This window comes from Lactuca virosa, chromosome 8 (genome assembly GCF_052849685.1).
Source record: "Lactuca virosa cultivar CGN04683 chromosome 8, Lactuca_virosa_CGN04683_v6, whole genome shotgun sequence".
NCBI lineage: Eukaryota > Viridiplantae > Streptophyta > Magnoliopsida > Asterales > Asteraceae > Lactuca > Lactuca virosa.
In genome coordinates this window covers 63524559-63596647 of record NC_136433.1, presented here as the reverse complement: position 1 = coordinate 63596647, position 72089 = coordinate 63524559, and the positions used below count along the sequence as shown (strand labels likewise).

The 72089-nt window shown below is 35.5% G+C and overlaps 1 protein-coding gene across 1 annotated transcript; it reads right to left on the bottom strand.

Moving 5' to 3' along the window:
* Nucleotides 1–57990: 57990 nt before the first annotated feature.
* Nucleotides 57991–60442, bottom strand: LOC145134533 (transcription factor HHO3-like). Its single transcript, XM_079069369.1, has 5 exons — nt 59913–60442; nt 59313–59608; nt 58912–59209; nt 58726–58802; nt 57991–58649 (listed from the first exon to the last, which is right to left on the bottom strand). The coding sequence occupies exons 1-5, from the start codon at nt 60055–60057 to the stop codon at nt 58329–58331; spliced, it is 1137 nt and encodes a 378-aa protein (XP_078925495.1). The 5' UTR covers nt 60058–60442; the 3' UTR covers nt 57991–58328.
* Between the last annotated feature and the right edge of the window lie 11647 nt (nt 60443–72089).

The window sequence follows — 72089 nt, the reverse complement described above, 5'->3', positions numbered from 1 at the left end:
ATTACAACTTACCAATTTCAAATGTACAAGAGTAGAAAACATTTTACTCTACATTTGGTGATATGTCACTCAATATACAACAATTCATGATTCCTCTTCTTAGCCAAATAAATGCACTAAGGTGTCCTTAGAGGATCAAATTGTGATATGGTTTTCATAATCATTAAGATGATCATAAAACATGATACTCAAGTACTCTCCCATCTTTTCAGATTGGAGAAACTTTTATCTTTCTGCCTAATTTGATTCTTCTTATTCGTCCTGCTGTACATTGAAACTGTTTCAATGATTCAGAATTATACTTAAACTTGTAAGCATAACCATATTTAGTAAACTTTAGTAAATCATGACGAATAGTCTTATTGTTCTTTGTGGTGGACCTGACCAGCACACAACCAAGTGTACCCGATCCCCTAGTCCTTCACTTGACTCATATATACATGTGAACAAGGAATTAGTCTTAATTTCCCAAAGATGAAGGTTCTCGTTCATCATACAATACAAGTTGCATGATTCCAAGTTTCTATCCAACTGAAACTTGGGTGAAGAGAATCTTTCCTTATTTGGTAAATTTAGACACTACCACAAACGAAAGAATCAAATCCATATTGCTAAAATAGAAACATACAAAAATCAATTTTCACAAATGCCATTGTAAGGAAATATAAATAAGATAAAAAGTCAAAATTTTATTTATTTATAAAAGGTGCGGAAAAACTTTTCCTTACAATGCAATTACAAATGAAAACTTTGTTATTACAAATTTCTAAGCAATCTATCATAACTTCTTAAGCAGCAACTCAAAAATCCGATCATCGAACCATGCGATCGAAATCCATCTCTTCACGATCAGATTCAACTCACTCTTCTTTTAAGCTTCCTTTCTTTTCTTTGACCCTACAAAACATAAAAAATGCGACCCTATCACACCATGTAGTAAGAGTCTCCAAATAGGAACTTAATATAGTTAGATAGTGGACTTACCTGAAGCAGAGTCAAACTTTTTGACCTTACCATTCTTATGATCCTTCAGGTAGATACGGCAGCTTCGCAATCAATGTCCCTTCTCTTGGCAATAGAAACAAATGGACTCTTTGGGAATGGTACACGAGTCAATCTCAGACTTAGCCTTTCCCTTTCTCTCGGAAACATAAATCTTTTCTGGACTTCCAAAGTTTCCATTGTCAATGTCCATGGAAGTTTGGGAAGCAGATCTTCCAATCAAATTTGCATTACCAGTGCGCCAAATCATTGCTGATTCAGCAACAATTAACAAATATGTAAGATCGATAAGGGACATGTCGCGGTCTGTCATATAGTAGTCTCTAACAAACTGACTATACGACTCAGGAAGTGACTGAAGAACCAAGTCAACAACCAACTTCCTCGACACAACGACTCCTAACATTCCCAGCCTGTCAATGTGTGACTTCATCTCCAAGACATGTGCACACACAGACCTTCCATCTTGGTGTTTGCTAGCCAATTGGGCTTGAGTGACCTTGAACTTTTCAAGTGTTAGAATATGTGGGCCAGGGAGAATTATTGGAGGAGGTGGAGGAAGTGAAGTATGATATTGTGGAATATCATCTTCATGTGGAAAGCTTTTTTCCAAAAGATTCGGGAAGACCATAGTTGTCTGACGTAGACATCTATAAGGGGAGAAATTCAATTTAGTTGATTTAAGTCCTTAATATAACACCCAAAATGAAATATTAAGGCTAGGACCCAACACAATATTTTACAATTGCGAAGAGGGATACCGTAATCCAATTGTAAAATATTTGAAGGTAGGTAAATGACGATTTACCAATTTCCACCATAAAAAACGAAATAAATTATTAAGTTTTAATTGGTTTGAAATTCCTCGATCTTTGAGATTCATTGAACTTTTCAAATGCATGTTTAAATCTCGATTGTGCCCTTCAAGTTTGTGATTGGGATGCCGAGGATCTCAAACAAGGTGTGAATAACCATGCAAATTAGCTTGGTACACCCAATGTTACAAATCACCTAATTAATGTGCCGGTTAACCACACATGCTCCATTGATCTATGATTAACATCAAACTACCCTTTGTCACGCACTGTTAGTCCCAGATTAGTGTGCCGGTTAACCACACACGCTCCACTAACGACTTAACAGGGTGTAAAGTGCAATTTCATGGATTAGCACCATTTTCACATTTTCCTAAAGTAACTAAGATTGAGAATTTAATAAAAGTTTAGTTACTTTATATTTATCATTATACTTTTAATGAGGGAGAATTAATTTCCTATCCTATCCGTTCGGCTAACGACCCTCCACCAGTCAAGGAAGCGGTGGGTGAGAGTGGACACCCATTAAACTGCCATTTTTTAGGCAGTAACCTTATACCCCCTTATAGACCGGCTTCGTGAATGAGGCCTACTAACGGTAAGACTGACTTGTCTTATACATATATATAAGTATTGACTTTTAATATTATAAAATATAAGGGTTGAATTTTAAACTTTTAAAATTCTAAGGTTTGGAATTTAAATGTTTCAAAAGTAAGACTTTACAAATTCCAAAACTTGAGGGCATGTTTTGAAACTTGTCAAAACTCTTCATATCCATAACTTATGATTTTAATGTGTGTTTTATGAAAAGACTCTTGATAATCCATAATTTGAGGACAAGTTATGGAGTTCATTAAAAACATTTACGAAAAGACTTTTCATGTTCGATAACTTGATGACAAGTTATGGAACTCATTAAAGAATATTTAGATCAATTATAATAAGGAAAAATTATCATATAATATTCTATTGATCTAATCTAACTCATATAGCAAGGCAATTCATATCAAATAATACAAATAATTAACCTATTATCTTAATATTTGACAATTGTCCTTTCATTTTCATAACATATGAGTTTAATGCCATTTTAATGTATGAGACTTTTCATTTTCCATAACTTGAGGACAAGTTATGGAGGTTATTAAAATTCATTTAGATTAGTTTTCTAACAGCTAAAATTATCACATAATTCATGATCTAACTAAACTCATAAACAAGTTAATTTCAAGTCAACAATTTACAAGCAATTTTGTTTATCATTAAAATAAAAATTATTTTAAAATTTTGACAATTATCTTGTAGTTAGATGAGTACAAGCACTACCATATCATAAAAAACATTTCCAATGATCCAAAACAGTTTGTGGTAGTGTTCTCAATCCAAACCAGGCCAAGAAACTCAAAATTCTGCAAACAGAGCCTTCAACTCGTCGAGTGTATGAACTGGACTCGGCAAGTTGCTCTGTTACTGAGTGGACTCGTCGAGTCTATTCATGGAATCAGCGAGTTCACGAGTCAGAGGCTAAAATTTTGATTTTTTTCAGCTTTGAAAAACTAGTAAGCATCAAATATAATAGAAAACAATCCTAGGCTCTGATACCACTGTTGGGTTTTGAGCACTATAACACTCCTATGGTGTACATGCAACCCTAAATGCTTTGATCTATGTTTTCTCTAATTGTACATGCATATTTTCAATTTCCCAAAGCATTGTCCTAACTAGCATACAAATTGTCAACTGAACAATACAACTAGTTAGATGACTTACCTTTTAGAAGGACTTGTAGTTCTTGACCTTTGAAAGCTTGAGCACCTCAAGTGTGATGCCTCTAATGGTTCACAAATACCATATGCAAGAGGAGGCTTAAGAGAATAAGTTACTTATCTCAAAAAGATGGTGTAACCGATTTTGGCTCATGAGGGTTGTATTTATAGTGTGGAAAGTGCTAGGGTTACACTTTGTAAACCCTAAAGCTCCATGACTTTCCACATTCTTATGTTGCATGGGTTTAACTTCCATGGACTATCCATGGAATAACTTATTGGTTTAGCCCATAATCATGGATCATTGGTCCACACTACAAGAATCATTGATTTACATAATCAATCCCCATATATTTAATTAGTCTCTTTTGACCATAAAATTAATTCCAAATTAATTCTTGATCAATACTAATTAAATAATATGATTACATATATTAATATATTATATTTGTAATATATTAATAAATCATAAATAACCTTATTCTCAAAAGTCCATCCTATCAAATTGCACTGGTGAAGGCAACCCAAAAGTGTCATGCTACAATGGGGTCAAGTACTTCCCAGTTATAGTTATCAGCTTAGACACTAAATCCAACAATAACAATACAACATATAAGCATTACGAACAATATAAATAAGAAGATAAGGAGAAGATACATACTAGTGACCACATCGGGTGCTGCATGAGCCTCCTTGACTGTCAGCTGAAATGCCCTGTTCTGAACAACGGGCCCATCCGCCTTGCCCTGGTGACCATCTGTAATCCTTAAAGTCGCTGGAGCAGGTTATGCTACTTGTCCTCCTGATGCTAAAATCGGACAGTTGCCTTCTTGTGGCCCTTCTGATTGCAATGGAAGCAAATGAGATCAGATCCCTAGGTGGTAATCGTAGCAGTACAATCCCTGCCAAAGTGCCCCGACTTGCCGCACTTATAGCAACCCGAACCACCTACCCTGCAGGCTCCATCATGAGTCTTGCTACACTTGCCACAACGACCCCGACCCTACTGGCCCCTCGATCTAGAATCAAATCCCTTGGGTTTCTTCGCCGAAACCCCAGTCCTCTGCCCCTGCTCAGCCTTCCTCTTACCTAGGTGCTCGAAATCAATCTTCCACTCTCGGGCCCTAGCTATCACGTCATCCAATGTAGGGCAGGCGGAAAAACTAACAAACTCTCGAATATCTGATCTCAACATATCATGGTACTGAGTCTTCCACATTTCCTCATCTGTGGCATACCGGGGTACGAATAAATCTCTCTCCCAGAACCTGACGCTGATCTTCGCCACAGTCTCATTCGTCTGTCATATGTCCTGAAACTCCCTAGCTAACCGTTGCACCTCGACAGCCGGTGCAAACTCTGCTCGGAACTGGGTCACAAAATTTTGCCAAGTCATGGATTCAATGCTGGGGCTCTTAAAGTATAATTGACCTTTTCCCACCAATATCCGACTCGTTCCTTCAGACATCCTGCATCGAACCTCACCTTCGACCCCTTGGGGCAGAAGCTCGTCATCTGGGCACACTCAATGTCTACTATCTAACTCCTGGTGACAATGGGGTCCTCCAACCCGAAGAAATATGGTACCCCAAATCCCCTGAAATCCTTGAAGGAGAGAATGCGGGCCCTAGACTGGCTAGTGTCTAGATCGGCCGTGGAAATCCGAAGGCGATCCTCGATTATCTCAATAATACCCTCCTTGATCGTCCCAAACATCACCGTGGTCGCATCAAGGAACTTGCGTAAACCCTCATCAATTGGTTCAGTGCCCGTGCCTGAACCAGATCCAGATCCTGAACCTCCTGGTCCATTGTGTGTCATCACCATACTGAAACATAACCACATAAACAATTAGTAAACACACACGAACTTTCACACTCTCGAGCTTCCTAGGTTCATCGTGGTCTTCCTGGTCTCGTGTATAAATCTTGTGCTTCCAGTAGTACGGGCCCAATACTACCTTCCACACCTATTTATACCTTCCTCAAGGACTACCCTGAGTTCTCAAGTCACTCCTCCCCATCTAATACTCTTCTCATACTATAAGGCTTCCTACGCACCAATACATATCCCAGGGACTTCCTAGGGTTCCCTTCCTCATCACTCTATGCTATCAGCTGCAGAAGGAACACCCACTAATACCATCTAACTACCACATGAATATGATTACATACTATCTGTACTAGATAATTCTTCGAATGAAAGGTCCCACACTACAACAGTTGGACTCAAACAAGAGCTGCACAATAGAGTTAAACATATCCTTCTAGAATTATCCAATCACAACAATACGTAACCCAACACATTCATCCAATAGTTAGTTGGTACTAATAAAATTTCCTAAAGCACAAAGCATGCAACATTCGAGCATCAAGCAATTCAAGTAAGAACATAACCTATACAAGCTATCCTATCAAATAATTATTTTGATACTAGCATGCGAATCTATAAGCTCATACAGTAGGCACATAAAGGCATCTCTCCTAGCATTCTATCATGGAATACTGAGCAAATCATTAACCCCTAATCTAGCATGCAGTTCTCATATCATAGTGTAAAGCATATAACATGTATGGGTATTCTAGGAAGACTTACTTGAACTCGGCTGATTGCACGCATCACACCCCTTTTCTTTTATAAAATTTCCTTAGTTAAAAATGTTTATTTTTCTGAAAAATCTACCAAATCCTCGATTTGAGTTCAGGTACACCCGAGAGTATGCCCGAATCCCTCAACCCAAGGCTCTGATACCAAATTGTAACACCCCAAAAATTCAGATAAATTTTTTATTTTTAAATTCATTCTGATCATACGATAATCATATCAAAACAGTCGAGGGTATATTGTAATAAAATAATATCAGAGTACAAAATCCCAAAATCACGTGATGCGGAAAAACATAGTTGGATGCAGTGCGATCAGGCCGGGCCCTACCCTTTTGAGCTGGAAGTACCTGAAACATAAACTAAAAATCGTAAGCACAAAGCTTAGCGAGTTCCATAAAAATATCCCATTACATACATACATATCAGTCAAACATATCTGGGTATTTTCCAACCTTTCAGGCCTCTTTCAAGCGGTACTAGGTATATTTCAACCCCTTCGGTCTCTTTCAACCGGTACTGAGTATATTTCAACCCCTTCGGTCTCTTTCAACCGGTATCGGGTCTATTTCACCCTACCACTACCATATATAATCATAACAAAAGAGTCACAGAGACATCAAACGAATACAGGCATTACAAGCAACTATCACGAAGACAATCCTCATACTACAAACATAATATAGTGGGCCGGAATTGGTGCCTTCGGCCCAAAGATATAGTGAAGGAAACTCACCTCAGACTGAAGGTATCAAATCACACTCGAGCCGTTGACTCGCAAAATCCTCTCACTCTAAATCAGAAGTAAAATAAACCCTAATTAGAAATTAGGTCAATAACCCACCACAAGGGTCCAAACTCTAAACTCTAGCTTTAAGGGAAAAGTTACTTAATTATTGTCTTATTGGGCCTAACCCACCAAGGCCCACATACAATTAGACCCAAGGCCCAAAAGATATGCCAAGTCAAAAATGGGTCCAAGTCTAAAAGCCTATCACAGAAAAAATCACGACCCAACAAGGGCCCAAAGTCCTTAAATCCCAAAACGGCCCGAAATAAAGCCCAAGCTCCCCCTATGGTGAGTATGCTCAGCGTACTTCCAGTATGCCCAACGTACTCACGACCTTCGCACCCATGAGACTTCATGAATGTACGCGCAGTGTACAACTAGGTACGCCCGACCTACACTGTAGCTGGCCAAAGTCTATCTTCAAGGTCTTAATCAGTTAAGATCTAAATTTTATATCTAAGCTTATTAGAGTGCCATATGCCAGAAAGTTGCAAACTTTATGCTTTTGCATGTCTTAAATGAGTCAAATCTTGAACTAACTTCATGAACCTAGCTTCAACCCTTTTATGGTTGAAAGTAATCCATCAAGACTCCATTTTTATGCTCAAGGGACATCGGAGACACTAGATGATGTGACATGGTTCCCGGACGGTAGTGTCGTACGCTTGTGATGACTCCGATGAACATGTAGGTCACAATGAGAAAGGATCGTCAACCGTTCTCCGGGAGGAGGCTCCCGGGTCCGATGGTCAAGTCAGTAGATAGACTTGGGATTGTATTGTGTGTGAACTGGGAGAAGATGACTTACTATCCAAGGCACCTAGGTGGCCTGTTATACTGAGTCCTTCTGCTAGTCCGTACTGGACAAGGGCGTTAGACCCTATAGGATCGGGGACGCTGATTGAAAGATTGTGCTCCTTAATCTATCAGAGCCAACAATTGGTTCAGGCGGTAATGCTCTGAGAATCTGTCTTGTCGCCCGAGGCCGTTACATTTGTCCCAGAGTGGAAGGCGCCCTTGGCGGGGCAGAGCCTTCTCCGCAAGCACCCTGCTTATAGGGGCGTTGACGGATGCTAGGTTCCGTCGGGCTTAGTTCGCTTGGCGCGGCATGCTTTGGGTACATTAAAACCTTGTTCGTAATATATAATTATCTTTTCGGTACGAATCACGCAACTTACCCTACATATCGTCTGAAGGTTTATTAGTGGTGACACTTAGATTTCACTGTTTGATCATATTTATCTCATCAGTTTATTTAATGACTAAGCGTCCGTGTCAGCAATAAACTAGTAAAATGTGTGTTATCGAGAGACTTATTCATAAATTAGGGTAAAACTGAGACTTTATGGAGATTTCCCAAGCTCTTTTAATGACTAAGCATCCATGTCAACAATGAAAACGGTAAAATGTGTGTTAACAGGAAAAAATGTCAAATCTTTATTTTTACCGGTAATTTATATTTTTTCGTAACAATTTTTAGTTTAAGACTTATTCGTAAATTAAGATAAAATAATTTGACTTTAATAGATATTTTATTTCGCACTAATTTCACCCCTTTTTGGAATACATTTGTCCTTTACAGTGTGATCTTAGGTCTCAAAGGAGTTATCTTCTTCCGAAGGCTGAATAAACTCCACCGAACATGATCACATTGGTGTATGTTGCAATGGTAATAGGTGTAACACTTGTAACATAGTAAATGCATGTTAAATATTGACTAGATTAACTACGAGACCCGTGTACTACACATGTTGATTAAAACAAAAAGTTATACATGAAAGTCTAAACATTAGATATATTTAAAATAAAAATTCAAATTAAAGATGACCCTAATGATAAATAAGTAAGTACTTCAATTAAATAATAAAAGAAAATTAAGTAATAAGAGAAGATTGTTATCATATAACATACAATTATAGGTAGATAATATACTCGTATAATTCAATAACGTCTACTCACGATTTGCTTCTAAATAAACTAAATATTGTTTACGATTTAGTACTACAATTTAACATTGTAATGTTTATTTAGAAATTGCTCATCAATTGATTTTTCTTTTTAATGTTGATCATGATGGTTAATTGATATATAACTATTGTTTGTAAGTTAATGCAATGTAATTTGTTTATATTAATTCAGTAAAAACCACTTCTTTGCAAAGAAATAAAACTATAATAAAAATAGTTTTTTTGATAATTATTATTTAATTTGAATTGTTGTTCTACGTTTACAACATTTAAACCTTTTTACTATTTTGAAAAACAATATATATATATATATATATATATATATATATATATATATATATATATATAATATGTTAATTTAATAATATAATTTATGTTTTGGATTTAACATAATATCTAAAATAAAAAGAAATTTATTGTAATAATTATTTTGAAAATCTACCAATAATAAAATAATATATTATTTTTAATAATATATTTAAACTAATAAATTATTATATTAAATTGAAAATTAAATATGAAAAATTTGAATTTTAAGTGAATTGAGTCAATTGTTTGGTTTTTAAAATTGAAAGTCATTTATTACATCAAGAAAGAAAAGTTTATTTGGCTTATAAATACTATTGTAATTAATTAAATGGAAAGAAAACATAAAATATAATGTAAAAAAAATTAATTGAAAAAAATCACATAATAACATGTGGCGAAATCAATAGCAAAAAAAATAACATTTATTATAGTAGATATATGATTGTTCTATGTTTTGTTTATTTGGAAGACTTTTATATTTATTCTTACCCATTAAAATTATGGCATGTATCACTATTCCATATTTACTTAACAATCTCATTAAAAGTATATATTACAAATATATCAAATAAAATTAAATTGAATGGTAGAATAATGACACGTGTCATAGTGTTAGTGAGTAAGAATATTTGTAAGCATAAAAGTTTGAAGGTAATTTAATTTCTCTATTCATTGTTATTAAATGAATATCTAATTTTGTATTTTATAGATTTTAATTACTTAAATGTTTTGTAATCTATGTGAAAATCCGTTTATTGTAATGGATTTGTGTAATTATATCCCCTTTTAGATAAATAATTGATGATCCTTTCCAAAATAATTTCACTATCTATAATCGTTTATTTATACTTTATTATGTTATAAATACCATCTGATTGATTAAATTTTACATATATGTGTCACCTAAATGTGTCTTTAGAAAACTAGGGGCAAGGATGATAGCTTGACTTTGAAGGCTTTGTACGAAAAGTAAAAACTGTTTAAAATTTCGGATAAAAACGATTTAGTGACGCACAACAACATATTCGACGGATTACCAACAGACAGCAAGAATTAGCAATGACCAACAAATTAAAATTTATGCCACTTTCACAACACGAGCCTTGTCCGATTACACATATGATACCACATGATCATCCGATTACATTTAACATAAATAAATTATTATCAGTGTCTAGTTTAAGAAATATAAATTAATTTATATTGATAAATTTAATATTTTAAAATTGTCATTTTGGTCCAAATTAATTTTTTGATAACCTTTCTTAATTCAACTCTTCCAAATTTTGGATTGATTCGTACAAAAAGCTTTGTATCTTATACCTTTTAAAATTCAAGATATGATTAATATACTTTATAATATATATATATATATATATATATATATATATATATATATATATATATATATATATATATATATATATATATATATATATATAGGGTGAGGTTCAATAGAGAACCATAATTAACCAAGTAACCAAGGAACCAATCTTTTTTTTTTTCAACTTTTAGAACTTATTTTTTATTAAAAAAAAAACTAAAAATACAGAAATTCATAACTTTTTATTCTTTTTCCAATGATATCAAATTTGAAATTTTTTTTTCGTCAAATTCACAATGTGAATCTAAATTCACACGGTGAATCCGAAAAATATATTTAACATTCACAATGTTATGTTATGAATTTAGATATTTTTAGTTTTTTTTCGATAAAGAATAAGCTCTAAAACTTGAAAAAAAAAATTTGGTTCTTTGGAGAACCAATAATTATGGTTCTCTATTTAACTTTTCTATATATATATATATATATATATATATATATATATATATATATATATATATATATATATATATATATATATATATAATCACTTGAAATACTTTACTAGAATGCATATTATTTGCGTATCATTTATAGGTGTTATATAGCAAAACCTAATCACCAATCATACATTTTCACAAAATGTGGTGGATTTTGACTAATATCGTAAACATAAAATCCATCACTTGATATCTTCCACTTACATGTATTAACCAAATCATCGCCACATTGTTTCTTTAGGCTATCATCATAGACGTGGATATTCCTATCATTTTTACTCCAATAGAAATCACAAGGAACAAATGTAGCATCACCATCGTTGGCATGAAACTCAAAAAGAGATTCATCTCCAGGATTGATTAACCGAGATACTCTTTCGCCACCTTCTATCTCACATTCAAATCCAAGAGCCCAAAGTCCAACGTCATTGATCGAAATGTTATACTGCTTAAGAGTATTAGTTTGAAAATTAGTGTCTAGACGAATACCCCACACAGATCGGGCGATGATAACTATAACAAAGAGAAATGCGAAGAAAACTTTCATAGTGGTTCAATGTATATGGAACTATGTAGTCTCCTCTTTGATGAATGCTCTCTAATTTTCTTTAGGATTCTTATATAGAAGTTGGTACAATTAATGTCATTTTAAATGTCAAATATTTCTTTAGAATATATCAATATAGCACAAATATTTCATCCATATTCATAAAGAAATTAATTGCTTATGCACGTAATTGTCAAATTTATGATTGAAAAGTAGTTAATTGCTATATATATATATATATATATATATATATATATATATATATATATATATATATATATATATATATATAGAGAGAGAGAGAGAGAGAGAGAGAGAGAGAGAGAGAGAGAGAGAGAGAGAGAGAGAGAGAGAGAGAGATAGGTTCAAATGTTTCTAGCAACAATTGCTTTCCTAAATGCACCAATGAAAATTCAAGAAATAATAAATAATTAAATAAATCATTTAAGTGTATTTTGGACCTTTTGTACTTTTAATTAAGGGATCATTTAATTGAAATCTTGCAATTATGGAAATAAAATAAATATATTTGACCCAGTCTCTCTCTTATATCATGTCTTATATCAACGAGGCTTATTCTTTTTCATAGATCGACAGAAGGTCTAATGTTCCTAGTTTTTCTCAGAAACCAAGTAATCTTCGAGTCTTCACTTTCCCCGAACTCAAATCGGCCACTAATGGCTTCAGCCGATCAGCAAAGATCGGCGAAGGTGGTTGCGGGTGTGTCTACATCGGCGTCATTAAATCCGATCAAGACCCGACTAAAAAGCTTCGTGTCGCCGTGAAAGAATCGTACACTAAGGGTGATCCAGAATCTGTCTACTCCACTCTCAAATGGATATCAGTCATTGACCTGTAAGTACCAATTGTTTTACAGTATCAATTCGCTATTATATTCACTCGTCTATATGCATTCTTGTGGAAGTAACAATGATTGCTTCTTTCTATGTTAGTTTATACTCAATTTTACTATGAATTTTCGATCTTTTACTTGTTTCTTGATCATTGATGAATGTTTTAATGAAATCTTGAGCCTTTACTCTGAAAGGTCAACTATTAGTAGCGCCAACAGTTCAATTTTGAGTATTATTAATTTTTTCTGTACATTTACCAGACTTGCAATTCCATTCCGTAGAAAACATGTTTTTTTCTTCGTTCTTCCAACTAGCCAATTTCTACAATTTCAACTTTTAGTTTTAGATTTTTATAACGGTGTTGAAATATCTTGTTGTTCATATGAATTTGATGTTGATGGTTCTGAATTGGAATTTTTTTTTCATTCATGATTCATAGAAAATGTGGTGATTTAGGGAGCGCCCTTAAAGTGTTTGATGAAATGCCAAAGAGAAATATGGCAGTCTCAGATTGTATTCATGGTTAGTGATGGAATGTTTATTTCTGTGCATCTCATCTCCAAAGGTAAACAACATCAAAATAGAGAATTATGTTATTCTATCATACTTTAAATTTAGAATTCCTCTCATTTTCTTTCAATATTGAAAGAGAGGAAATTATTTTTCAATTATGAAATATATCAGGTGTTGGTTGGACGATTAGAGCTGGGGTTTGCATTATTGAAGGTATAGTTTCTAGAGAACATTTTGGCCCTGCTCTAGCCTTTTCTTTCCTTATTGCTAGTATTAATTTGTATTTTAAAATGGGCTTATTTTTGTGAAATTTGAATGCATTTTATAGTGTATTACCTTTAAGCTAATTAAGCTAATTTTGTGAGAATGACTTTCTTTCCTCATCATTGGGTGTTTATTCTTATCTCCAATTGTTTCGTTCTTTAAGAATAATTATTTCATTCTTCAAGAATATTCTGTATCTAATGTATTCTTCTATTTGAATAATGTGTAGAGAGTATTATAATCTTGGAGAATCACATAAGAATGATTCTGCCAGAATTGTATTTCCGGTATAATCACATAAGAATGATTAATGTATAATCACATAAGAATGATTTTGCAAGGGTTGTATTGCAATTGGCTGATGTTTTAACATGATTTTTGTTTCTTATGTTTTTCAGATGTTTCAAGTTTTACCTGGAGATCACTTACCATCCTCGAGTTTATCTCCTTTTGCAGCTCCTTGTATAAAATCATTCGCATACAATACAATTCTGACAAAATATCAATATCACAAAATGTCAATCTCATAGAATGCTAGCATATTTTGAAGTGGCTTAGAGGTCAAACATACACAAGACATCTAGGAATGAAACAAGAAAATGAACGAGGATTCTTTCAAGAATGCAGATATTTTTTTTGCAAGAGATTTCAAGAATGAATATAATTTATGTTCATAGTTGTATTCTTTAAGAATGAATGTAATTACTTATTCTAAACTATTAAACTTCGTCTTATATAAAATTTGTATTCGTTGAAAATTATTGGTCTTGATAATATGTGTTTATAATATTATGTTCATAGTTGTATACCATTCTGACAGAATTACAGAATATCATTATAACAAAATAACATTCTGATAGAATAAAATTGGTTTATGCTTACAAATTACGTTTGAAATTGAATTAATTTGAAAAAAAAATCAGATTTTTTAAATCAAAATCATTAATTATCCCATAAATCTCGATTTTTGTTTTTTTAAATTTGTCTCAATTGACTAAAATGCCCTTATGTTGAAATTCGTGATTATATTGTACATGTTACCCCATTGTAATATCATAGAACCTCAGATCATGACCTTTGATTCTATTCCATCCGGTGGTCAAGATCTGTGCATTCTGGCATACAATAGTTAGTAAAAACAAAACAACCTAAGCATATATATATATATATATATATATATATATATATATATATATATATATATATATATAGGCTTAGGTTATTTTGTTTTTACTAACTATTGTGTGCCAGAATGCACAGATAAGACTAAATCCAAGTGACCAGGTGACCATGTGCTACCCCGTACAAATGACGAGCGATCGTTCTTCAAAAGAGACGGCAATGACTCGTATTTTCATGAAAAAAAATTTATATATTTTTTACAAATATAAGTATAAAAACATGGTTTCATGAATATTAAATGCATCCAATAATTCATGTACCTTTTGTAAAAATCATATCTCTTATACAAGGTTCTTTAGATTCCAAAAAAATCATTTTATTAACTGTTAGCCGCGATCGGTTCTAAGCAAATATCTTATATTTAAGGATTAGTCGTAGAGCGTTTGAAGAACCGATTATAGTCTTTTAATAAAAATCCATTATATAGTTAAGACTCAGAGTTTTGGATTTGTTTTAAAATCACAATTTAAAATCTTTATTTAATAATCAAAATCTTACGACCTTATGAATTTGTAGAGTAAGTCTCATTTTGTACATCTTATTTAAAAAAAAATCATATTTTGATAAACCAAAACCATGTGATGATAACTATGTTTTAAATCTCATTTAGCATGCATAAAACATAATATAAAATGTTGCGTTAAATTTTAAAAATTAATGTCATATATAATGTTTTGACGTAAAAATAATACCTAGTATTATAGTTTGATGTTATGGCGCTATAAACCGGTTTTTAATTCTTTTAATAAAACTCTTATTTATTATAAAAGACATGGAGTTTCAGTTTAGACATAGTTTAAATAAAATTTCAAATCATTTTAAATATTTTAAAGTTTGGCTATTAAAAGTTTTAAAATAAAATTTATTTTTAATAAAATATTAATTTTAAACATTTTAAAACGCTATAATAAAAACTTATTTATAAACATTTTATGTTAATTTTTAAATATTTATTTCACAAACTTTAAGTGATGTTATTTTATAAAAAATATTATTTAACATGTAAAAACCATTTCATATATAAAACATAACATATAACAACATAAAAATAAACATTACAAGCATTCATTAAAAGCGTACAAACCAAACCATTATTTAGTAATAATTTTTGTGAGCCAAGATACGAATTATTAAGTCACTCCTAAAGACTTAAATGACACTTTAAAAGGTCTTCAAGCTCCCATTTGCCAAGACAACTATTGCTTGAAAAAGAACTTAAAGGCACCATGTGTTGTAGAGATCATGACACTAAAATCATTAAGATTACAATTAAGCCCAAAACCAAGAGTAGAAGTTCAAGGTTGAGATTATAGTCTCATGTCGTTAAGTTATCTTCAAGGTAGTCATTTCTTCAACTTGTTACATTTGGTAAAAAAAATACAACATGTAACTAATTTATTACATACAAAATAAACAAATGAGAAAAAAAATACTTATTTATCTATTACATCTTCAGAATAAATAGATATCAACCAAACACAACATAATGATCATAATGGCTTGTTTACATGCAACAAAATCAAATGAAATATACAAACAAACACTTTGTTGTTCTAAGACAACTTTATACAACCAAATGCATGAAAAAATTGGTTGCATAAAAATAACAATTATAAAAACAACAAGTTTCCATAGAAAATATATTTGGTGATTGCTTTGCCAAATGAAATACCAAACATATTTTTGCAAAACCAAAGGTTACAATACACTTAAATAAATATTGCTAACTTGTAAAAGAAGCTCTGATACCATTGATGGGTTTTGAGAAGCTAAAAACGATCTTTTTAGTAAAATAATTTATAAATGGCAAACGCAAGACTTTATACTCCTAAGATTATGTCCGACTATGGAATTCTAAGTACCGTAATACTCAGAAGTGGATTCTGAACATGCAAACTGAAACACGATAATAAAAAATTGAAGATGGTAGTTCACTAACTCCTAAACAAGTCTCTATTATTTAGTCACCAAGATAAACTACAATTTATTGTTGTCACATTGTTTCAAAATAGCAACTAACTACTAAAACTAATATCATCTCTCATGCATATGCTTTTCGCATGCTCGCAGTTCTTGATTTTACTCAACGCCTTTATGAAAGGATCAATTGAATTATCTTTTGATGATACCCTATTCACTACAATGTCTCTTCCGTCCACGCTATATCTGACACAATAGTATTTCCCGAGTCTGTGAGTTGACCTCCCACGATCCTTAGGTTTTTTAGTTAATACGACTGCACCTTCGTTATCGCAAAAGATTTCTATGGGTTCTTGGATTGATGGAACAACTCCATGATCACCAATGAAATTCTTTAAGCATGTTGCTTCTTTTTACTCTTTACTAACTGAAATATACTCAGACTTACATGTAGAGTCTACCACTGTCTTCTACTTGGAACTTTTCTAGGTCATTGCACCACCATTCAACAAGAATAATCAACCGGATTATGAAAAACTCTCTTCTCTATCTATTTGGAACTGGCATCACTATACCTACTTACTCTAAGTTCATCTTCGCCACCTAAACCAAGAACATGACTTTTATATTTCTCATATACATAAGAATATTCTTTACTGCTATCCAATAACTTTCGCTGGGACTGTCTTGATATCTACTCACCATGGTCAAAGCATATGAGACATCAGGAAGAGTACACGTCATAATAGCCGAAGAGTATGGGACTCGAATCATTCTCTCTATTTCATCATTACTATTAGGACATTGAGTGTTACTCAACTTTACAGTATGATGCACGAGCATTTCCCTTTTCTTGAAGTTTTCCATATAACATCTTCATTATTTTATCGAAGTAAGTACTCTGGCTAAGTATTGTTAGACGTTTTGATATATATATATATATATATATATATATATATATATATATATATATATATATATATATATATGTATCCTTATTCCAAGTATATATATTTCCTCTCCTATATTCTTCATAGAAAAACATTTCCCAAGCTAAGATTTCACTTCTTGCAAAGTTCGGATATCGTTTCCTGTAGGTAGTATGTCATCCACATACAACACTAGAAAGGTTACGACACTCCCAATAGCTTTGAAATACACGTAAGGCTCATCTCCACTTCTAGAAAATCCAAACCCTTTCACATTTTTCATTTAAACAAAGATTTCGACTATGAGACGGTTGTTTAAGTCCATAGATTGAATTTTCAAGCTTGTACACCTTATTAGGATACTTGGCATGTTCAAAGCCATCTGGTTGAGTCTTATACACTTTCTCAGTAAGTTTTTGGTTAAGGAAACTAGTTTTAACATCTATTTGTCATACCTCATAATCATAAAAGGCAGCTATGGAAAGCATTATACTAACAAACTTGATGTTAGATAATGGTGATATGGTTTAATCATAATCAATCCCTTAGGTTTGATTATATTGCTTCGCCACCAGCCTAGCTTTAAACATGGTTATATTCCCATCCATATCGATCTTCTTCTTGAAGATCCATTTACAACCCACGGTATTCAGCATGGGTGTATGATCAACCAAATTCCAAACTTGGTTATAGTATATAGACTAAATCTTGATATTCATTGCCTCTTTCCATTGGGCAACCTTAGGGTCTGCCACCTCCTCTTTGTAGTTAGCTAGTTCATCCAAATTTACAAGTGTTTTATCAATAATAAATGTGTACCCATATGAAGTAATAAGAAAACCATAGAACTCAGGAGGCATGCTAAATCTACTAGATATGCGAAGAGGAAATGAATTTTTAACTGGAACAACAGGTGTTTCAACCTCAAGTGGAGTGCTAGTGTCAAGTAAAATTTCCTCATTGGTTTACTCTTGAATTTTTTCAAGATCAATTTCACTCCCACTGTCCTCTTTGGAAATTAGTTCTCTTTCTCGAAAGATTCCACTTTGAGCTACAAAGACGACATTCTTATTGGGTCTGTAGAACAAGCAACCAAATGACTTTTGTGGATAACCAATCATTATACACTTTTGGCTTTGGATTCCAGTTTAACTTGGTTCTCAGGTCTAACGAGAACCTCACAACCCTAGACCTTGTGTAACATCCCTATTTTCAACATAAATTTTTCATATTTGTTTATTCAATATATCAGAGTATAATTACATTATGCGGAAACATGTTACGAATGCACATGTATACAGTCGAACCTTGCCCTTCTCACGAATCATTGAAGCACTTGAAAACCCTTAATAATCAACTGGGTAAGCATGAGGCTTAGTGAGCTCCCCAAAATACCATATACCATAATACATATATCGCCCCCCCCCCCCCCAATAAGCATATAAAAGGGCCCCGCCGAAACTACACAATAGGCCCTGCCCAACCTATATATAAACGGGCCCCGCCCAAACTACATAATGGGCCCTGCCCAATCTACATGATGGGCCATGCCCGACATACATAACCATATTACACATATAGAGACTACAATTTAGGCTCTACTAATACAGGCACATAGAGGCTATACTTTCTACTTTATGAGCTTGGAGTACACTGACATTGAACACATAGAGACTATACAGTCGGCTCTACTTTACTAGCTCTTATATCCTAACATACATGGATATGTATTGTAATACACAATATAGTGAGATAACTCACCTGGACAATTTCTTAGACTATTGACAACTGTCTGGGTGATCTTACTGACGATCCAACTAGCGGGTAACAAGCCTAACAAGTATTAACCTATAATACCATGACTTATTAATATCTATGACAATTTGGTAATGATAGTTAAATATTTCACTAATTGTTGAGAGAAGAACTTATCCATAAAGAAATTATGATGCAGAATTATAAGTTAGTCTCATGGATCTTTATAAAACTTAAGAATAATATATTGTGGAATTTAAGCAGGAAATATAACAACGAAATACATCAGTAAATAGAAACAAGTTAAATAGGTACTTGTTGAGTCATTAGAAGGTTTCCAATCAAACATAAGTCATTAAATGATGAACAACAAAGTATGAACAAAAGATATAAAGTGATAAGGAGATTTTTATTTCACTTAGAACAAGTACAAGGAAGAAAGAAAACAGATACACATTACTACGATTACACGACCATCTATTTATAGAAGGAAATAGTACAAGTCTCTAAATATAATATATAAAAGCAATCCTGATTAAGATGCCCATGCTTCCCATTCTTGGACTGGCAATACCAACTCAGCATACAATGTCAGAAAGGTGATCATTACTTTATTGACATTGGGGTATACAAAAGACAAATTACTTTAAACTCTTCGCATCTTCCATCTCCGCTATCCAACTCTGCAGTCAATCCCTTAGAAATTCAACTCTACGCTAATACATCTCTTTTTGAACTCTTTGCAACTCAAAGACAAATGTTCACTTCCATTTATTCTACATAATTGCCGAGGGTCACTTTCATGTAACAACAATTTCCCTCTTAAGTGACCTCACAACTATCCCTTTCATCAATTAATTTTAAGAAACTTTATGATGATCCACCAGAACCTTCTGACTTTGACGATCCATTTGATTCTTCAAATGATTTCAAATTTCACTTCTTTAGTGGTGAATTTGGATTTCTCTACATATGCAACAGTTTCTTCAAGTTGAGACTTTGAGCATCGATGGAATGCGGTTGCAGGAAGGAAGTGTTTCTTGCTTTCTTTGAAGAGTTTGAAGACGATTCAAAGATCAGGAAAACTTGTTGCACCGACGCTCAAATCTTGAGTTCATTCAGTAATGAATGTAGCATATTGAAATGGTGGAAAATTCATCTTTTCAGCAATGGAGGTTAAGTTTTAGCATCAATATTCGCAAAATCAAATACTAGATCTTTGAGAAATTCATAGGCTATAGCATATGCTGTCTTCATGTTATGCTTTTCAATCTTGTTCTTGAACACCCTTGCGATTGAGAGAACTTCTTCAGGATTTATGTAGAGGAAGTCTCCTTGAGTGCAGTAGTATTCTTTGTTGAAGTGTGAGAGAGTGTATTGATAGAAACTTGCATTCTTGAATGATCGAGACATGGAAGTTTGGACTGCATCAGGGGCATCATTTGACCAGATCTCCTCAATTGTCTTTCCGTGCTTGTGATGAAAATCATTTAGTCTTTAAAACTCCATGGGGAGTTTTTTCTTATCTAAGACACAAAGATCGAACGGCTCAAAGGCTGGAAAATACTTGGCATTTAGAGACAAAGGAATATCCTAAAAGCCATCAGATGGTGTTTTAACATACATTAGGTGAGGGATGTAAGATGTCATTTTATGCATATTATAGGGTAGTTTTTATTATAATTTTAGCATCATATTTTATACATTTGTATGCCATTTGTTTAAATAATGTTTAACTCATGTATTTCGTTAGAATTCCCGTACTGCTCACATTTTTATGTCAATTTCAGATAGTTCGAGTGGAGCAGTGCTTTGGGAGCAGTTGGATGCGTGTTTGGAGCTTAAAATGGAGCTTGGGACTTATGAAGGATTATGAGGAATGCTTGAAAGATGCTTTGGTCAAGAAACATTCGATCAACATGATCACACGAAGATAGAATCTACAATCTGAAGCTAAAGGATGTTGCTGACAGCTTTGACCCCCTGTCAGTATTTTGACTATATCTCATGTACCGTAACTCCGATTGAAACGATTCAAAATGATGTGAAAAGTAGATGAAATTTCGGACGTCTAAGAAAAACATGCGATCAGAAATCTTTTCCATGCGATCACATAGAGCCTTTATGCGATCGTAAGTAAGGTCGCAACTTGTCTTCGAGGTTTTTTAGTGCCAAAAATTCATCCGAGAATAAAAACTCAAAACATGCGATCGCAACTTTGTTATATGCGATCACAACTTTTCCAAAAAGTGTCGAAATAGCTTCCTACTTCATTAAAAGGCCCGTGATGCGTTTATTTTAAAACCTGCGATCGCAACCTCAATGCATGCAATCACATGTTATCCGTTTCTTGTTCTGGAAGCTTCTAACTTGAGTATAAATACAACCCTCATAATCAGTTGTAAGGGTTGGACGATTTCAGACAAAGAAAACCACTTCAGAAGGCGATTTTTGAAGTCTTTCAACGACTTTTGGAGATCTGAAGGCTGCGAATCATCTCACACATTTAGTTTACAAGATTGATCAGTAAATGTTTCTTTTATCTAATTTAACTTCGTTTTTGGCGATGTCTGGCTAAACATTAGTTTCCAGTTCTGCAAAGACAAGTACTTTTCATGTGAATGATCATTAGATCTGGTTTTTGACTTAAGTTTCTATCTAGATTTTTCAGTTTTGTTCTTAATGGATGTTTGGTTTTAAATTCTTGTTAGTCTGATCACCTAGCTAGGGTTTTATCATTCCAGTTAATCAATTAATAGAATTCGTAATTGTTCTTGTCAACTGGTAAAAGTAACAAGTATCAGATCGGTTCCGTTTTGGGATTTAACTCTGGTATAAACTAAAAAAATCATATCTTTACGCTTCCGAGCTTGTGAGAAGTATTGGGTATTGCTGGGAATTTTACAAAGAACTTAATGCAAATTTTCTGATTTAATTAAGAGTTTGTTTAATTGAACAGTAAAAAGTTAGGGTTAATTCAAAGAGCTTGTTTTGATTAACTAACTTAGGTAAAAGAGATTATACTGGAGCTTGTTAGTTTTTCTCAGTTCCAGCTTAGATAGAACGCATCTCAAATAATCAGATCTAGATCAGTTACATGATTAGGAAAGTCGCAACAGAACTGAAATCGTTTTTATATTGATTTTCGTTTAATTTAATATCACTGCATTTTTAGTTTTTAGTTCATAATTAAAACCCCCTTTTATATTCTGTTTATTGACTAGATGTGTCTGATACAAAAAGGTATTGACTTTTAGGCTGTGTCCCTGAGGATTCGAGCCTACTTCCTTGTGCTATATTTTTAGTGTAACCAGCAGTGATAAATTTTATTTTCTTAATACGCGCAAGGTACGTAATCTGTGTCTAAGAGTCTTCATGTAGGATTCACCCATGAGTTAACATCTTTTCCGGGAAGTCCAATGCAATTGATCTCACTATAGTTTTATGGCAAGACTTTCTGAAGTTTGCCAGAAACCGCAAGCCACATGAGATCTCAAGCCCTCGATTTTGGGCTCTTACCCTCCAAAACCTGTACAAAGAACGCAATGATCACATTCCTATCAGCACCATTCCGGAAGAGGTAATTCTTACTTTTAAAACTATCAAATCTTATCGCCTTCCGGACCAAAAGTCTTTCGGACCTACCAGGCGTTTACCGGAACACGTGCTAGCCCTAATTCCGTCCAAATCCATTTATTTGAAACAACACTTAGAGACTTCGATTGTGTATAGCCCTATACAATCTACCCATGTCTCTGTTGAGCCCATCTCAGACAAGGCCAAGGCAGTTCCATCCGGAGGCAAGAAAAAGAAGTCCGCCAAAAGGAAATCACCCCCTCCAAGCCCAAAGACAGAAAGAGAACCAAAGTCGGCTCCTCCTCTAAAAAAGAAGGAGCCAATGACATTCAGGCTTACTCTTGCCATCCTTCTACCCCACCTACCCACTATTCCAAAGTACCATTCAGAGCTTCAATATCACAGGCACACACACACGGGGAGTCTGCACATAACACACCCTCACCTTCCCAACAAGGTGATGCAAGTGTTGACGATAGTTCCTTGCCCCCACCTGTAACAAACCCACGAGTCACAATTTGATATCCCACTTTCTTCTTCACAAGCACAGTCTGAAACCCATGTTCCGGACCGCAAGCATTCCGAGGCTGGAGTTGCCCCTCCAACCATAGATGCCTCAACTGGTCTGATACCTGGTAAGAGTATAGGACGACCAGGAGTTAACGATCCTATGTGGGAAGATTTTGTTGACAGGGCTCAGACTAGACATCCGGAGCTCACCAGATCTCAGGTCGAAGCAACTCTCATCTCCATGAGGAATAGGGCCATTCAGAGCAACCTGTCCTTTGTTGTTCTCACTGAAGAAATCACCGATCTAGAGTTTGCTTCTGGAGAAAATCCAAAGACTCATCTTCATGATTCCATGCACTCAGATCCCAATGAAGAACATTCCGATGATGAAGGTGCCTCAATCGCTGCTCCCAAGCTGTTCACATCATTTCCATTTCCTTCAAAGCCTTCCTCATCAAGGCTGGATTTGGACTTCAGGCTTTCTTCTTCCTCTTCAGAATCAATTGACGAAGAAATTCATATAGAGGATCAAGTCCAAGTCAATCCTGAAGGAGAAACTGAATCCAATCCAAAAAAAGACACTGCAGCTACAACAGCCAAGCCTGGTCCTACCCCAGAATCTCCAGTGAATATAGGAGATGACAAGCATGCATCTCGGACCTCCACTTCGGACACAGGATCATCTGCAGGGAACTACATTGATCCTTTTGCCCTTCTAGAACTCCGAGACAACCTCTCCAACACCATGAAGAAAGTTGATGCCATCGAATCTTCTGTGTCCGGTTTCAACATAAAGATTGATGAAAAGGTTTCCGAACTAGATTCAAAGCTTGATGCAGTCCTTAACTCATTGTTCGAAGCTAACAATTACGGACTCACTTTTGCTGAACAAGAAGCTCAGTTTGATCAACTCATTTCTCTCCGCCTCAAGAATACTATCGAAGAAGTTGAACAAAAATATGATTCTTCTGTTGATCATTACCTTGACACAATCACCAAGATGCTGAAAGTTCATGACGATATGCTCAATGCTTCCAACGCAAACCCACATTCGTCATGAAAAACAAATTCAATGCTTAGAGAAGGAGATCTGGAAGAAGGATGAGATGAATCTCGTCATGCAACAGCTTCTAATCAAGCTACTCAGAGCATGTTGGAACATCATGGATGTTACAAACAATAAATTCGATGAGATGCTCTCCATTATCTCCCAACTTTTTGATCATCTCAAAGCTTCGGCTCCCATAGTTGAAGCTTATGATGACCTCACTCTCCAGCTCAACACCAGTTTTCAAAAGGTGTTTGAAAAATTTTCGGATCTGAAAGAGTCTTCTATGCCAGCATCGGTTGTCGGGCCTTCCGTTGCAAGACGGGGAGAAGGACCCAGTTCAAGATCTCAACCCTGGAAACCTATCTCGAAGTTCAGACTCCGAGATGAATCTGATGACTCTCTACAAATCCTTTCAGGTTCTCCAGGTGGTGATGACAATAATGATGATGATGATGAAAGTGATGAAGAGGATATGTATGTCAAGAACGAAGTATTGGGACTTCAAGCTTCAAGGAAATATCCTGCCAAAGTGCTAACAGAGGAAGAGCAAAGAATTTGGTCAGCAGTCTCGTGGCCATCTACTCTAGCTGATGTTCTTCATAGAAGCATAGAAGTGGCCAAGGTAAAAAGCAAGTTAAATGCTGGTGCCTTCCGAGCCACAACATCAATGTTGCCTCCGATTCCTTCTCCTAGAAATGCTCCCATTGATGAAGGATCTCCACTCCGGAAGCCAGATGACATTCCGAAAGAGCTCCTGCCTTCCTCCCCTCCAAAGTTTGTCATTGATGAAAATATGAAACACATCCCTCCACTGTCCAAAAACAAGACAAGGGAAAAAAGCCCATTTCAGACTTCTCCTACTATACTCCTCCTCCCAAAGAAAATTTTGGTTGGTACCAGGAAGATATCAATCAAGCTCTTGAAGAAAGCATCCGGATCCAATCTGACAATTGATGTGCACTTCCGATGCATTTAATCTGATGATCTGAGTATGGGAGCTTACCACGCTGCTTTAAGCTTCCTCAAAGACTACGTTGCTGAATTTTGTCGGTGTGACTTTGAGCTGGCCCATCTGTTCGGAACAGAAAAATACTTGGCCAAAATCGACTTCAAACTGCCAGAAGCTGAAATCTTGGCAGAGGGACCTATAGATGAACCAGTACTAGGTTTTGTCTATCATCAACGAAAAATAAACCAGAAGGACTTCTTCCGAGTCCTTGACACAAACCTAGTTTCCACCAAGGCCATTCAGAAGTTCATAAGTCGAGCATCAATGTCCGAAGCACCGAAGCACGTGAAGACAAAGTTCATAAGTCAGCTGTAATGGTACATCGGAGTCAGAGAATGGTTGTATCGAGCGTATGTGTTCATCAAGGAAGATTCCAACTAAGCTGACTGGATTGCTAAGTTCACTTAGGGGGAGATTGTTGGAACCTGAAAGTGAACCTCTAGCAATCTCTAACTCTTGTATGTTCCGAAGTCAGTCTTAGTTCCGAAGTGAGATATGTTCCGGAGTCAGTCTGTGGTCCGAAGTGATATTGGTGTCCGGAGTGGAAGAAATTATGTCCGAAGTGAAGAAGTTGTTCAGAGATAATCTTTCCGTCTTGCATTTGTTATTCTTGTCTTTTACTTGATGTAACAGTTCATAGGACTTAGTTTATTTTGTCATAATGGATAATCAAAAGTGTCAGAAGTAATCACTTTATCTGGTCCTATGTAAGTAACTTGGTTTATCCGATGTAACTCTTTCTTCAAATAAGGAGCATTTAATGACAAGAATAGTAGACTGATTGTTCCTCCAAGGTAGATATTTTCACATTTACTTCACTTGCACCTTTCTCTCAAATCATTCTTTCAAATATTCCTTGTGTTCATTTATTGTCTTTACCTTGATTATACTCATGGTTGTTGGATTAGGTGTCTAAGCCCATAACTATAATTGGTATGTACTTGACTTGATAGTAGCATAGTCCTTTTGGGTTGCCTTCACCAAAGCAACTTGACTGGATGAATTATGGAGAAAGAGATTAATTATGATTTATTAATATATTATGTGAATAATATATTAAAAGAGAAATCATATTATTTAATTGATATTGGTTAAGAATTAATTTTGTGGTCAAAAGAGATTAACTAAATTTAGGGGACTAATATTGTAATTATGTGATAATTGCAAAATGGGATGAGGATCCCTATGGATAGGGGTGGAAGAAATCTTATGGATAATCCATAAGGATTTCGTCCATGATAAGGATTCTGGAAGGATCTTATGGGCTACCTAGAGCCTAAGCAACAGGCTTAGGTCTTTGACTGAAACCCTAATTCTTCAACTATATAAGGAACCCCTTGGCATCATACTTTCGGCTACCAGAAACCGTAGAAGGATCTTAGAGCTGATTTTGAGCCTCCTCCCCCTCCTCCCCCTTTTCTCTCTCTCTCTCTCTCTCTCTCTCATATTCTCCAACTTTATCTTGGTGTTTGTGATCAATTAGAGGTATTACACTTGTGATACTAAAGCTCTCAAAAGTTAAAGATCAAGCTACCATTGAAAGGTAACATCCTAAGTTAGTTTTTAGTTATGATTTTTGATGTTATGTATGCTAGATTAGGGTTTGTGAGCTTTGGATGATTATTGCATGTATAATTAGAAAAACTAGATCCAAAGCTTTAGGGTTTGCATGTGCACCATAGGATTGCTTTTTTGCTCAAAACCCATCAATGGTATCAGAGCTTAGGTCGTTTTTCTATTGTATTTGATGCATTTCTTAATTGTTCTTAGCTGAATAAGTCAAAATACCGAATCTGTCTGATGGACTCGTCAAGTCCTATGATGAACTCGACGAGTTCCAAAGTGTGACTCGACGAGTCGGCTCGTCAGGTGGCAGATTTTTCGGGATTTTGACCAAAATTGAATTGGGATAATTACCAAAAATGTTTTTGACTGATAAAATTCGATTTTCATTGTATGGTAATGATTATCCTCATTCAATTGGAAGATAATTGTCAAACCATAAGATAATTATTAGTTTATATGATTAAAAATAATTATTTGTATTATTTGATGAGAATTATCTTGCCTTAAATTGAATTAGGTCAAATCTAGATAATGACAAATTATTTTAATTTAATCTAATAAGGTTTTGGAAAGTTTCAAAACTTGCCCTCAAGTTTTGGAATTTAAATTTTAATTAAAAAGGTTTTAATTTCGAAATATTTAAATTCTAAACCCTAGAGTTTTAAAAGTTTAAAATTCAACCCTTATACTATTATAATATTAAAAGATTAATAATTATATATATGTATAAGACGAGTCAGTCTTACCGTTAGTAGGCCTCATTCACAAAGGCGGTCTATAATGGGGTATAAGGTTACTGCCTATAAAATGGTGGTTTAATGGGTGTCCACTCTCACCCTCCGCTTCTTTGATTGGTGGAGGGTCATTAGCCGAACGGGTATGATAGGACAACTAATTACACATTAATAAGTATAATGATTATATAAAGTAACTAAATGTTTTTATAAATTCCCAATCTTAGTTACTTTAGGAAAAATGTGAAAATGTATGCTATTCCATGAAATTGCACTTTGCACTTTGCCAAGTCGTTAGTGGAGCGTGTGTGGATAACTGACACAGTAATTTGGGACTAGCAAAGGTGGCAAAGGGTGGCTTAATGTTTATCATAAATTGATGGAGCGTATGTGGCTAACCGACACATTGATTAGGTGATAAATGACATCGAGAGTACCGAGCATATTTGCATGGTTATTCACACATTGTTTGTGATCCTCGGTATCCTAGTCACAAAATTGAAGGGCATAATCGAGATTTAAACATGCCATTGAAAAGTTAAATGAATCTCAAAAGAATCTAGGAATTTCAATTCATTTAAAAATAAAACCTTTTTCGTTTTTCATGGTGGAAATTGGTAAATCGTTATTTACCTAACTTCAAATTATTTGCAATTGGATTACAACATCCCTCTTCTGAATTGTAAATAATTGTGTTGGGTCCTAGCCCTAATTTTTCATTTGGGTGTTTAATTAGGGATTCTTATCTAATCTAAGCTTTGTTCCTTTTATTTTTCAGATGTCTACCTCAAACAACAACGCTTATGGTTCGAACCCGTCTGTCTCTTTCTCCCTCATGAACTTATGTGGGAGGGTGATTTTTGATGGATCCAATTTTAATGATTGGATTCGAAACATTCAAATGGTCACCAGCTATGAGGACAAAGAGTATGTTATCGAAGAGAAACTGAAGGATATTGATCAAAACATTGCTACTCCCGAGCAAATCGTTCAATATGATACTCATGAGAGGGACGCGAGAGAGGTGTCGTGTATCATGCTCGCAACCATGACTGCCGAACTCCAAAAGTCCTACAAGGACTACTATTCTTATGAGATGCACCAAGATTTGATGGAAAGGTACCATCAAAGTCCAAGGCAAGAATGGTACGAGATCATCGCCTCCATGATCACCACCAAGATGAAGGATGGAGAGTCCATCATCACCGGTCTACAAATGATGAAAAGGTACGTGGACCACTTGTTGAAGTTAAATGTAAACTTTGATGAAGAATTGGCCATAAATATCATTATACACTCTTTGCCTCCTTGTTATGATCAGTTTCGTATGACCTATCATATGAACAAGGAGGAGGTCACTCTAGCCAAGCTCCAAGTCCTTCTGTGAACTGCTGAGAGTAGTTTGAAAGGCAAATCTATTGCATCTACTCCTACTGTAGCTACTCGTGTCTTGGAAATTGGACAAGGGAAAGGGAAGAAGAGGAAGGCTCCTTCTAAGAGCCACAAGGAAAAGTCTCATGATGGAACCTCTTCTAGTGGAACCAAAGGTGGTCCTGCTGCTCCCTCTTCCAATCCGAAGGATGTAGAGTGCTGCTACTGTCACGACAAAGGGCATTGGAAACGAAGCTGCCCGAAGTATCTGCAAGACATCAAGGATGGGAAGATAAAGCCCACCTTCGCAGGTATTTACACTATTCAATCTAATAACTCATCGCATGCTATGTCTTGGGTCCTCGATACAGGATATGGTTTTCACATTTGTTCTGATTTGCAGGGTCTAAGAAGAAGTAGGGATGTGGAGCATGGGAAGATGAACTTGATCATGGGGAATAGGAAAGCATCGCCTGTCACCAAGATTGGAGTTTACTCTTTAGTGCTTAGTAGTGGGTTAGGTTTAAATTTGAATACTTGTTGGTACTCGTCAGAAATGACATGAAACATTATTTATTTTCATGGTTTGTATAAACAAGGTTTTATATTTTCGTTTAATAAAGAAATTGTTTCTATTAATGCTTTCTTGAATGGTACTTTCTATTTTGAAGCATTGCCTTGTAATGGTATATATGAAACTGTGATGGTTGTAGACAACTTAGGAAATAATGTGTTGCATATCGATTCGTCCAATGGTTTGGACAAAGCATGCTTCTGGCATTGTCATCTTGGACATGTCAACAAGAAGCGCATAGCCCAACTCCAAAAGGATGGAGTGCCGGAGTCATTCGAGCTTAGGGACGATAACACGTGTGAGTCTTGTTTACTTGGAAAGATAACCAAGTCACCCTTCACTGGTACTTGTGAAAGGGGTGAGGGTTTATTGGATCTCATACATACCGATGTATGTGGGCCCTTTAGATCCACCACAAGGGATGAAAACTGCTTTTATGTGACTTTTACCGACGATTATAGCAGATATGGCTATATCTACTTAATGAATCACAAGTCAGAAACCTTTGAAAAGTTCAAAGAGTTTAAGCAATAAGTGGAGAATCAGATGGGCAGGAAGATTAAGATGCTCCGATCCGATCAAGATGGTGAGTACCTTAGTATTGAATTCCACGACTACCTCAAGGAATGCGAAATGTTTTCGCAATTGACGCCACCTAGGACGCCGCAATTGAATGGTGTGGCTGATAGGAGCAATCAAACCTTGTTGGACATGGTTCGTTCCATGATGAGTCGAGCTTCGTTACCTATCTCATTCTGGGGGTATTCCTTAGAGACTGCCGCCCATATCCTTAATCTAGTCCCGACTAAGAAGGTTACCAAAACACCTCACGAGATGTGGACATGGAAGGTTCCCTCGTTGGCACATATCAAGGATTGGGGTTGCGAGGCTTTCGTAAGACGAGAGACTCACGACAAGCTCGAACCTCATAGTGAGCGGTGTATTTTTATCGGCTACCCACAGAAGTCCTTTGGATATTTCTTTTATAGACCGAGTGACAATGTTGTCTTCGTTGCGAGGAGAGGGGTTTTCCGAGAGAGAGAACTCATATGCCAAGAGGACAGTGGAAGGTGAATTGATCTTGAAGAGCTTCAAGAATGAAGCGATGAAGGAACCTCTAACACCGGCGCTCAACCCGAGGAGGAAACTCCTATTGAACCGATTGACGAGTCCCTACCTCTTAGACGTTCCAGTAGAGTTAGTGTTCACCCGTATTATATCGTTTCCATATAACTGCTGAAGGTGATACGTTTATTAATGATAGTACACTAATAAATTTGGATAAACCTAACAACTACAAGGAAGCCATGGCAGGCCCGGAGTCTGCAAAATGGAAAAAGGCTATGGACAGCGAGATTCAGTCCATGTATGACAATCAAGTTTGGAACTTGGTTGACAAAGTGTCGGGTCGTAAGACGGTCGGGTGCAAATTAATCTTTAAGAAGAAGACCGAAATGGATGGGAAAGTACACACATATAAGGCACGATTGGTTGCGAAGGGCTTTACTTAAACTTCCGGAGTTGACTATGATGAGACCTTCTCACCAATAGCGAAGATTAAATCTATAAGGGTTATGCTAGCCATAGCTGCGTTTCATGATTATGAAATATGGCACATGGATGTCAAAACCAATTTCCTAAATGGGAAGTTAGCTGAGGATGTTTACATGAGTCATTCAGAGGGTTTTGTCGATGCAAATCACCCTAATAGAGTGTGTAAGCTTGAGAAATTCATCTATGAATTAAAACAAGCATCTCGTAGATGGAATCTTTGTTTCGATGAGAAAGTTAAAGAGTTTGGTTTTTTGAGAAGCGGGGATGAGTCCTTTGTATATGTCAAGGCCAGTGGGAGTATAGTTAGCTTTCTCGTTTTGTATGTGGATGACATACTGCTCATAGGAAACGACATCCCAACCTTGTAGGAGGTTAAGTCCTGGTTTGAGAAGTGCTTCGCTATGAAGGACCTCGGAGAAGCTGCTTATATTCTAGGGATAAGGATACTGATAAATAAGAGTAAGAGACTAATAAGACTTAGTCAAAGTACTTACTTGGATAAAGTGTTAAAATGTTTTAGCATGGAGAATTCCAAGAAAGGGGAGTTACCAATCCAAAGCAATACCAAGTTGAGTAAGACTCAGAGTCTGAGTACCGAAGCTGAGATAGCAGAAATGGGTCAAGTACCTTATGCTTCCGCTGTTGGCTCAATCATGTATGCTATGACTTGTACTCGCCCTGATGTGGCCTTTGCTTTGAGCATGGTCAGTAGATATCAAGGGAATCTTGGTAGAGCTCATTGGACTGTGGTAAAGAACATTCTTAAGTACCCGCGGAGGACTAAGGACTGGGTTCTTGTCCTCGGTGGGAGTGATGACTTGAGAGTGCGAGGGTATACTGACGCCAGTTTTCAAACCGACCGAGATAATTTCCGCTCTCAGTCTGGCTGGGTCTTTACCCTGAGTGGAGGAGCAGTGATATGGAAAAGCTCCAAGCAGGAGACCATAGTTGATTCAACGTGCGAATCAGAGTACATAACACCGAGGAAAGCGTCTAAAGTGGAAATATGGCTAAAGAACTTCATCGGAGACCTTGGAGTTGTACCTGCCATAAAAGAGCCTATGGAGATTTTATGTGATAATGAAGGTGTTGTTGCTTTCAAGGAACCGAGGGATCATGGCAGATCCAGGCATATCGACATAAAATATCAATTTATTAGACAGCGGGTAGAAGAGGGACTCCTCGTAGTAAAGATGGTATCGTCAGAGGAGAACCCAACAGATCCCCTTACGAAGGGACTGAGTAGGGTTAAGCACTTGCAACATGTTAGGAGCATTGGGATGAAGGACGATGTCACACCCCAAAACAGAACGACAGAAACGTTCGGGGGCGGAGGACGTCATGTTTAGTATCATAACAATGCACCATAGTAAAACAAGCAACAACATCATCCATTGCATTAATAATATAGTTAATACAAGTGTGTTCTGAATGTATTTGTAAGACACCAATATATATATATATATATATATATATATATATATATATATATATATATATATATATATATATATATATATACATATCAAAATAAAAGACGAGTCTTGAACATGCTCCGTCTTCTCAAAACCTGGTCCAGCGTACCTGTCTACTGGTGACCTGAGAATACAAGTTATTTTGAAAGAGTAGATCAACATTAAAGCTGGTGAGTTCATAAGTATTTTAGCGTCAAATGTTTGCATAAGTTTGATGAAAATGTTTGTAAGTGTTTTGATGTAAATGTTTGTATATTTCCTAGAAAATCCTATATTTTTTTACTAAAAATGGAAATAAGTCTTCTACCAAGACCCGACTGTTTTGTATGTTTGTTTCTTCTGTAAAAATGAGTGTTTTCCCAAGTATATGACTATCATTACCAGAAAATAGTTTACATTACCTTTTATGTGAGAAGATCACTATATGAATGTAATGGGAAAATGAAAGTATACAGTAATGTTGTGTAAAGTAACTACTGAAGCACTAACTACTTTAAAACCAATTTGTTTAATTAAGGTTAAAATGTGATGTGGTTATAACCATACTGATTGACGAGTGTTTAACATGACGACCTGCTGGCGTCGAAACTGATGTGACATTTGTCACCCCTTGGCTCGTCTGCCGGACTGTAGCTAACAGTTGGGATCTGGGATTGTCAGTCCCGTATAGATCTATACACACAATGCCCGCTCTCCCCCCAGGAGAATCTGGTTACAAAATGCGACATAACAAGTATATTGCTATGCCGTGAAGTAGTGGTTTCACATTAATGTTATCTTGTTCTTGTAAAAGGATGTATGTTCCTTGCTGTTCTTGTTGTTTTATGTTCCTTTTTGTTCTTGTTATTGTATGTTCCTTTCTGTTCTTGTTATTGTATGTTCCTTTCTGTTCTAGTTATAGTATGTTTCTTCCTGTTCTAGTTATAGTATGTTTGAACTGACTCATGTATAAACTGACTCTTGTAATAACTAACTCCTGTAAGTACTGATTCATGTAAGTTTCATTGTTCTAGAAATAATAAGTAGTAACCTTCTAAACTATACCTATTATAGTTTACTAGTAAGCTCTGTAATTGAATGACTGATCATGTTTGTACACCTTTGCTACCCAAAGGTATTGAACTGATTGGAAGTACTTTTATATCTACATACATATACATAATATATAACTAAGATTTAAACAAGGAAAAGGAATTAAAGCGAATTATCATTCCTAAGCCCTTTAAACCTTATTTATATAACTATATCTATATAGACATGATTTTGACAATATATAAGTTTAAAAGAGTTTTGTAAGACATTTAAAGAGTTTTAACCAATTGAATGATTATTGATGACTTGATGTCAGTTTATAAAAGGATTTGAAACAGTTTGTTTGGTAACACAGTTTTGAAGTATAAGGAATCTCTTGGTTTGATAGTTATAAATCACATGTGATTGATTATACAACTATATTGTTTTCTGCTTGTATCCCCCCCCCATAAAAGCATTTAAAATCATTAAAAGGTAAATTTAGGGGTATAAACTCACCTGTTAGTGAGTGATTGCTATGAAAGATAGATATAGGATGCTTGAGATCACAAATGAAGTCCCGAAGCACCAATAGATCCTAACTAGCATATAAAAACATATATAATCATACAATTAGTGTCTATAACAACTAATATGCATATTAAATGGCCTTAGGAAGTAGGAAACACTTGCAATAAGGTGTTGGAATCGAAACTAGAAGGCTGAAAGGTGATTACGGCCAAAAAAGGGGGAGTTCATGGCCTTAGGGTGGTTCATGGCCCATGAACACATGAAGGGTTCACGGCCAAATCATGGTGTTCACGGCCCAACATGATGTTCACGGCCCATGAACACATGAAGGGTTCACGGCCCAACATGGTGTTCACGGCCCAAACTTGAAGATTCTTGAGGTAAAGTGATGAAAAGATGATCAATAAAGATGGAAAGGTAAGGGCTTTCAAGGAACAACAAGAAGAGATGAGATACTTACATTTTTAGGGTGAAATGAGAGCCTTTGTTGGATGATACTTGAGAGAACTTGAGAGGTTTTCGGCCAAGGAGAGAAGAAATGAGGAACAAATGAAGGAAATGTATCTTTATGGAGAGCGGTTCACGGCCAAACATGGGTTCACGGCCGTGAACACCCTTTGATGAGTTTTCTGGTTCGATTTCATTCCTCTAATCCCAAGATAACACTTCTCAACATCGAATCCATAAGTGTACAAGGCTTAGAAACCTATATATGACCCTTAACACAGCCTAAAAGATAGCAGAAAACAAGTCTGACTTTTGATTGATTAGATTGTCTTACAAGATAGAAATTTACGGGTTGTCACAGACGATATTAGTTTTAGTGATTAGATAGCCTTTATAAACTTGTAATAGATAAATTGTAATTAACATTTGATGATTAAATAAAGGAGTATTATTTATAAGTAATGTTACTGTTTTGTGTTAATTATTTACTATTGTTTCACTTTGCATGTTTTGACTTCCTAAATAATAAGATTATTTAAACTATCCATAGTCGATCATACGTTGGAAGTAAGTATGAAGAAGACTGTCATGAATTGGCTTGTAGATTGTCTAAGCATTTAGACATAGAAAACGTTTGCTGCAACGTTCATGAGTGCTCCTGAAATAAGATTTGAGTATTGGATTAAACTCGCGCTCACATGAATCACTTCATTGAATTAATCATGAGTGATTGTGAGACGATAATATCATATAGTCGTTAAACCTAGATATATGAGTTGTTGTTTACAATTTGGTTGTGCATTGATAATGCGTAAACACATCAGTAACTTAATGTTATAAAACGTATTGTTGTGTACGATTTGACGAGTAAATAGTACAAGCATATAATTCGAAGTTTATCTGTTCCTTTTATCCTACGAGGTTAAAAGCGATATCTTGGGCCCCTCGATGATTTGGTTTGACTTATGTGTCGGGCCCGGTCAGGACTAAGTTGATGTGTTCAATTAAGTTCTATGTCAGAAAAATCAGAAATCGGGAAACAAACTGCTGGACAATAAGTATGACTATGTTCTATGTAATTGTCCACATGATATCTTGAGAACGGAGGACTACATGATCCCTTATCTAAAGGACGTGTCAGAGTTTGACAACAGCTTTTGAGAGCTACGATTGCTAATCGGATTTTGAAGTTATACTTGCATTTATAGTTATTAGACTTATCCAAGTGGGAGACTGTTGGATTAGGTGTCTAAGCCCATAACTATAATTGGTATGTACTTGACTCGATAGTAGCATGGTCCTTTTGGGTTTCCTTCACCAAAGCAACTTGACTGGATGAATTATGGAGAAAGAGGTTATTTATGATTTATTAATATGTTATGTGAATAATATATTAAAAGAGAAATCATATTATTTAATTGATATTGGTCAAGAATTAATTTAGAATTAATTTTGTGGTCAAAAGAGATAAATTAAATTTAGGGGACTGATATTGTAATTATGTGATAATTACAAAATGGGCTGAGGATCCCTATGGATAGGGGTGGATGAAATCTTATGGATAACCCATAAGGATTTAGTCCATGATAAGGATTCTGGAAGGATCATATGGGCTGGTTAGAGCCTAAGCAACATGATTAGGTCTTTGACTGAAACCCTAATTCTTCAGCTATATAAGGAACCCCTTGACATCATATTTTCGGCTACCAAAAATCCTAGAAGGATCTTAGAGCCGATTTTGAGCCTCCTCCTCCTCCTCCTCCTCTCTCTCTCTCTCTCTATCTCTCTCTCATATTGTCCAACTTTCTCCTGGCGTTTGTGATCGATTAGAGGTATTACACTTGTAATACTAAAGCTCTCAAAAGTTAAAGATCAAGCTACAATTGAAAGGTAACATCCTAACTTAGTTTTTAGTTATGATTTTCGATGTTATGTATGCTAGATTAGGGTTTGCAAGCTTTGGATGATTATTGCATTTACAATTAGAAAAACTACATCCAAAGCTTTAGGGTTTGCATGTGCACCATAGGATTGTTGTTTTGCTCAAAACCCATCAATAGTCTCATATTTAATACTGGAAGTACTTTGTTGATCTTCATCTTCAAGTGTTGACTGGTCTTGCCAGACTTGACTGGAACTTATAATCAGAAGCATACATTGATCTTAAGCATTAACTCAAGGTTTGAGTTTTCAAGCCTTGTCCCTGCGCAATCAGATCCTTGTTCTCACAATAAGTAACGAGATCACATTACTAGCTCATATTTGAATTCTGAGGTAGATTTATCATTGAGATTCAGAAAGAGAAATACTCATCTCGAATCGACTAACCATCAGCTTAACAAAGTCCACAACCATCATCAGATCGGTTGATTAAAAGATGACGTCATCGACATATATTTGAACTAACATGAGATGTTTTCCGTTTAATATTCGGAGCAATGTAGGATCAAAAGTTCCTATTTGAAAACCATAATGCTTCAGAAAACAAGTAAGTGTCTCGTACCAGGCATGAGGAGCTTGCTTGAGGCCATAAACAACTCTTTGGAGTTTGTAGCAGTAGTTCGGATATGATTAGTGCACAAACACAAGATGCTGTTGAAGATAGACTTCGCTATCGAGCTCACCGTCGAGAAAGAAACTCTTGATGTCCATTTGGTAAACTTTAAAACCTTTATGAGCATCATATGTGAGAAAGATTCGGATAGCTTCAAGATGGGACACAAGTGAAAAAGTTTCATCTTAAATCATAATCAAGACCTTCTATCTATGTGAATTCTTTGTCCACAAATCTTTATTTGTTTCGATAATAACTCAAATGCCATCGATGGATGTAATCCAATGGGAATATTCTAGAGCTTCTTTGATGGATTTTGGTTCAACCCTTGATATGAATTCCGAAAAGTGACACTCATTTTGAATATTAGCAGCAGAGCGAGTTTGAACTCCAGAGTTAAGATTTCCGATGACTTGATTTGGAGGATGATCCTTTGTTCATACATGTAATCTCGAAACTTCTAGTGCATCAAATGATCCGCCATAAAAAATAGGGTTGTGTTGCTTCCCCTAAATAGTTTGAATTTGTGTATGATGCTCCCCCCTGAACTTCTGAATTGGATATGTCGGCATCGTCATCGTTTGAACAGTCAAAGAAGTTGACATCATCTTCATTGTTGTTTGGAATTGGATCAATTTCGGCAAATTAATCTGTTGCATCTAAGAATCCATCAACACTTGACTCTAGGGTTAGATTGCTTTCTTGCCTTTAAGGCATGGACACATAGGTATTCTCCTCCTCAACCCAATATGGGCATAATTTGGAATCAAATGTTGGAACGGTTGGGGTTGGACCAGACATATTTTGTGAAACAAGAGTGGGAGTTGATAACGATCTTGATTGAGATTCCAAGTCAAGAGTTTTTTCTATCATTTTGAACAAGCTTTCAAAATCAAATTTATAAATAACTTGAGGATTTGGAGACCCAGGAGGTGGAGCATCGAACTCCAAGATATGTGTCGTAACATGAGTCCGTTCTGAATTTCGAACAAAGTTATCATCAAAAGTAATGCCAAAGCTTTCTTTAATTACACGAGTTCGATGATTTAGATCTCGATAAGCTTTTGATTTAGTAGAGTGTACCAGGAAGATGGATTCATCTGACTTTTGTTGAAACTTGGCGAGTTGATCATGGTTGTTTTTGATAAAACACCGGAAAGCAAATACATGTAGGAATTAAATTCTCGACTTACGGCCATTCATTGCTTCATATGGTATTTTGTTTAGTTGACGATTGATGATACTCTGATTTTGAGTAATGCAGGCTGCAGAGACTGCTCCAGTCCAAAGATAAAAAGGAAGATTTGAAAAGTTCAACATCGACCAAGCAGCTTCAACAAGGGTTCAGTTTCTTCTTTCAACTACACCATTTTTTCATGGAGTGTAAGGAGCAGAAGAGTTATGTTCAATGGCTTTCTCCGTTAAGAACTTTTCAATCGAGGCATTAGTGAACTTGGATCTGTTGTAACTTCTAATTCTACGGACGGTCAGTTTTGTCATAACTTCAATACCTTTAATGAAGTTAATGAGTTCAGAAGGTTTTACCGACTTATATCTTAAAAAAATACCCAAATGAATCTGGTGTAGTCATCAACGATAACAAGAATGTACTTTTTGTGATGCAAGCTTTCAATGGCAGGCGGGCCACACAGATCAATATGAAAAAGTTCAAGTGGTTCCAAGATAGATTTTTCAATCAGAACATGATTACCTTTCTTGTATATCTTCCCACATTCACACACGGCGCAGGTAAAATCATTTTTAAACTTGAGGAGTGGAAAACCTCGAACCATTTCATCAGAATCCGGATGATTCATATATTGGAAATTGAGACGAGCAAGCCTCTTATGCCATAACCAACTTATGCCAGAAATGGGTTTTGTAAGAAGACATAATTGAGAATTTCCGATAATCATGTTGATGTCTAGAGGGTGCATGTTTTTGATCCGATCTAATTTGATGAGACATTCTTTCCGATCTTTTGTCATAACGTAGCTATGCTTCTGGCAGAACTCAACTGATGCGGGCCCTAGTGTGGAGGATCGGGCACTTGCGTTCCTAGAGGCCTACGATCGTGTGACTAAAGGGGCTTCACGGAAATGGCCATAACTTTGGCTACGGATCTCCGTTTTGGGCCTACGACCAGTCAAATCGAAGCTTGAAGCAAGGAGCACGTCTAGATAAGTCCTCAAACCCATTTTTGAGTCCAGAAATCGCTTTTTAAATTGGACTTATGGACATTTTTGTGTTTTTTTCATAACTTTTGGACTTTGTTTTTGGGTTTGTGTTTGGCCCATGTCTCTTTAGGGTTTCTTTTAAAATGCTGCTTCTTATTTAAGTCTTTCTGATGTAATCTGGATGGTCATTGATCAGTTTAAAGAACTTTCATTTTTCTCTCAAACTTTCGTGTGTGTTTACCGAATTTTGAAGCAATCCCACTGTATTCATAGAATCAACGTGGTTTGGGCAATATTATCCTGGGTATTCTTCTAGAATCAACAGTTTTGATCTTTGGTCATTTGTTCGCTGCATCAGTTGCTATCAGAGCCGAATTCCTGGTTCAAAATGCCTCTGAGGAGAAACAGACCACCCAGAGATGTTCATGAACAGGAACTAGAACAACGTTTTATGGCACGGATGGAGGAGAGGATGGATCAAATGGTTGACCAATTGACTAGTCGAATGGTCGAACTGATGAATCGAGGAGGAAACAGGTCTCAAACTCACTCACAAGTGGAAGATGAAGAGTTTGGGAATCCGTTTGGTGATGGTGGCGGTTCGTCTTCTGATGAGAACCCGGTGAGGCAGACAAGGCGTAATCGTGGGGCTGATAATAGGCGTTGGGAGGCCGGATTGAGAATTGATATACCAGAATTTGATGGGGTTAGTTTGAATCCGGAGGGGTTCATCGACTGGTTGGCAACAGTTGAAGAAGTGTTTGAGTTCAAAGAAGTTCCTGAAAACAAGAGAGTTCCATTTATCGCTACCAGGCTACGTGGCAGGGCATCCGCATGGTGGAAACAGTTGAAACTGACTCGAGATAGACTCGGAAAATCAAAGGTTGTGACTTGGAGAAAGATGAAGAAGTGTTTGCGGTCCAACTTTCTGCCCCATAATTTTTAACGATTGATGTACCAACGCCTACAGAATCTGAAGCAGGGTTCGAAGTCGGTTGATGATTATACAACCGGGTTCTACCAATTAATCGCTCGAAATGATATTCAGGAGACGGAGGAACAACTTGTGGCTCGATATGTTGGAGGTTTACGGGTTCAGATCATGGACTCTGTGAATATGTTTGACCCGGTATCCATTTCTGAAGCACACCAACGAGCATTGGTTTTTGAGAAACAAAACCGTCGGGTGGGCGGTTCATCTTCGTCTGCCATTGTTGGAGGAAGTCCCGGGACGGGTGGTATAGTACCCCGTGTTGTGCCTAATCAACAGAGGCCAACAGGTACCAGTGTTGGACCAATCCCTAGGGGGCCTGGTAGTAGTGGCTTAAAGTGTTTTAATTGTGGAGAGACGGGTCACCGACAATTAGAGTGCAAGAAGGCTGATAAACGAAACTTGTTTGCTGAGCCCGAAGATTGGCAAAATGATGATGTTGGTGAAAATTACGAAGATGCCCCGGTGTATGATGACGAGCCTCAATTCGAAGAAGTTGTAACTGGAGATGTAGGAGTGAATTTGGTGGTGAGACGCTCTTGTTATACACCGAAAGTTATTGGCGATGACTGGCTCAAACATAACATCTTCCAGTCAACATGTACTATTTTGGGTAAGGTTTGTTCCTTCGTTATTGATTCCGGAAGTTGTGATAACCTGGTATCTGAAGAGGCGGTTCAAAAGTTGGCGTTGAAAACTGAAAATAGATCCAAGCCTTACAAGCTACAATGGCTTAAGAAGGGTGGTGAGGTAACTGTATCTAAACGAGCTCTTGTTCCATTTTCTGTTGGTACTACATATAAAGATGATGTTTGGTGTGATGTGGTTGTGATGGATGCTTGTCACTTATTGTTGGGTAGACCTTGGGAGTATAATCGTAATATAGATCATAACGGGAGATCCAATACTTATAGTTTCATGTTTGGTGGTGTGAAGATAACTTTGGTTCCCAGTAAGCCAAAGGAGCCTGTTGCAAGACCTTCGGGTACTCTGTTAACCCTTACTCAGTTCGAAGAGGAGTTAGAGGCGGAAGGTGGCATTTTTGTGTTGATAGGGAAGGAGGTGACTAAGGAGGTTGAAGTTCCTGAGGCTATGGTTCCTTTACTTAAGGAATTTGATGATGTTTTCCCTAATGAATTACCTGATGGCCTGCCACCTTTACGTGACATCCAACACCATATTGATTTACAACCAGGAGAACAGTTTCCTAATAGGCCACATTACAGAATGAGTCCTGGGGAGCACGAAGAGTTGCGTCGACAGGTGGAGGAATTAATTTCAAAAGGTCATGTTCGGGAAAGCATGAGCCTGTGTGCTGTTCCTGCTTTGTTGACTACTAAAAAGGATGGTACTTGGCGTATGTGTGTTGATAGTCGTGCCATCAATAAGATCACAGTGAGGTACAGATTTCCAATTCCTCGACTTGATGACTTGCTTGACCAGATCAGTGGTTCCACTATCTTTACCAAACTGGACTTAAAGAGTGGGTACTACCAGATTCGACTTAGACCGGGTGATGAATGGAAAATGCCTTCAAGACTCGTGAAGGATTGTATGAGTGGTTGGTAATGCCTTTTGGTTTATTAAATGCTCCTAGTACATTCATGCATGTGATGAACCAATTGTTCAGGCCCTTTACTGGTAAATTTGTAGTCGTCTATTTTGATGACATACTTATTTACAGTGCTACTCCTGGAGATCATGTCATCCATGTGCGACAGGTCTTGACCTTACTTCGCAGGGATAGTTTGTATGCAGCTGTGAAGAAGTGTGTGTTCATGGTCCCAAAAGTCTTGTTCTTGGGTTATGTTGTTTCTGGTGAAGGAATACAGGTGGACGAATCTAAGGTGGCAACTGTCAGACAATGGCCAACTCCAAATACCATCACTGAAGTACGAAGCTTCCATGGTCTTGCTACTTTCTATAGGCGTTTTATTCCAAACTTCAGTTCCCTTATGGCACCTGTGACTGATTGTATGAAAGGGAAGACCTTTACTTGGACAGAGGCGGCATAATCGGCTTTCCAACTGGTTAAAGAGAAACTTACCTCAGCACCGATTCTTGTATTACCATATTTTTCTCAAGTTTTTGAATTACACACGGATGCTTCAAAGGTTGGAGTTGGAGCAGTTCTAAGTCAAGGGGGACGACCGGTTGCCTATTTTAGTGAGAAGTTGACGGGGCCAAAGCTGCGTTATAGCACTTATGATGTTGAATTCTATGCAGTGGTCCAAGCTATAAAGCATTGGCGTCACTAACTGTTTCATAAAGAGTTTGTTTTGTTTACAGATCATGATTCTCTAAAGCACATCCGAAGTCAAGATAAGGTGTCCATAAGCATGGGCGGTGGATGGCATTCTTGGAAAAGTTCACTTTTGTTGTGAAGCACAAGTCTGGAGTGTCGAATCGGGTGGCAGATGCTTTGAGCAGAAGAAGTAATTTGCTAGTTTCCATGAGGGTTGGTGTGCCAGGGTTGGATGTCCTCATGGAGCAGTTGGCTGTTGATCCTTACTTTTCTGTTATTCTGCAGGATATACAATCTGGGCGGAGGTCTGATTTTCTAGTGCATGACGGTTTCCTTTTCAAAGGGAATCAGTTTTGTGTCCCCGAGTCTAGTCTTCGTCTTCAAATCATCAAGGAGTTGCATGGTGAGGGGCATGTTGGGCGAGATCGCACTTTACAGTTGGTGCAATCATCTTACTTTTGGCCTACTATGCGCAAGGAGGTGGATCGATATGTTAAACGGTGCAGAATTTGTCAGGTTTCGAAGGGCACGACTACCAATGTTGGACTCTATATTCCTTTACCTGTTCCGTCTAAACCTTGGGTGGATATAAGCATGGATTTTGTGTTGGGGTTACCACGGACTCAACGGGGCAATGATTCAATCTTTGTGGTTGTTGATCGCTTTTCCAAGATGGTGCACTTTATCCCTTGTAAAAAGACGACGGATGCAGTTAATGTGGCTCAATTATTCTTTCGAGACGTATACCGTTTGCATGGCTTTCCGTCTTCTATTGTTTCTGATCGAGACACTAGGTTTTTGAGTCATTTTTGGTGTAGCTTGTGGAAAATGGTGAACACTCAGCTTAACTTTAGTAGTGCTTATCATCCTCAAACAGATGGGCAAACAGAAGTTGTCAATCGGTCCCTTGGTAATATTTTGCGGTGTTTGGTGGGTGATCATGTGAAGGGCTGGGATCAGAAACTATGTCAAGCTGAGTTTGCTCATAATCATGCAGTCAACCGAAGTACTGGATTTAGTCCATTTCAAGTGGTCTATTCTGCTCAACCTCGGGGACCACTTGATTTGATGTCGCTTCCTATTTCTGGTGTTGTTCCAAAGAAAGTGAAGGATTGTGTTGAAGGTCTACATGATGTTCATAAGACTGTTCATGAAAACTTGATTCGAGCCAACTCCAAGTACAAGCAAGATGCAGATAAAAAACGTAGGCAAGTTGATTTTGAGGAGGGTGACTTTGTTTGGGCTATTTTGACTAAGGATCGTTTTTCAGTTGGTGAGTACAACAAGCTATCAACCAAAAAGATTGGACCCGTGGAGATTGTGCAGAAGATCAATTCCAATGCTTATCGTTTGAAGCTGCCAAGTCACATTCGATGTTCTGATGTTTTCAATGTGAAACATTTAATTCCTTGTCATGAGGATTCTTCTGATGATGATCCTGTTACACATTTGAGGTCGAATTTTGTCTACCCAGGAGGGGATGATGCGGGCCCTAGTGTGGAGGATCGGGCACTTCGGTTCCTAGAGGCCCACGATCGTGTGACTAAAGGGGCTTCACAGAAACGGCCATAACTTTGGCTACGGATCTCCGTTTTGGGCCTACGACCAGTCAAATCGAAGCTTGAAGCAAGAAGAACGTCTAGATAAGTACCCGAAGGGGACTTACCCATTTTGAGTCCAGAAATCGCTTTCTAAATTGGACTTATGGACATTTTTGTGTTTTTTTCATAAATTTTGGACTTTGTTTTTGGGTTTGTGTTTGGCCCATGTCTCTTTAGGGTTTCTTTTAAAATTCTGCTTCTTATTTAAGTCTTTCTGATGTAATCTGGATGGTCATTGATCAGTTTAAAGAACTTTCATTTTTCTCTCAAAATTTCGTGTGTGGTTATCGAATTTTGAAGCAATCCCACGGTATTCATAGAATCAACGTGGTTTGGGCAAGGTTATCCTGGGTATTCTTCTAGAATCAACAGTTTTGATCTTTGGTCATTTGTTCGCTGCATCATCAACTCTCCAATTTACATTAGTAAGTTGTGATATGCTGATCAGATTGTGCTTGAGATCAGTCATGTAAGCCACATTTGAGACAAAGAAGTTGCTTTTGGTTAGTGTTGATACATAAAAGTGAACCTCTAGCAATCTGAAGCCAAACCAGAACTGAAGTCAGTGGAATCTGAGATGTGAAGAGCTCTGAAGTTAGTCTTCTTCCGAGATGAAGACTCATCCGAGACATTCATAGTTTATGATGTAATAGAGTACGTACAAGCATTAAATGCTCCGTGTCGTTTTTTATTGATTGAACTGTTTAAAGGAAAAAATCAAGTAAATCACATATGTCAGCTTTTCTGACTTATCAGATTTACATTCACTATATAAGTCTTTATTTTGTCTTTTGGTCTCTCCTTTCCTATTTAAGGAGATGATTTATACATGCATGTTAATGCATAAAAGTGAACCTCCAGGAATCCGAGCCGAACCAGATTTGAAGTCAATCTCAGTCTAAGATGTGAAGAGTTCCGAAATCTGTCATGTTCCGAAGTTATCCTTTTGATGTGATATACTCTGTACAAGATTAAATGCTCTTTGTATTTTTGTTGAGTGAACAATTCAGAGGACCAAATCTGTAAATCTTTTACGTTCAGATTTTTCAAACACTTAGTATTACCTAGTCCATAGAATGTTCTCTGTCTGTACTGTGTCTCTCCTTTACTATTTAAAGAGGTGACGTTTCATGGATTGTAAACAAGAAATAGGATTATTCTCTTCACATCAGTTACAAATTCTCTTGCAAGTCAAATCTCATTCACTTCCATTCTTCTTTTTCTTAAATTGTCTTTACTCTGACCTTACTCTAATTTTACTTACTTGAATACTTTGTTGAATATCATCTTCAAGTCTTGATTGGTTTACCAGACTTGTCTGGACCAATACTTTAGCAACATACATTGATCTTAAAACTTAATTCAAGGTTTGAGTTTTCAAACCTTGTTTGCACACTAAATCTTGCATTCTCAATTGGCATCAGAGCTTGAGTGGTTGTCCTTTGAATCCCTAAGAATAGATTATAGTTGATCTGAGATTACCTTGTTATCTCAATCATTTCTATGTCCAGGATAAAATTTCTTCTATATACCGCTTCTGCTCCAATACTTTAACTTCAATGGCTGCTCCTAATCAAACTCAACAAATGTATTCGATGCAAATAGCAAATAGTGTGGGTTGTGCTTCTGGTGCCCCATTGCTAGGTGTTGAAGATTATGATCACTAGAAAGTTAGGATGGAAAGATTTTTACTTGTCAAGGAAAAAGGTGAAGAAATATGGAGATCTGTGAAAGAAGGTCCTTATGTTACAGTGAGACAAATGGTGAGATATGTTGCTGCTATTCTCATGGGCCAAGCAGAACAACGTCTAACACCCCTTACTGCTTTAGACATCGAAAAACTTCATGCAGACCACATTGCATTTTCCGAGATGGTGTTTGGTGTTCCTCCGTCTCTCTTTGAGCACATTAAGTTGTGCAAATCTCCAAATGAGATTTGAAACAGTTTTTAGGAATTGTTTGACGAATCTGAAAACATGAAGGATAAGCGTCTGACTTCGGTTGTCAACGATTTTGATACCTTCACCACTACTCCAGGTGAATCTATAGCCTCGGCGTCAAATAGGTACATAATTGTTGTCAACAATATGATTGCACACGGTATAGTCAGAAATCCTCTTGAGTGCAATTTGAAGTTTATCAATAGCCTTGGAAAAGGCTGGGGGAACATTAAGTCATGTCTTCAGAGTAAGGGTTCTCTGAAGAAAATAAAGCTTTATCAACTTTTTGACGAACTACAAGGCCACAAATCAAACGTTGCTTAAATGTTAAGAGAACTGTAGGGAGGTCCTCTTCCATTGGTTAGTTGTGTTAACCCACTTATTCCAAGCCCATCTTTGTCAGATTCATTTGGAACAATCCCACCTGTTTCTCCTAGTCAACCAACATTTCCTACTCCATTCACTCCACCTGTTCCAAATCTTTCATTTGATAAAAATCTTGATCTTGATCCAGCCAAATCCGAACTTCATTTTCAACATGAATTCGCACTCTTGTCCATGAAATAAAACGTCCCTAGAATCCTAGTCATAAATCTTATCAAAACCAATTTCAAGCCCCTCATCAAAGTAATTCTCAACCATTCCCGAAAACTTCAGAAAACCCACCTGCTTACCGACCCAACATCCCCTGATCAAGTCACTCCTCGGAATCCCAAGAAACTCCGAAATTAGACAAACCCAAGATAGTTTTTCATATATGTAGTCTTGGTAATCATTTTTCCAAAGACTATTTGGGTGAAACCTCTCAGAACCCGAAGGTAAAAGATTCTGCATACTATGCTCGTAGATCCCAAGCGCTGGCAGCAAGTGAAAAGGCTTTTGTTACCACTGTGTCAAGAGATGTTGAAGGGTACTGGTCTTATGGAGATGAGGATGAAGTGAGCACTGGAAGTAATATGTGTCGTATGGAAAGACAGTCGATCGAATATGATGAAGAAGACGAGGAAGATGTTGAGCCAAACTTTTTCTATATGGCAAAAAATGATCCACCAAGCAGAAACGTAGTCCAACAGGTAAGATCTATGATCAATGAAATCAATTTTGATTTATCTATTTGTGAACCATATCTAACCCAAATTCAATCAGATATGAATGTCATTCATAAACAATTTTGATTTATCTATTTGTGAACCATAAAAGTAAGTGAGAAGATGGAGAGTGAATTGACTCGCCTTAGATTACGCTTTGAAGATCTCAAGCTTAAGATAGAATCATTAGAAAGAGAGATTATAATGTCTAACGATGAATGTATCATTTTAAAAGACAAATGTGAAATCACTTTTTGTGAAAGGAATATCTTAGTTTCTGATAACAAACGTCTTAATGCCAATATTGATGCTTTGCATAACTCAATTGATATTCTTGAATAAAATGAACGGATGACACATAATTTTCGTCGCCCATGGTCCAAAGCACCAGGCCTCGCAAGCGAGTTTCCGAAACCTATTGCTCGTTCCTCGAAGGAGTTGCAAAATCTAATGTTTATGGGAGATTTCCAAACCGCACTCATTCGAATACTCCTGTCTCACAATTCCCACCTCTTCTTGAGATTTCGGACCAGTTCCAATCTCTAATTCATGAGTTCCAACCTATCATTGTCAAATGTCCTGATTCCACACATCTTCCGGCTTTGATACCCCTAGACCGGAATCATTCTTCAGATTCATTCCCCGACACCAACTATACTCGAGTTTAAATTCCGAACTCCGGTCCTCCGAACAATTGCGTTGTTGAGGAAATAATTTCCGAGACAACTGGACATGATTCTGATAAATCCGACTTCATTTGGGCGTCATTCGATAGTGACGTTGATGAAGAAATTGTATGTGACGATTCATCTGACTCTTATATCTCTAACTCTGATGTGATCTCGAAAACTACTCTAGTGCCAATTACACCTAAGTTCGACAATCCATCGGCTGGACTAACTTCCAAGTCATCATCTGACTCTCGGAAGAAACCTTAGTTGAATAAGAAAGATATTGTCCACCCTAATATTGAAGCCAAGAATGCTCTAAAGAAATACATTAAGTCTAGGAAAAATTCCATGATTCATTGAAAAATCCGAAAGAAAGTGTCTCGCATAGTTAATCCAGCGACTAGGAACCATAATACCTTTGTGCATGTTAAAATTCTTAAAAGGCCGTCCAATCCTCCTAGTTCGATTGTTCATAACAAATTTGTCAATAATAGTCCGAAAAAGAACATTGCTAACACTCCTGTGAAAACTAACTCTCCTCAAACAATTTCTTCTTTGTTCATTGCTAAATTTGATGGCATGATTTTCAAACCAAAGCAATTTCCAAAACCAAATGTGCCTTCTGTTGGAAAATATTTGTATGTGATTGTCACTTGAAATAAGTTGAGTCCTTTTATATATCTCTCTAACAAACATTATCAGAATGTTTCAGGTTGGAAAGATACTGAAGATTCAACAAGTGTTTGAAGAATCAGATGATAAAGCACTTTCTGTACACATGGATCACTTGCTGTTGACATGGAGCACTTGATGTTGACATGGAGCTCTTGCTGAACATGGAGCACTTGCTGAATGCAAGTTGGACCATCATGATCTCAAATGGCACATCAAGATCGTATGTGGAGCATCAAGATATTGGTGGATCATTTGGAATATTGATGGCTCATCAGAAACATTGTTGGCTCATCCACAACTCTATGGCTCAACTGTTGGATTAGTGTCTAAGCCCATAACTATTTTGGTATATACTTGACCCGATTGCGAGCATGGTCCTTTTGGGTTGCCTTCACCAAAGCAACTTGATAGGATGATTTATGGAGAAAGAGATTAATTATGATTTATTAATATATTATATGAATAATATATTAAAGGAGAAATCATATTGTTTAATTAATATTAGTCAAGAATTAATTAATAAATTAATTTTGTGGCTAAAAGACTTTAATTAAACTTGGGGGACTGATATTGTAATTATAAGATAGTTGCAATTGGGCTATGGATCACCTTGGAACATAGGTTGGACGAATTCTATGGGAAGCCCATAAGGAATTCGTCCAAGGGGTGTTCTAAAGGGAGTCCATGGGCTGCTTAGGGCCTAAGCAGTCAGATTAGGGTTTCCTAGTTCAAAACCCTAATAGCCTCACATATATAAGGACCCCTAGGGCACCAAAAACGTGGTGAAGCTTTCCTTAAGGTTCTTGGACGAATTTTTGTGCCTATTTCTCTTCTCCTAAGTCATCCTCTTGCTCTTGGTGTTTGTGAGCCATTAGAGGTGTGACACTTGTGACACTAAGCTTTCTGAAGCCAATTACAAGAAGGAATAGATTGTTATTACTACATAACAATCAAAGGTAAGATCTAAACCCTATTCTTATGTTAATATCGATTATCACATGCTAGATCTAGGGTTTATGGCTTTGGATGATTATTGCATGTTCATTAGACAAACTAGATCCAAAGTTTTAGGGTTTGCATGTACACCATAGGAATGATGTAGTGCTCAAAACCCATTAGTGGTATCAGAGCCTTAGGCTGTTTGTTTGATGTATTTGATGCTATAAATGATTATTCAAAGCAAAAAATCAAAATTTCTTGGATCTGGAGGCTGGGCTCGCCGAGTCCATAGGTGTACTCGCCGAGTTCATAGGCAACTCGACGAATCCAATGTTGGCTCGACGAGTCGGAGTATCAGATTCGAGATATTTCGGGATTTTGACCTATTTTGCTGTGGGATAATTACCAGAAATGTTTTTCATTAATAAAATCCGAATTTTATCAATATTTGGTGATCACCCTTACCAAAATAGAAGATAATTGTCAAAATTAAGATAATTACTTGTTTTATAAGATAAATACTAATTATTTGTAATTTTGTTTTGAATATCTAGTAAGAAATTAAATTAGGTCAAATTTAGATAATTACCAATTATTTGATTAATTTAATTATTTGTAATTTGATCTAGATAGTTTTGAAAAGTTTCAAAACTTGCCCTCAAGTTTTGGAATTTAAATTTTTGATTAAAAGTTTAATTATGAAATATTTAAATTCTAAACCCTAATGTTTTTGAAATGTTTCAAAACTTGCCCTCAAGTTTTGGAATTTAAATTTTTTGGATTAAAAGTTAATTTTTGAAATTTTAAATTCTAAAACCCTAGTTTTTAAAAAGTTCAAATTACTCCCTTATGGTTTTATTTAGTTAATTAAAAGTATAATTAAAAGATAGTTAATAAATCCATAATGATATGGTTTACATTTAATTAAATTAAAAGTGTAATTTGTTGAATTAGACCACCTAGTATTTTAAAAAGTGTAAAATACACCCTTATACTATATATAACATTAAAAGTCTAATATTATATATATGTATAACTTAAACTGCTAGTCTTACCGTTAGTAGGCCTCATTCACGAAGCCGATCGATAAGGGGGTATAAGGTTATGGCCTATAAAATGGTCGTTTAATGGGTGTCCACTCTCACCCACCGCTTCCTTGATTGGTGGAGGGTCGTTATCCGAACGGGTAGGATAGGGCAAACCCTCTCCTCATTAAAAGTATAATGAATGTTAAAGTAACTAAATGTTTTACAAAAAAATTCCCAATCTTAGTTACTCTAGGCAAAAATGAATTGATGCAATTCCATGGAATTACACTTTGTACCCTTGTCGAGACAATTAGTGGAGCGTGTGTGGTTAACCGGCACACTAAGTTGGGTTTGGCATTGGTAGCGAAGGGTGACTCGATGTTTGTCATAGATCGATGGAGCGTGTGTGGTTAACCGGCACGTCGATTAGGTGACTGTAACATTGAGGGCACCACGTACATTCGCATGGTTATTCACACCTTATTTGCGATCCTCGGCATCCCAGTCACAAATGAAGGGCATAATCGAGATTAAACATGACATTGAAAAGTTCAATGAATCTCAAAAGATCTAGGAGTTTCAATTCATTTAAAACTTAAACCTTCAATTTTCGTTTTTCATGGTGGAAATTGGTAAATCGTCATTTACCTACCTTCAAATGTTCTGCAAGTTGGATTACGACATCCCTCTTCCAATTTGTGGGATATTGTGTTGGGTCCTAGCCTTAATATCTCATTTGGGTGTTTTATTAAGGACTTAATAAACTAAACTTGAACTTTCTCCCGTTTTATAGATGTCAAAGTCTGACAACTATGGTCTTCCTAAATCCATTGGAAAAAGTTTTCCACATGAAGATGATGTTCCACGATTGGATTGTGGAAATAGAAATCATTCTTCACTTCCTCCACCTCCTCCAATAATTCTCCCTGACCCACGTGTTCGAAAAACTTGAAAAGTTCAAGGTTACTCATGCCCTATTGGCAATAAGACGCAAAGATGGAAAGTTTGTGTGTGCACACGTCTTAAAGATGAAGTCACACATTGACAGGTTAAGGATGTTAGGTGTCGATGTCTCAAGGAAATTGGTTGCTGACTTGGTTCTTCAATCACTTCCCGAATCATATGGTAAGTTCGTTAGAGAGTACTATATGATGGAGCACGACATGACCCTCATTGATTTGACTTATTTGCTTATTGCTGCTGAATCAGAAATGATTTGGCGCACTGGTCGAGCATATTTGTCTGATAAATCAATATTCCAACCTTTTATGGGCAATGGCAACATTGGAAGTCCAGAAAAGTTTTTCTACGTAAGAGAAAGGTTGAGTCTGAGATAGTCCCGTGTACCATTCCATAAGAATCCATGTGTTTTTACTGCCAAAAGAAGGGGCATTTGTTACGAAGCTGCCCTCACTACCTAAGAGATCTAAGAGACGGGAGAGTCAAGATGTATGACTCTGATTTAGGAAATATCCACTATATAACTCTATTAAGTTCCTATTTGGAGATTCTTAATACATGATGTGATAAGATTACATTTCGATGTTTTGAAGGATCAAAGAAAAGGAAAGGAAGCTTAAAGAAAGGAGCGAGCTGAGTCTGATCACGAAGAAATGGATTACGATCGCATGGATTCGATGGTTGGATTTTTGAGCTGCTGCTTAGAGTTATGGTAGATTGTTGTTTGTGTGTTTCTATTATAAGCAATATTAAGTGGATATGATTCTTAGTTATATTATTTATGGAAACGTCGTAATTTTCTAAGTAAGAAAAGATTCTCACCGCCCAAGTTTCAATTGACAGAAGCTTGGAATCATGTGATTTGAATCATGTGATGTATGGAAATCTTGGTACTTAGAAATTTTAAGGCTAATTCCTTAACAAAGAGTCAAGTAAAGGACTAGGAGATCGAGTTCACAATGTTGTGCACTGGTCAAGTCCACCATAAATAACAATAAGATTATTCGTCATGATTTACTAAAAGTCTAGTAAATATGATTATGCTTACAAGATTAAGTGTAATTCTAAATCATTGAAAAGTTTCAATGAATGGCAGAACGAATAAGAAGAATCAATTAGGCAAGAAAGATAAAAGTTTCTCCAATCTAAGAAGAAGGGAGAGTACTTTTGTATCATGTTTTATGATCCTCTTAAGAACCATATTACAATTCATCCTCTAAGGACACCTTAGTGCACTAGTATGGCTAAGAAGAGGAGTCGAGAATTCTCAAAATGGTTAAGTCAATAAGATGTATCGTACTTCGTTCCAAAATCAAGTCTTAGAGTCATACTTCAAGATTGTGACTTGAGTGACATAATCTTAAGTAGGAATGTTCTTACACTTGCACATTTTGGTAAGTTGTGATGTCTTGAATAAGACAAAGATCAACTAGTACCAAATTGCGTGTAGTTTTGTCTTGTTATAAACACACACTAACTCTTGGATATTTGTTTTTATCAAGAAATGTTTCTTGATAAGAGAATCTAATATGTCAAGAGGTCAGTAGGAGTCTAAAGATCTTGAAAAGTTTCAAGAACAAATCAAGAAGTAAACCTATTAAACACTAGCACACGACTTGAGGAGTGTAACCTATCGTGTTGACAAAATTTTATTTATGTGCCAATCCAGTTGAGTGATTATGCATATGAGCTCTACGAGTTCTCAAATGAATGCATAAGGGCAAACACCTTAATCAATGAAAGTACATTGACTGGCATAGGTGAGCTGCTAAATAACTTGGAAGCAATGGTGGGACCCTTGATGGCAAGAAATTAAGAATGAACAAGTTCTATCCATAAGAGTTTGGATTTGTCACAAACATTATCTTATGATTGTGGTTATGACAAAATCACATGGATAGAACACATGCACCATAAAATCTAAGTGTCATAAGGTTTCTCTTCTTCATGAAAATGATTGTGAGGAAACGCTTTCACTAAGAGAGATTTTAAGGAGATAGCGATTATGTAAATTGCATTCTCGAATTTGATTATGATTACGGCATCCCTCTTCATAGTTCGAATTGTGAGATTTGGCAATTAGTCTGAACATTTGGGACTTAGTAATATAAGTTCTGAATTAGTTTAGACATACATGTGAGCTGTCTAAGGAAAGGTGTATGAGTTTGAGAAGCTTAGATAAAGGCTTATCGAAGCATATCGTATTAGAAATATGAACTTTGGAAGTCAATAAGTATTGATTTCTAGAAAGTCCAACTGTTTTCTAAATACGTGTCAAAGCTAGTGGGAGCATAAATGTTATGCTGGTATGGATATAATCATCATGTTAGTGGGAGAATGATTATTATTGCAAGCTAGCAATATTAATTATCGAAAACAAAAGTTTCACTTTGCAAAGTTGCATAGTTTGAAAAGTTGTTTTGCTATAATTAAGGGAGAGAATATTATACTTCGTTCCAAATCTACAGGTTTAGATCGAGAAATTTTAATCAAATTTAGTCAAAAAGATATATGAATGTTATTTTGAAAGGATTCAATGTAAGAGAATTCTATATATGGAAATATTTGTTGCGTTCTCACACTCAATTATGATTACGACATCCCTCTTCATAGTTCGAATTGTGAGAACATGGCAAATAGAAATAGAAATATTATAGCAAAAGACTGGTAAAGTATCATGTCGTTGTAATATTCGACCGTTCTAAATTTTCCAAATGCCTAGGGCATTAAGAGGGAAAGAGGACTAGAACCGGATTTGACTGAATTAGTTAAACAACTGTCAAGAACAATCTAAGGTTCGCCAAGGATTGGTCGCTTGTGCGCAGCTGGAAGTATACTAATGGATGGACCATATTGACTTTATTATGAATAGATAAGGCTCTATTTAGAATGAGTTGTCATATGGCAAATATGGAAATGTTTCTATATTAGGAGTTGGACGTTAAGAATTTATGTCTAGATTAGAAACTTTTATGCAAGAAGGATGTTCAAAGGAATGTACTTTGAATGTGAGACTTCATGACTATGGAATTGTCTTGTAACAATTTCCAATAGAGCACTTTGTAATTTCATTGGCAAAGTCTTGGTAACTCTGGCGCTGTGACATTACGAAAGGACTGTTGCATAAAGTGTTAGAATCTAACATATTCTATAAGTGGCAAGAATTTGGTATTCTTACACTTGTGGTAAGGATTGGGAATTGTGAAATGAGTATGATTGAAAATGTTATTCAATTATAGTATTTCACAAAGTAAGGACCATAGGTAAACATAGTGTGCATGCTTAGATCATGAGACAATTATTGTCATAATTCAAGTAAGAAGTTGATTACCCGAAACAACAAATAATGAGTAATCAAAATGGTGATTAAATAAAAGTGTTTTATTTATACTCAAAGGTTTGAGGCCATATAGTATTAATATTATTCTTGTGTTTCACTTTGCACGTTTTGACTTCCCGAATAATAAGATTATTCAAACCCTCCACAGTCGTTCATACTTTGGAAGTAGGTATGAAAGAAGATTGTCATGAATTGGTTTGTAGATTGTCTAAAGTGTATTAGACATAGCAAAGGTTTGCTACAACGTTCATGAGTGCTTATGAATATGATTTGAGCATTGGATTAAACCCACACTCACTTGGATCGCTTCATGGATTTTATCACGAGTGATTGGTGAGACGATAATATCTTATGTTCTTGAAACCGAGATGTGTGAGTTGTATCTTGCGAGTCGGTTACACATTGATAATATGTAAACGCACCAATAACTTGGTGTTATAAAACGTATTGTTGTGTGTGATTCGGTGAGTGAGCACAAGCGAGCATTGAGTCGAAGTTTATCCGTTCCTTTTACCCAATGTAGGATAAAAGCGATATCTGTGGGCCCCTCGATGATTTAGTGATGACAAACGAAAGCGCTCGGCCGGGCCAGGACTGATTTGATTTGTTCAATTAGTCTGTCGTCATAAATCGGAAATCGGGAAAGAACACATAGACTGAGAGAATGATTTCAATCCATGTCTCACATCTATACAATATCTAGAATGGAGGAATATATGATCCCTTATCTAAAGGACGCGTATCTGATAAGATCAGAGTTGACATCGGCTTTTGAAAGCTACGATTGCTGATCAGGATCTGAAGTCATACGCAAAATAGTTATTAGACTTATCCAAGTGGGAGACTGTTGGATTAGTGTCTAAGCCCATAACTATTTTGGTATATACTTACCCGATTGCGAGCATGGTCCTTTTGGGTTGCCTTCACCAAAGCAACTTGATAGGATGATTTATGGAGAAAGAGATTAATTATGATTTATTAATATATTATATGAATAATATATTAAAGGAGAAATCATATTGTAATTATAAGATAGTTGCAATTGGGCTATGGATCACCTTGGAACATAGGTTGGACGAATTCTATGGGAAGCCCATAAGGAATTCGTCCAAGGGGTGTTCTAAAGGGAGTCCATGGGCTGCTTAGGGCCTAATCAGTCAGATTAGGGTTTCCTAGTTCAAAACCCTAATAGCCTCACATATATAAGGACCCCTAGGGCACCAAAAACGTGGTGAAGCTTTCCTTAAGGTTCTTGGACGAATTTTGGTGCCTATTTCTCTTCTCCTAAGTCATCCTCTTGCTCTTGGTATTTGTGAGCCATTAGAGGTGTGACACTTGTGACACTAAGCTTTCTGAAGCCAATTACAAGAAGGAATAGATTGTTATTACTACATAATAATCAAAGGTAAGATCTAAACCCTATTCTTATGTTAATATCGATTATCACATGCTAGATCTAGGGTTTATGGCTTTGGATGATTATTGCATGTTCATTAGACAAACTAGATCCAAAGCTTTAGGGTTTGCATGTACACCATATGAATGATGTAGTGCTCAAAACCCATCATCAACAAGAGTTGATGGCTCAACATGAATTCTTGGTGGCTCAACTCAAGTCAATGGATCAACATGATCACATTGATGGCTCAAGAAGACTGCACATCGCTCATCATGTACAATGAAGGCACGTCCAAATGCTCAGAGGAACATGAATTTTGTCCATGGTCCATCTTGAACAAGCAGTTGTACATCTTCAAGTCCAAGACACATTTCAATGTTAAAGAAACATCTCAACTTGGTCAACGACACATTTGGAAGTTGATGGCATCTAAGAAGACAATTGAGCAACATGATGCTCATGTTGCTCATCATATTTTCAATGTTGATCATGAAGGCTCAAGAATTATGAAGACTCATAACTTGGATGGAACCCTAACAGAATACTAACGGAATTGGAATATTCCATCCATTCTCCGTTAAGTAGGGTAAAGGTGTCAAATGATGACTAAGTCATGATGACGTGTCAGCACCTGATTGGTCAAGCCATGTCATGGGCTTTTCCAAAGTCTATAAATAGGCCCTTGGGATCCATTATAAAGTTGCTCTTTTCTGATCATTCCTGCTCATTCTGCACAATTGCTGCTTAGACTAGTCTTTAAAGAGCCATTTGAGAGTTTTAGTGTGTTTTACATACAAACACTTGTAATTGAATCTTCATGAATATGAGACACATTTGATTCATTGATCTTAAGTCTAAAAAACGTTTTTCTATTAATTTGATTGATTCACAACTCTTTATTTTCCGCATTACTTGCCACTTGACGATTCTGAAACTCTGTTTCAGTATTTTCAACACTTGGACTATTCTAGTCTAGGTTTACTGAATTTTTCTCATTTCTTCAGTTGGTATCAGAGCAACTGTTTTTCTTTTTCTATAATTGGTATCAGAGCAACTGTTTTTCTTTTTCTACAAATTGGTATCAGAGCTCGAGTGATCGAATTTGAGACCTAGAAAACTTTTCACAAAAAAACATATTTTTTTAAGTTTCAAACTAGTATCACCTGTTCTCAATGGCAAATGTGAATCAAAACCAAAATGTTCTCTATTCATAGAAAGTCAAATGAAACCACCGATGTTCTTAATTTCTTCTTTCTCTTTGTATAGGTTGATGGTAGTGGTGAGGGCTTCGTTTCGACCAGAAAATGAAGGCATTATAAGAAAGGGGAAAAGAAGCAAGAGGGTTTGGTGTTAAAAATATTGCCTAAAACCCATACCCTTCTTAATGGTGGTGCTTGCATCTCCTTCAACCATACCCTTGTTACTCGACATAGAAGACTACTTTTACCAACTTCACAATTCGCAAGAACAAAAAAATCATATTCCGACCCTCAAGAAAACCCATGAATGAAGTCGAACAACAAAAAAATCAAGAAAAATAACTGATTTAGCAACAGGAGTCAAAAAAGAAATAGAAAAATGTAAACCATAAAAAAATCAAAGAAAACCCTAGAAATTGGGCCTTGCAACTGTTAGTTCTTAATAATCTAAGAACAACCATCGATCAATTTAAAGTAAGAACCATCAACAACACAATGGTGGTGATCGACTTATATAAACCGCGTTGATGTAGGATTTCTTAGAGTCGGAAAGATAGAGGGTGATTTGGTTCCCAAAAAGTAGAACGCAAAATTTGGGCAGAGATTATCAATCGACGTAGATTTGTAATTCAATTTGAAAGTGTCATTAAAAACGATTATGGGAAAATGAAACGGAGAAGAGCAAAATCGATAATTAACTTTGTAAAAGTATGGAGTAAGGAGATGCCAAGTGGATCAAAAGGAGTCTTTTATTATATTAGCGATATTGAGTTTTATCTTCAACCATTGGGACAGATTGTACAAGTGTAATGTTATTCAAATTTGTAAAATCTTATTACATTGTCTCAAATGTACCCGACACCATCTAATTGTAAAATCATACGCTAAAAGAACAAAAAAAATTGGTTACATAACATCTACGAACATAACGCATAAATATCTTATACGTTTAAAAAATTGGGCCAATGAGAACAAACATCACAGGTAGTCTTGTAGACAAGGGTCTTTCACAAAATTTTCACATCACTCTATAAAACATATAGGTGGTGGTAAGTATGATTTATGGACCTCAGAAAGCCGTTGACACAGTGGTGGTGTACATGGTGGAGGTGGAAGGAGAATTGCTATGGCTTTGGCTTCCTTTTCCATCGAAATATGGTTGTTGATTGCAAGGTTTTGTTTTGTATAAAGATGCAGTAATAGATGGCGATAGAGAAGCGATTGGAGTGAATACTCCTTTGGCTTTATTGGTGTTATCTGTTGCCGGAGATGTGGTGGTATATTCCAACGGTGGCATCCATATCCGGCCAACCACCACAAGTTGGGAAGGATGAGGGTCGTTGTGGTGGATTGTTGGACAACTCACCCTTCTAGTATGCAGACGATATTTCTGTCATGCATAAGAAATGCAAAACTTTAGAATATGTGGATACTTTAATGAAGCATATATTAAAGAAAATACAAACCTGTAAATGGCTTTTAATCTCATCATTCGTCAGCCCATCAACCTTCATTAATTCCTTAATTTGCTTCGGTGTAGCAACTTCATAGAAAATGAAATTTTACGTCAATAAATTACATGAAGTTTGAATATACTTGAGATAAAATATCTGAGAAATTATAAGTTCATTAATAATGAAAAAGAAACTCACTATGAGCACCACCAAGTTGTTGAAGAGCATGGAGGAAGCGCCTGTGCAATTCCGGCGACCAACACCTCCTTTCTTTTTTATTATAAAGTCCTTTATCTTCACCTTTACTTCCACCACCACCGTCTGTGTCCGCCGAACAGCTGTTGGCAGCGTTTAGAATCATCGTCGGACAAGTCAATGACCTTTCACCTTCCATATTCGGTGTTGGGCTGAAACTTCTTTTCTTCATGAAAGGATGAAAAGCGCCATATCCATTTCTGTTTGTCTCCATGGCTACCAGTTTGTTCGACAAGAAATCCTGAAAGCAGAAAAAAAATGATGATAATTAAAAACTATATCTTTAATCAAACTTACTTGCCCAGAAAAAAAAAAGTTGGAGACTTTGTTGAATTAATTGGTACCTCTTCGATGGGTGGATCTGGGGTTTTTATCGAGAGTTGAGCGGATGTTAACCAATCTGATTTCCGAGAAAATGGAGACGATGTTTCATTGCTACAAATGATCTTGGAATTATGAGATAAGTGTTGCTTTTGTTGCCCATCAACATCATCATCATTGGTAGATGAATCTGGTTTAATGGGAATAAATTCTTCTAGAACTGGACCCTCACTTGATGTTTGCTCAGAATATTGATCAGATTGACCATTAAAACAATCCATAATCGTCCCCGACATTTGTTGTCTGCATCGTTCAATCGCTGCAAAAGTAGAATTGCAGCAACAATAATTAGATCTCGAAAACCCAAAATTTGAAGTAAAGAAATCAATCAAGAGCCTAAATATAGAAAATCTAAATTCTTGGAATGGGAATAATAACGCACAAATCAATAAATTTATAGGCACTTCTTTTCAACCACAACGAGGTCAGAAAAACATAGCCTAATCAAGAACATATATGGAAAATTGCCAAAAGATTTCCATATAAAGAAAGAATTTCCCACACAATTAAGTGAGTGAAACAGTGCATGTATTCTATTTAGGGAGAAAACTATCGTCGTTTACCTTGAGAGACAAGTTCAAGACAAAGAGGAAGCTCACGTTCGAATACTCGAATCTTTCTACGTTCTTCTTCTAAAGCTTCAATATACTCTTGATATTTCTGCATTTTTTCACTGTAATCACTTGGAATATTATTGTAAGTAACCATTCTGCTCTCTCTTAAAACTGTCCCTCGATCACGTACTTCTGGCGGATTATTTTGCTGTCAATTCGTTTGGGATCATATGGCTTTTAAATTTTGGAGGGTTTTGTCTTTGAACATCGGGAAGTCCGGTTTTAAGGAAAAGAAAAGGATCTAAACTCGATCGAACTGGGAAGAGGAATAAACTTGGAATACAGGATAATTATATTCAATAAAATTCTAGAGAGAGAATGAGAGATAGAATCTTTGGTTTATTTTCTTAGGGAAAGCTTGGGATAAATCGGAAGGTCCGAAGGGGAAGGTGTCGAAGTCGGGGCGTCGCGAACCAAACGAACCTTTTAAATCCTTTCATCCAATTATGAATTATAATAATAAGAAGGCATGGAAAAACATGACAGGTTTTGATATTGTAAAGATCGAGAAAAGTAAATACGTCCCTTTGGCAAGTAAAGAGCCAAATTCTCTTTGTCAACAACTAAACATTGTATTCATACTTAAAAGAACAGTCGTGGTTGATCTACTTAATTAACCTTCTTTTGCATGTAGTATGGCACATGCTAACCCATTCCTAAACGGGACTATTGATTGCATATTTTCATTAAAACCCTTCGATCGTAAATACAACTATAATTTAATATTTAAACTTATATGATATGTTATAGTTACATACATTCACATTTCATTTTTCTTTTTATATATTTGGGTAAATTACACCATTCATCCCTCGTGCAGGTGCCAAAAAACACGTTTAGTCCCTATTTTCAAAAATTAACTCGGACCGTCCTTATGTTTGTTTTTTCTTGCATGCTTAGTCCATATTGACATAAAATGACTATTTTACCCTTAATAATTTCTTTTTTCATTTTTTTATTTCTTTATCAGTTTTTAGATTTTTTTTAATAATTAGACTTAATATCAGAGCTTCTACCGTCGCAACACCTCTTCCTTTCTCTCAACTTCTGTTGCTCCACTGGAACAAACCTAAATTGTATGGAATAAACCCAAAGCAAACCTTAAATTGCAGCGACATCACCTAGATTAAACCCTAACGAAACCGGTTTCAGGTTAAATCCCCTTGAACAAACCATCCACATCGATGCTCAATTTGTGTATGCTGGTGCGGCAGAAATAGAGTCGTCGATGGCGACAATCACCCCCATGAAGGCGACAAATAGTTAGTGTCGATCCCCTTAGGTATATTTTGTGGTTTGGAACTCAGTCTCTCCGATCTCTCCTCTTCTTAGTTCGATTTGTGGTTTGGAAATTTACAATGCTTCAATCATTGTCACTGTGAATAACAAAGCTTAAGGCTATGGCCTTGGAGATTTGGTTCAAAAGAGAGAAGGATAAATAAAAGGGGTAAGACAAGAGATGATAATGTCGGTGGTGATGAAAATGTTATCTCCGGAAAGGGAGAGAGGAGGTTGTTTCTGACGGAGATGGAGTTTGTTTCCAACGGCTTTTACAACCACCCAAACCCACCGATGGGGTGGTGGGGTTTGTCTGTAGCTTTAAGTTATGGGGTTTGATTTTAGGAGATAGGATGGTGGATCAGAGAGAGTTTAGGAGGTGACGACGATGTGAGTTGTTCAGCGAAGTTGAGAGAGATTGAGAGTCTGTGTGTATGTGTTGGTGTCGATCTTTCAGAGAAGAGAGAAGAGTTTCTTGATGCACACCGGAGGAAGATGAGGTCAGTGAGGTGATGTTCGCCGGAGGAAGATGAAGTCTGTGGGTGTTGGTGGCGTTTCGGTGTTCCGATTTGAATCTTTTTTCTTCTCTGGGACATGTGGGTTCTCGATCTTCTTCTCCGGCGACGTTTAGAGCGGTGGTGGTTGGAGGTGAATAGAGCGGTGATGGTGGGAACCTCGGAGGTGAAAAGAGTGGTGGTGGTCCGGTGAATTGTGATTTAAAGGGAATGTAGAAGGAAAAGGGGAAAGGGAAAGGGAAGGGGTGGGGTATTTTATTTTATTTTCTTTTTATTTTAATACAAATTTAATTATAATTTAATTAAAATTAAAATAGTGAGGGCAAAATAGTCTTTTTATGTCTTCCAAAGGATACAACATGCAAATTCAAACTTATGAGGGATGAAGCGTGTAAGTTTTAGATATATGAGGGACGGTCCGAGTTAATTTTTGAAAATAGGCACTAAACGTGCTTTTTGGCACCAGGACGAGGGACGAATGGTGTAATTTACCCTAAATATTTATAATGTTTTGATATAATCTTATTAAATTAAAATATTAATATAAATTTTAACAAGTTATATCATTAAGAATATATTAAATTAAGAATCTATTAAATGCACTATAAATAATAACCTACGATATCATTGGTGATTTAATCATTTAACTGTAACGTTGAGGTGATAATCCGTTAAATATTAGGTTAGATCGCGCTTCTCCTCTCGCATTCTATAAATAAAATGAATTCGGCCAAAGTATAAAGTAGGATTTAGGTGTCAAAGAATATTCTTGGACAAGGTATAAGATTGGAGGATCGACAATGGCCCATCTGCTTACCTAGAAAGATATATATTAATTATTAAGAAATGAAGAATATACTTCACCAAATGACAACGACATTCACAAACCTTATGCTACAGTTACCTTCGAATATTCGAAGATTTCTTCACTTAAAAACCCTTTATTATGTTCTTTAGAATATCATATTGGTAATTATATTATGTTAATCGTTTCTTCTGTCTTATAGTGAAGAATAAGGGCAATTTAACGCTTTCTTGTACACCAAATTCCATTAGATCTTAATGATTTGTTTTTTTAACAAATAAAAATAACTGATTTATAAAGTAGCTTTCCGGTTTAGACCTATACATTTAGATATTGAAACAGAGAACTTATTTATGTTTTTCAGCCATTATAATAAATAGAACCATAAAAAATTACTTTTAATATATATATATATATATATATATATATATATATATATATATATATATATATATATATATATATATATATATACACACACACACTTACGTTATTGTATTTTAACTAATTTTTGTGTAGATATAGGAATAAATGTGGACCAATCATTTTACTTATTTTAAGAAAGTGATTAATACATATTATTAAATTAAAAATAATTAAAAATACCATCTAATTTTATGCTGAGGGTATTTTAGTTAATTAACATAAATTTAAAAAAGGAAAATTAAAGATTCTTAGGAATAATTAATTCTCTTTAACTTTAAATATCTGATTTTTGTGGATAGTAATTCTAATAATCTAGACATTCTAACAGAATGTGTTTATGATTATCTTGAGAAAAACATTATATTCTGACAGAAATACTACAAACACATATTATCAAGATTACTAGAAGCAGTAATTACATTCATTTTATATAATATAACTATGAACATAAATTACATTCATTTTGAAAGAATTCGACTAATAATGGTGTAACAATTACATTTTTTCTTGAAGAATAAAATTTACAATGGTTAAAAATCAAATAAAAACATAAAAATCTAAGTAAAAAACTAATACATTCTGAGAGAATATTATTGCTAATCCATTCTGACAGAATATTGTTGCTACTTCTCACATATTGACACTAAGTATTCTCCATCCGATGTGAATGATAGAATTGGTTTCCTTCATTGACTTGGTTTTGTTTGAAAAAAATATAACAAAATGTTAATAGTCAAAAAGATCGATGACTAAGTTATATATTACAGAAAAAAAGAATAAATAGTAAAATCAAATAATCATATAAGTAGTAAAATTCTATCATAATACATTATAAACAGTAAAATTGTTTTGATGGAATCCATTAGAATCAGTCTCGGGAGATATAGCATATTCTAATTTGTGAATTCAAAAGGCCATGAATTTTTTTCTGCAATTTGCACAGAGGAATGAAGTAAAGAAAATACATCAAAATACATCAAAATTTAGAGAATCTAAGAACAAAAAAACGACCTTCAAATTAGAATTCTTCCATTCACATTTACCGGGTCTGATGAACATCAAAGCATAACAGATCATCCATATAATTTTTCAAAAAATGGCCTTCAATTTAGAAAACAAAAAGTATGAATGAATCATTACAAAGATATGTAAACATAATCAAACAAAAGATCAAGCATGTAAACTTAGTAGCAAATTCCAAGGGTAAAAATTAAATTACGATTTCTAAATGCCATTATCAAAATGTGAATCCAATATTCAAATTAAATCAAAGTTTCAAAAGTTTATCAACTTAAGTGTAATATTGTGTAGACATTCATCCAAGTAAAATCAAAATTTTAAAAGTTATCTAACTAGGGAGAAACCAAGCTCTCAACAAAGGTATATGGTTCAAGACATTCATTGAAGTTCTAAACCTCTGACGTTGAACAATTCTTAAATTAACATACAACCAATTTCGACCCTATATGCAGCAAAACTTTCCTATCATTTGAAATACAAAGGCACATAAAATTGATACCACCCAGGATCAGTAAAATATAGGATAGAAACCAATTTAGTCCAAAAATCTTTCATCCCGTAATCCTTCATCGATTTCATATTTGAAAGTTTGAAAATCGATTTCAGATTTCAATTTCAGTTTCAGAAAATCGATTTCAAAGATTGAGCAGAGAAAATTATCGTTTTTCTGGAAGAGGGGCGACGTTAGCGGAAAGGCAGTGACTAGAAGATTGGCAGGAGGTAGGCTTCGCTGGAGAGAAACGTCGACTGGAAACTTGGAGTAGAAAGGAGGAAGCAGGTTCTTCTTCAGGATGAGGTGGAGGCATCATGAGAAAGTTCCCCACAAAACTTTAAAACTGATTCTAAGAATCTTTCCTCCGGTAACAATCCCACCGCCGGCCACCATATCGTAGGTTGTTGGTTCTCCATGAACTGCAGATCACCGACAATTAATGAATTGTAGAGAGCTCCGAGCACTTTCCGTTAGTTTTATTGTTGTTATCGGCAAGAAGACGATGGATCCTGTAGCCACAGGGAAGAAGAAGGGTGGTGTCGGTGATAGAGTTGTATGATGTTTGTGGCCGATGAAGATGATGATTCAGGAGATCAGTAGGAAGAAGAATCATGAAATCAAGTTTTCTTTCTAAATCCCTAAATCAGGCTACGATGTGTGTTGATGGTATCGAGGGATCGGTGGTTTTGTAGGGTTGAGAAACTAAATCCCTCATTTTAAGGAGATTAAATGTTTACTATAATTAAGTATGGTCAAGATTGCTATTATACCCCTAATCAAAATTTTGAAATGGTTGGCTCACAATCATTCCTACATCCACATAAGAATTAATTAGAATACTTTAACCTAACTCTCTCTCTCTCTCTCTCTCTGTATATATATATATATATATATATATATATATATATATATATATATATATATATATATATATATATATATATATATTAAGAGGAGCGAACGCAGGAATATGTAGCAGTAGGTGCACCCAAAAAAAGTTTCGATCAAATGTAATAACATTAAAAAAAATTACGAGCGCATTAAATATAAAAAACTAGTTTGGACAAACTTCGCGAAGGACAAATTTAGCAGGTTGTTGGTCTCGTGGGAGTTTATTTGCGTGTTGGTACCACGATCACAAAGTGTTGCTTGCCCAAGATACTATAAAAGCTAGGAATGCAAAATAATTTTCATTGTTTAGATCAAAATATAATATACAAATGCCAATTAATAAATGCGTTTTTATTATTTTGATATTTATTATTATTATTATTATTATTATTATTATTTTCCTTTACAAAACTAACAAATCAATTGAAAATGTAGAATGAAACCTAAATTGAGTTGAACTAAGTTTTAATAATGTAATCGTGAAGAAAAAAGTTGTTTAGTTTGAAACAAATGTAATGCATCCAAACATGTATATATGTGTAATGTGTATATATTAAGGTTCTAAACAACGTAAGGCGTAACTTGGCGGCAATGTCAAGCCTCAAACTTTTCCAAGCCTTGGCGAACCACGTCGTTTGTAAGGTGTGACTTAAGACGACAATTTTGTATATAATTAATATTTTTAAATGTATTTTCAACTATTATTCATTTTTATACACATTTATGAGTCAATGCGGCATTTTGGTGAAAGGAGATGATTTGTACACAACAAATTTTCTTCATACACAACAATTGGTGCTTTAAAATGTTATTGTGTACAACTCTATAAAGCATGAACTGTTGTGTATGACAAAAAATTGTTGTGTACGGATCACTTCCCTTTGGTAAAGCTTGGCGGCATGTACAAGCCTTGGAGCCATGACACGCCATGGCGAGTTTTTTAGAACCTTTGTATATATGGAAGAAATTTTAAAAGATAGGACCCAACTACAGGAGACTAAGATAATTACCTTACAGATATATGATTTTGTTGGCTATAGATTTTTTTGGGACCCAGTAACAAAAGGTCCATTAAAAGGAAAATTGAAAGTAAAATTAAAATAGAAAATTGTTCTAAGAAAGAAGGGTAAATAGCACAAAAGATATTAAGTTTACATTAAAATTCTAATTTGACATAGTGTTATTTTTTGTCTCATATTTGACATTGTGTTTTTTAATTTGTTACAAATCTAATCACTTGACCGGTCAACTCGTTTATTTGCTGATGTGGCATGATGACATGTCAGTTTTGATGACGTGGCATGTTGATATGATATGCTGACGTGTCAAAATTGATAATTTTTTTCCACAAAAGTCATTAAGTTTTTATTTTTTTCGATTTTGATATTAAGTTTATTTTTTTTCAACTTTCACACTCTGTTTTTTTGTTTCAAATCGAACATTATTTTTTCCAATTTTGTTCGACGTTGACCATTTTCCATTTAAAACCGTATAGATATTTTTTATTACATTTTAAACCATATAAATACATTCTTTTTTCATTTAAAACCCATATTTTTATATAAATACAATGTTTTTTTTACATTCAAAGCATATGTTATGTATAAATATTTTTAGTTATATCATGAGAACCCAACTAACCATAAACTTCACATAAGAATAAAAAGAAAATTTATCAGTAATCGCTTATGAAATATTATTTATTTTATTTTTTTGTAGATTTTACACATATTTTTATTTACGATTAAATATATATATATATATATATATATATATATATATATATATATATATATATATATATATTGATGTCTCATCTAACGTTCATTTGATGCATTGAAGAAGAGGTGGGAAATATAGAACAAAATATCAAAATTTTATGTAAATACTAAAATAGATGTAATAATGGCCATATTTAACCTTTATAAATAATTTTGAAAAAATTGAGCTGAAAAATATGATTTAATGGGAGTGACACCATGAGATTCAAGATGTTCCTAATAATATTATGAATATTATATTAGAAGTAAAAATTTCACGGGTTGTAAACATAACCTCTAGACCTTGATCGACTACACGTCTCCAAACCTCCAAACTTATTTTAAACTTGTGTATTTAATATAAATTACGATTCTTATATAACTATTACATATTTATAATGTAAAAAAACAACTTGTATTTATATAAAAACATGGTTGCAGAAATCGGGATTAATCGGCGATTAATCGTGGATTAATCGATTGACGTTCTCCAACCATCGAGGATTAGGGTATTAATCGGAAATTTAGGATTAATCAGGTTTGACAGGATTAATCGGTCTTGACGGAATTAATCAGTCAACAAAAGTAAAAAAAAAAAAAAAAGTCAAAACAAGTCAAAAAAAATTTAAAAGTTCAAAAAATCAACTTTTTTCTTTTGTTACTCCAAAATTTTCAAAATCAAAATTTCATATATTATACCAAAATGTTCATATATTCGTATTTTCAAATTTTCAAATTACAAATTTTCTTATTTTCTGATTTTAAAGTACTTGTTTTTCTTAAGATATATAAATTTCTGATTAATTTTAATATTTTATTAATAATCTATGGTCCCCGATTAATCTCCGCCAAGACCGATTAATTCCGTAACACCAGTCGACCGTCGAGCTACCGTCGAGTGATTTTTACAACTTTATATAAAAATATGGTTTTTAAATGAAAAAATATATTTATACGGTTTAAAATGTATTAAAAAAAATATTTATAAGGCTTCAAATAGAAAATGATCAACACTGAACAAAATTGGAAAAAATGATTTTCCATTTGGAACAAAAAAATAGAGTGTCATAAATGAAAAAAAAAATTAAACTTAATGTCAAAATCGAAAAAAGTGAAAACTTACTGTCTTTTGTGGGGAAAAAAACCAATTTTGACACGTCAGCATGTAACGTCATCAAAAACTTACACGACATCATGCCACGTTAGCAAGTAAACGAGTTGACCCGTCAAGTGGTCAGAATTATAACAAATTGGAAAACACAGTATCAAATTTGAAACAAAAAATAACACAGTGTCAAATTAGAATTTTGGTGTAAACTTACTGTCTTTGGTGCTATTTACCCAAGCAAGAATTGAACTCGAGCACTAATTAAAACAAGAAACTTAACTTGTGTCTTTAACCAACTCAACCACCTCAACTTTTTGATTAACTGTTTAAATTGTGATAGGAATATTAAGTATTTTTGTGGGTGCCTTTTAATATTAGAAAAATAATTTTTTTATACTAATAAGAAAAAATCGAGTAGTTGCCTGTGTAACCCCTTGCACCATTATAGATCCGCCCATATATATATATATATATATATATATATATATAGATAGATAGATAGATAGATAGATAGATAGATAGATAGAGAGAGAAGTTCTTTTGAGAAACAAAAGATTTCTGAGAACTTGCGAACTCACAATCAACTCATCTTTTTTCAACACCAATCTTCTCTAAATAGTACATCTAAGCCATATCTAGGCTCAAAAACAAATTTCATGATTTTTTTGTATAACTGCTGATGAGCACAATCAGCAGTTGTATGGACTGTTGATGAGCACAATCAACAATCATATAGACTGTTGGTTGCTCATCAACAATCCATATGGCCGCTGATTGTGCACATCTGCAGTCTATATCACTACTGATTGTTCTCATCAACAGTCCATACAACTTATGATTGTGCATACATGCAAATTTCGAAAAAAAAAATTTGTCAAATCTTTTTTTGAGCCTAGATATGGCATAGACGCACCATTTGGAGATGATTTGTGTTTTTAATGTTGAAAAAATGATGAGTTGATTATGAGTTCGCAAGTTCACACGCTTTTATTAGTTCTCATAATAACTCAGTCAATCATTTATTTTAACCGTAAAACGCTATGTTTTACCGACGCGACAGAAGATGAGTAATATTCATATATGAATATAAACATAAGTATATTCACATATGAATCCACCACCTCCCCTCCACCAGTAACCACCACTGCCACTATATGAATAATCGCTTCTTCTATACTTATTCATATATGAATATACATATACATACACATATTTCATATATATATATATATATATATATATATATATATATATATATGATCTGTTACGTCGGCCCGATACGCTAGAGCAATTAAGCATAAAATTAGAAATGGGTGGCACAGATTCATTCCCTCATTCTGAACAATTTTTTCTCAATTGAACCCTCATATATATATATATATATATATATATATATATATATATATATATATATATATATATATATATATATATATATATAGAGAGAGAGAGAGAGAGAGAGAGAGAGAGAGAGAGAGAGAGAAAGGGAGGTAAGTTTCATTGAGAAAAAAAAAGATTGAGAATGATGGAATAAATCTCAGCCACATATTTATTTATCCGCAAAACATTCTGTTGTACGGACGGAAAAATGAAAGATAATATTCATATATGAATATAAATTTGAAAGGTATACACGTGTGCTTTCAAGTAGTAATATGTTTTCTTAAACTATGCTAATCATTACCTTAATATATGTAAAAAAAAATTATTTATTTTGTTTTTTTTTTAACTTTTAATAAGTTATTTTTATCAAAAACCGATTTTAAAAATATTAAAATTCATCATAATTTATTCATTATAAATAGACAGCCATATTCATAGCCTTTTTACATAAATTATTTGGTTTTGTAGTTTCAACTCTCATTATTTATATGTGAATAAAAATGCATCAAATTTTAATTATAGTACATTTATTATTCACTTACTAATAAACTGTATGATTAATTATATTTCAGTTTAAATATAATTAATATATGAATATAACATATAATAAAGTTTTTCTTATGCATCAAAAAACACACCCTTCCTCCATCTAACAAACACATCTCCAAGCCTCCAATCGTAAGCTTCCTACGTCGTCTCCTTCGTCCATCAACGTTAATGCCAATTCCAAGGTCGATGTCTCTGACTTCCTCCGCCACCTCGTCGTCTTCCTCAAGTGAGACAAACATCTGACTCATTCTTTTGTCTTCCTAAAGGGAGCAAAACCTCTTACTTGTTTTTTTTGGTTCCTTCTATGAATAGAATCATAATAACTAAAAAACAAATCATAATTTACAGTGTGGCTAAAAGTAAAATACAAAACAGGAATCTTTATAACCCTATAGCAAACACTTTCAATATGATTGATGAAGAATGGGATGCGGAGGCGAAGGTATTTTATTTTTAAATATGATTATTTTGTTTTATTAGATTGACAATATTTATAATTTTTTCAAATGATTGATTAAGTTTATAAAAAATTTAGAAAATGTGCCCCTCCCTTGCCTTGATCTTTTCGCTTATTTTTTGATGGGGCTAGATTGGTCGGCTTTCATATAGTTGGTTGGGGGGGGGGGGGGAGGGGGGCATATTCTATACTTGTAACATCCCAAAAATTCAGAGTAAAATCTACATTTTTTAAAAACACTTAAATCATACAATCGAGTTGTTCGAAAACCAGTTACAGGAATTAAATAATTTTATCATCAAAGTAAAAGTCATAAATAACCAATGTGGAAAACGCTGGGGGATTCTGTGCAATGATACCGAACCCTTCCCTTTGCAACCCGATGTACGTGAAACCATAAACACATAATCGTAAACACAAAGCTTAGTGAGTTCCCCAAAATACCACATAGCATACATATCATTAGGCCTAGTTGCACATTGGGCCCATCCCATAATAATGGGTCGAACCCTTCCTAATCAATGGGCCCATCCCAACATACAAATAGGCCTAGCCCATCATACAATGGCCTTAACCTAACATACAATAGGCCCAAACCGACTCATGCAATTGGTCCTAGCACTACATGCATGCCCATGGGCCTACCCTAATCATACAAATGTGAGAATCACAAAGACAATTAGCATCGTACATAACACATCGCAATGGGCCGATATTGGTGCCTTCAACCCGTGAGTATAGTAAGGAGACTCACCTCAATCTGAAGATAACTAAATCACACATGTGCTGTTGCTATAAGGCTCCTTATACTGAACATATCCAAAAATCATCTCTAATCAATAATTAGTGTAATAACCCATAATCGAAGGTCTAAATCGTAATCCATCTTACTATGGGTAAAAGACCATTTTACCCTTCCTATAGTTGACCCAACTAAACATGGCCTAAAAACCTTAATGACTCAAGGCCCAAAAATGGCCCATAAAGACTTTGGGGAGTACGCCCATCGTAACACACCCTTAAGCCCAACATATCGATTGATCGCAGAAGAGGGAATGGGTCGAAACTCGCTACGTGCTGTGTACCCAAGGTGTACGCTCAACGTACTCGAGTATATTGCCAACTTCTGCATTATGCTCTTAATAGCTTGAGATAAAACCACCAACACCTAGATCTGAATCGTATGGATGAGTTAAGTTATAAAGTTCCTGACTTTATGAGTTTGTATGGCTGAATGGAGTCCAAACCAAAGCCCTAGATTCATAACTTCACTAAAGGACCAATAATTCATGCATGGAAGAAATATACCCAACAATATTCGATTTTTGCACTAGGGACCTCAAAAACATCAAGAAATGCTAACCTAAGCTTCTAGACAATCATCTCAAACATAATCACCTACTGGTGGGCCGACATTGGTGCCTTAGACCCACCTCTATTG

Bases quoted from the DNA above. Each gene is read 5' to 3' on its own strand.
- LOC145134533 (XM_079069369.1), bottom strand. From the start codon at position 60,057: ATGGTTACTTACAATAATATTCCAAGTGATTACAGTGAAAAAATGCAG. The intron at 58,803-58,911 runs GTGAGTTTCTTT...TTTTCTATGAAG, and splicing joins ACAACTTGGTGGTGCTCATA to TTGCTACACCGAAGCAAATT. The intron at 58,650-58,725 runs GTTTGTATTTTC...TATGCATGACAG, and splicing joins AGATTAAAAGCCATTTACAG to AAATATCGTCTGCATACTAG.